The sequence below is a fragment of the Gymnoscopelus microlampas genome (genome assembly GCF_963454915.1).
Source record: "Gymnoscopelus microlampas genome assembly, chromosome: 1".
NCBI classification, from domain to species: Eukaryota; Metazoa; Chordata; class Actinopteri; order Myctophiformes; family Myctophidae; genus Gymnoscopelus; species Gymnoscopelus microlampas.
The window spans coordinates 39486367-39558455 of NC_139962.1; the positions used below are offsets into that span (position 1 = coordinate 39486367).

At 41.3% G+C, this 72089-nt stretch overlaps 3 protein-coding genes across 6 annotated transcripts in view; all 3 read right to left on the reverse strand.

The window, feature by feature from the left end:
• The window catches only part of cemip (cell migration inducing hyaluronidase 1), a 127261-nt gene extending 126521 nt beyond the window's left edge, over positions 1-740 (reverse strand). For 2 of the 3 annotated variants that reach the window (XM_084063823.1, XM_084063822.1), the window contains exon 1: positions 1-140. This exon is cut by the window's left edge and continues 77 nt beyond it. The gene's annotated coding sequence lies outside the window, so the exon portion shown is untranslated. Of the gene's footprint in view, positions 141-587 lie in introns of those variants that run through there. The other variant, XM_084063821.1, reaches the window with a different exon arrangement.
• Positions 741-8755: 8015 nt separating this feature from the next.
• abhd17c (abhydrolase domain containing 17C, depalmitoylase) lies at positions 8756-48725 on the reverse strand. The gene is made up of 3 exons (XM_084063968.1): positions 47822-48725; positions 25686-25865; positions 8756-11320 (listed from the first exon to the last, which is right to left on the reverse strand). Exons 1-3 carry the CDS (start codon positions 48304-48306, stop codon positions 11101-11103), a joined length of 885 nt encoding a protein of 294 aa, XP_083920094.1. The 5' UTR covers positions 48307-48725; the 3' UTR covers positions 8756-11100.
• A 17965-nt stretch (positions 48726-66690) lies between these two features.
• The window catches only part of arnt2 (aryl-hydrocarbon receptor nuclear translocator 2), a 68564-nt gene continuing 63165 nt past the window's right edge, over positions 66691-72089 (reverse strand). For both annotated transcript variants that reach the window (XM_084065607.1, XM_084065606.1), the window contains exons 18-19: positions 70272-70417; positions 66691-68755 (exon numbers count right to left, since the gene is read on the reverse strand). In XM_084065607.1, coding sequence (XP_083921733.1) covers positions 68657-68755; positions 70272-70417 — 245 coding nt within the window. In that variant the 3' untranslated portion in view covers positions 66691-68656. The remainder of the gene's footprint in view (positions 68756-70271; positions 70418-72089) is intronic.

Here is a 72089-nt window from a genome sequence, read left to right on the forward strand (position 1 = left end):
GTGGCTGCAAAGTGCCGCGCACCGTGCGTTCCACACAGCGCTCATCACCACGCCGTGTGCGAACAATACTGTCTCCGGCTCATGAACCTACTCGAGATTTACGCGCTTCAAACAGACAGTGGAACGCAGCATGTCTCCCCACGTCGTAATCGATAATTAATTAGAATTTCATGTCAAGCTGCGCTCCACTGTACGGACAGATAACTGTCTTCACTTAAAGCCATGCGGAAGTCTCCGAATGGATGGATGGGCTGGAAACGAACCGCTGCCATGAGCGTTAATAGCCAACCGGTAGCCTAGTACTTACCCCAAAACAAGTATTGTGGCGGCAGCCCGGGTGTGTGCGCTACCTGGGACACTGAGACACACACACACACACACACACACACACACACACACACACACACACACACACACACACACACACACACACACACACACCCCGACACCTGGGACACTGACACACACACCGACACACCGATCCTCTCCAGCCCACCTGTAGCACTCACTGGCAAAATACGCGCGGAACGGAGCCACAGACAGGGATGGATAGATGCCTTTAAAAGCTTCCCCTACAGTGTACCAACCTGTAGCATACAGCCAGACGGGCAGTTGTTGCAGGTTTGTCTTGTTGCGTGTTAGGAGCGCAGGCTTGAGCGGAGAATGGACACTGGCTGGCCAGGAGGACCAAGCATGCATTGATGAAGCGCAGAGCCAGCCACTGATATTATATAGTCATCTCCTTCTCCTCCCAGAGCCGCTGCTCCGTCTATTTACTACAGCTGAAGGGAGAGACACGCCCACCGTGGGATGATTGGCTCCAATATATGGGAGCCTAATCTGTCTCTAGGATTCCAATAATGTGGGGAAAGGGTGGGTGGGGGGCAGTGGTGTAAAGTAACTGAGTACATTTACTCAAGTATTTAAGTAAAATGTTGAGGTATTTTTTAATTTCTTCAGTATATCCAATGTTCTATACTTTTACTTCTATTCCACTACATCTCAGAGGCAAATATTGTACTTTATACTCCACTACAATTATTTGACAGCTTTAGTTACAAGTTACTTTGCAGATTTAGATTATTTCAATACATACATTAACCTTCAGCCCTATGTATTTCGGCCATTTGAAAATAACCGATCTAAAAGCTCACAATGCGTCGTGATGCTATGCATTGTGATCTTGTAGATCTACTATTTTCTTAAGATTGTTATACATGTTTGAAATGGGACATTCCGCACAATGAGTACTTTTACTTTTGGTGCTTAAAGTATATTTTGATGGCAATACTTTTGTACTTTTACTCAAGTCAATTCTGAATAGTGGACTTTTACTTGTAACAGAGTAATTTTACATTGTGGTATTGATACTTTTACTTAAGTAAAAAAAAAAGAGTATTTTTTCCACCACTGGTGGAGGGGATCAACATTTTATGTTTAGCATATTTGTAGGTTTTGCAAACCTACAAATATGTAAAAGATATATATTAAGTTATGATATTGTCTTCTGGATTAAAGGCTTCTATGCTAGGTATAAGTGTCCTGACTCCTTCCTAATCTGAAAAAAAGGGGAGAAAAAAACAGGTGACCCCCCCTTTCTTTGCCATGGATGAAGCAGCATAATTGTCTCTAGACTCAAGATTCAGATTCCTGGCCCAGCGCCACCTCACAATAACATGTTACTTTATGATGTACCCCCAAACTGGAGCCGTTGTGAGTCTTTTTGATTGATTGATTGATTGATTGAATACTTTATTAACAGTTTGCAAAAAAAGCACAGAAAGTACAGTTCTATACAAAAGGATGCTAAAAGGATTAAACCCAAGAAAGCACTATGGCTTATTTCCATTGGGCTCCTGAGTTGGTCCATATGAAATAGCAATGTCCACACATGATTGGGTTATGTTTATTGGCATTGTGCAGGCAAATTGCAACAATGATCTCATTTCTATGAGCCTAGTAGAGCAGAGGACACACGAGGACATTAATAATAACATGCAGACGAATCAATCTCAAATTAAGTTGTGGCGATCTGATTGATGTCCCTGTTTCCACCCATAGGGGCCGCTGTTAACATGTATGGAATATAAGTGGTGAACTTGAAATGCACGATGATCTGATGAGATATCAGTGGTGGAAAGTTACATGTAGCCTACTACTCAAGTACTGTAGGCTACTTAAGTACAATTTCGAGGTACTTTGACTTTAACTTTACCATTTGAAAATAGCCGATCTACAAGCGCACAATTCGAGGCATTGTGAGCTTCTATCTGCTATTTTTCAATTTGAATATTTGGGAAATGAGACATTCTGCATAATGAGTACTTTCTACTTTTGGTACTTTAAGTACATTTTGATACCAATACTTTTGTACTTTTACTTAAGTAGGCTACATTTAGAATTCTGGACTTTTACTACATTACAGTATTGATACTTTTACTTAAGTAAAACATGAGAGTAATTTTTCCACCACTGCTAACCAGTGACTTGCTTCTAGTGTGTCACACACGTGGGTCTAATCAGTGTGTTCCACATGCCTGCCGTACAGTCAGCCTAGCCTTGTCCCCTGAGAGTGGATCTGTAGCTGTACTGGAAGTGAGAGCTGTGCCCAGTGGTATAAAGTAACTAAGTACATTTACTCAAGTACTGTACTTCAGTACAATTTTTGAGGTATTTTTTTACTTTACTGGAGTATTTCCAATTTTCAGTACTTTTACTTCAACTCCGCTAAATCAGATAAGATATAAAAAATAAAAAAAATAAGATACATTTACCACTTCAGCCCTATATACATTTTGGCCATTTGAAAATTGCAGATCTACAAACTTACATGTGTCATGTGAATCACATTATCATGACACATATACATTTGAGAACTTGTGAAATGGGACGTTGGAACTGCATGTAGCCTACTTTCTACTTTTGGCAAGTACATGTTGATACCAATACCTTTGTACTTTTACTCAAGTAAAAATGTAATTCTGGACTTTTACTTGTAACAGAGTAGCCTATTTCTACACTGCAGTACTGATACTTTTACTTAAGTAAAATGGAGTACTTTTTCCATCTCCGGAAATGAGAGCTGTGCCTCAAATAGTCAGTCAGGCCCCAATAGGGACAGAGCTGCAAGAATTATCACCGCAGTTTGGCAAGCGGCCGTGTTTACCTAATAAACCCGGACACGGTGGCGTGCTCCGAGTTAATTATAGTGTAAGAAATGCTTCGCATGTCAAGTTGATTTGCATGAAATTGGGCTCCCAGGCTGTGCCACTGACTGCCGCATCACAATGCAGCCAGAAGCACCTATTTGATGCATGTGTGTTTGTTTGTGGTCGCACCCAATCAAATTAATTGTTATCCTAATTTTTAATTTGGACTATTTGTTGTCCTGTATGCAACCGACTTGGCTCTATATACAATGAAAGCAGGGATACATACATTAGGCAACAGAGTGCAGTCCTGCGTAACAGCTGTGCAAAGTAGCCATCAACCTTTACGTCGGTTTACGATATCCTGCCTTCATTTCCTGTCATATCTAGCCTGCTGCTAGTAACAAGCGACTCTAGATGATATTTTTAATATCTGGAATTTAGAGTTGCAATACCATTACCAACCCTTGACAGCCCATACATCCAAACAGAAAAGTCATATCTGACTGTATTAAATGACAACTCACCCACATTGCAGCTGTACGGAAAGCTTGAATTATCCTCTTTCTATCTGCAAAGTTTTTGTTTCATAAAAATCCACCATATAGCTACTTTAAGTCAATAGATTCCGTGCAGGTGATTATTTTTCTAAGTGTTGGAGTTTGGAAGCGCTCGTTGGTCCTTCTAACACCTGTTTTGAGATTGCATGCAGGAGGCAACAGGATGTTGCGTAACTTGCGATTCCAAACAATAAATGTTGAATTCCGGACTTTTACTTGTAATGGAGTGTATTTCTACATTGTGATATTGATACTTTTAATTAAGTAAAAAAATGTAGTACTTTTTTACACCACTGGCTACAGCAACTAGGCCTACCCCTGCTCCTCCTGCTGAGTTTGTAGGTAGCCTACTTTTGATTGAAGGCTCCATTTTCATTTATAATAAATAGATCATGATGATGATGATGATGCCAATAATGTTTATGTATTATAAATACAATTATCAAAATAAATTAAAGACAGAAATGTGTATTATTACTATTTAGGCTACTAAAGAAAATGCAACACATTAGTCTAACAGAAAAAAGTGCGTTCCAGGAGCACAGATCTCCGCCAGGCCAGGTTGCCTATCCTGCTGTGTCAGTCATGGGCTGCAGGGAAAGCAGAGTTTGTATGACAGATGGTGCATGGGCCATGGCATGCTGTTCACGTTTGTGGCGGCAGCAGAAGTGAACGCTTTAGAACAGGGGTTTTCAACTGATTGTGAACCAGGGACCACTACCCTGACTAAGAATCAACCTGGGGACCACTGCTGTGTTGGGAGGGGATATGGGCTAAAATTAGTTTCTCAACCAATGGTCCACTGACTACTATAGTGGTCCAAGTTCATCAAATGTCGTGCTGTGGGAGAAAATGCTTGAAATTAAATAATGACTGTTAAGGGTTCATTTCATTCGTTCCACGATACTACTGTAACAAATTATATCAAGCTCAATCATTATTTAACTGAAATATACAAGTGGTCTAGAGCAAAAAATATATAACAATGATGATTCAATCAGGCAATCTGGACTCTTATTCTTGAAAACTGAGAGAGAAAGAGAAACACTGTTGTCTTGAGTCAGACAGAGTTCTATTCAGTTGCTACCGGGAATCTCATGAACTGTGAACTCCCCTGGTCCCTAAACTGCTCCCTCCCATCCGCCTTCCTGTGCACAGACGCATGTACGTGGTACAGACGGAGTCTACACACGCACGAGCGCACGCACGCTCGCGCGCGCGCACACACACACACACACACACACACACACACACACACACACACTCACACTCACACACACACACACACACACACACACACACACACACACACCATTGCACCACACAATACACTGCTTATTTCAAACTTGCAACAATACAGGCTATTCTATTCTATTGATTGATTTGCTATTAAAATGTATTCACACTTTTTGTGCTGTTTTAGGGCCACATACCTGGGGTGATTTCCCTAACAATGAATACACAGGCCTATTCATTTATTGGACCATGTCATAAGCCTGATAAAAGTGAATAAAACAGTATAAAAGTAAGAGTGCTGTGCAACGGGGTAGAAACAACTGAATGTGTACTGCTATTAAATTGACAACATAAAGGACAATAGCAGTGACAAAAGAAACTATTAAGAAAAAAACACTGATGGCTATGGACATGAGATGCAGCAACCAAAGGCACAGCAACAGAAAATAATGGGAAAATATGAAACATTAATCAAGATGTGACTTAGACAATGGAAGCCGTGTTCTGATTTCTTCTCCCGAATGATTAACCCAACAACGGGATGGATTCTATTCATCCATTGAGCTGCATTTGTCAACATGTTGTTGATTTACTCAAACACAAGCAAGCTGTGTAGAGGAGAAGCAGGCATTCAGATTAGATAAAAGACAGATCCCAAACGCCTGCTTAATCGTTAATACGCCAATCTGACAAAAAGCCATGGGTTGGCTGTGATGGTAATGTGACTGACAGGCCAAACTACATTAGAGTGGTGAGTGAGTGGTACAGCAGGTTAGTATGAATAGAACTGGGAGCGCTATGTGACATTAGAACAAAGTACAGAGCGGGTGAACTTTGCAGTCCAGTCATCACCTCACACTATAGGCCCTATAGTATAGGGTGAGTCATGGATTATTTGCATTGAATGAAACCATGCACTGAATGAGAAGTAATGAACTCCATCACAAGGGATACTTTCATGATTACAGTATACAGAAAAATCTTCAAATCTTGAGCTTCTTTGTTTGCATGCATATTCATACACCTGTTAGTAGCAGAGAGAGAATCCTCCTCAATGGACCATCTAAAAGATGATGCCCACATAACATGTAAAAAATCTAAGCAAATTGACTTGGTTGGATGTTGCATTGCTCTGAAGGAGAACAATGTATTGTCCAATAACTCCAAACAAGTCTTCGTAGACTATGTTGCCCTACAAAGCCTAAGTGCAGTAACTATTGTTTTTAAATTATTTGTCTGAAAGGTCAAATCTGCCTTTATGATTTGGGGGGATAAACAATTACCTCATGAACATATATTCAATGAGTGCAATATCACTTATTTATCAGTATGATTCTTTGCGTAGTTACCACACTTTGGCTTTGTAGGGCAGTATAATTGTTCCATCTAAAAATGGCTATTTCGTATTGGACAGACTTAAAGAGTATAGCACTGAATCAAAAATGTGAGGGAAAGAGGTGCCATCAATACATTCCTAATAGGCTTTGTATTCATTGTCAAATGTGCATGGAGGCTACCTTGAGGTACTGACCCAGGTCTATTTTTTTGCTTTGCCCATTCCAGTACTATCAAGATACATTCTACCCATGTATCCAAGGGTAGTTTTTACTCATAGTATTAGCTTTGAGGGCAAAAAAATAATAAAATAACAACAGCAGTTAATCTGTCAGTCATTTCTCTCCAGCACATTGTTCTGGGACAGTGAATTTATAGCTTAATCAAATGCTGTATTGCCAGTGGTGAATGTATTCAGATATGGTTTTAATATATAATGGGGTAAGTGTATTTGTTTAATGGACTGAGTGAAAGACTGATTTTGCATGTGCCTTTCTCCCTCTGAAATACTCTGAGATAGACTCCTAACAGGTGAGGCACATGTTCATGGTCTGGCTAGTTGATAGGCATAATTATACTGCAAAGGGAGGCTCATAAAACAACTGTATAATCTCTCAGGACACAGAAGTGTAATTTGGATGAAGTTTAAGGTACTTAAGGCAACTGTTCTCAATTCCAACTTGACCTAGCCTGGGGTTAGCCCCACCCTCCCAGGGTGGAGTTGCCACTTCCTTATTCTGTTTACTTCGCTCTACCTCCCCTGCCCTCCACCTGGCGGACATCCCAACCTCATGGCCAAGCTAACCCCATTCACTCGCACGACACTTTGGGGGCATGAAAACAATGACCTAAGTGTTTCTGTGGTGCAGCGTATACTAGAGCATTAAAATAGGGAAAAATATTTTCAACCTAGTCTGTACAATTCTATGCACTCAAAATGTATAAACCTTTCTTCTCAGAGTGTACGGATTTTGTATATCTCTGCTGTCCGGCAGAAACCAGCTAACTCCAAAATGTTCATTTTTCAGGAAATGACAAAAACAAAACAAAAAGTGGAGTTAGGAGGTTTTGTTCATCATTGATAAGAAGAGCTTATCAATTGGATCCTCAAACTTACTGCAAAACCAACACAAACTCCACCCCCTTTGGTGGAGTTAGCTGGTTTAGCAGAAAGTTTGAGGATCCAATGGAGTTGGTTTTGTCAGAAGCGCTTTTTAATACTTTTCATTGGTTCAATATTTTTGAGCGGTGCAACCGCTCCTATAAGAGGGTTTAGGACCCATCCGTGGTGAAAATTTGTCTTTCGCTGTGACGCCATGCTGTGGAAAACACGGCCATAGGCTAAGCTTTGCAGGACGTGCTGTGATTGGCTAGCGAGACACATGATGAAATTAACTTCAAACTTCGCAGACACGCTGTGATTGGCTAGCGAGACGCATGATGAAATTAATAATGTAAAAAATCACACCCAGTGTGAAGTGAGCGGTGCTATTTAAAAACAACAGTGGTCATCACAGTGATGGAAGCTCACTTAAAAAAAAAGTATTTTTTTTTTAAAGTATTTTTTTTTTAAGTAAGTGGTGATATTTATGAGTTCATAATTTCATCATGCGTCTCGCTAGCCAATCACAGTACTGAGCAAAGGGTCTGAATACCAATCAGCCAATCACAGTACAGCGAAAGTAAAATTTTCACGACTGAAAGAAAAACTTTCACCACGGATGGGTCCCAAACCCACTTATAGGAGCGGCTACACCGCTCAAAAATGTAAGTACGTCACTTCGCAGGACGTACTGTGATTGGCTAGCGAGACGCATGATGAAATTATTAACTCAAATAATATCACCGCTCACTTCACACTGGGTGTGATTTTTTAAATCAACACAGACATAAAGGGTGTTCAATAGCACTGATTTATGGGGAAAAAAATGAAAAAGCGAAAAAATGGAGTTAGCTGGTTTCTGCCGGACAGCAACGAATTATAATAAACTCTTAAAAATTGCAAAACCGTATCTACAACTTCCAACAATGAGTGTGTAAAAAAAATTGTCTTAAAATTTCCCAAGTTTCTATTTAAAAAAATAAGATAATTTAATAATCAATCCCTATTTTGGGTTATGTCATTATAGGCTAAAAGTCTTATATTCAAATTGGCTTAAGGGAGGACCAGTCAACTCCATATACAGTATGGGCACAAAAGGGGGCATGTCCATATATGCACATTATACTGATGACATCAGCAATCTCCATATATGTGCATAAAAGGGACAAGGACTGACAGATACAGAGACGTGGGGCGTATTAGTCGGATCGGCAGTGCGACGTAGGTGTGTGCCGCGTAGCGGCCCGTACCTCTAGTTTCCAAAAATGTCAAATTCATAAATAGTGAAAATAGAAGATAACCTATTAGTAGGCGCCATTCTTATTTACTGAGAAAAGACAATTATCATGAGACAGATACTTCCATGCATTCTTTATTCTGGTATGAGCATTTAAAACATCCATCACTGTCGCCTTGTAGCAACAAGGACCCATGTGAATAACATGAATCTGTTTTATGGTACATTTAAGGCTTTTAATCAATCTGTTAAACACACCTAATACCAAAATCTGATCCTAGTAGCTTTTTTTTCTTTCTGCGCTTGATTTGCATATTGTGATTCCAGTGTTAAAAATCAAGTAGTCTAGAGTGTCCCCATTTTTCAGGGCCCATATATACTGTATGTATAGAGCAGATATAGATGTATAACATTACATATGATTATCTTACAAACCAGCATTGAAGACAGTGTAAATTCTATCAACATTTGTACTGGAAAACCTTGTAAAAATGTCAGTATCAAAACAATGAGTACGACTAAAGCAGGGATGTTTTTTTTCTTCCATTTCCTTTAAAAAACAGGAACTAGAGTCAAATACATTAAAGAGAGCGAGAGATAAGACTGGAGGGCTTGTCTTCCAAAAGGTTGGCCCAACAATTAGCCAGGATTACAGAACAGTAGATCCTTGCTTTGAAAAAAAAAGGACAGAAGAGAAGGAAAAACAAAACAATGGATACACCTCAAAACGGGCATCACCTCACAGCAATACATAGACCGATCGAACGTTTAGCACAAGTAAATATCCTTCCAATACAAATCTCCTTCTTTGAAAATGGTGGTAGCGTTTTCTTCAATACGACGCACCTCACACACATTTCATTAGCAACAGGCGATGACGACAGGATTTCTGAACAGTCGATAAATGTCCACCACAATGAGGAGTGAATTACATGCGTTAAATTCCAAAGCAACCTGTGCCCCGTCTTCCGTGGTTCTGAGGTCGGTGGACTTGAGGACTGGGACAGGAGGAACCTAATTCTAACAGATCCTTCAGTATGGTGGAAAATAGTGAGTCCTTCACAAGCTCCCCTCCACAAACAGAAAGGTGGAGTGATCAAAATGAATTATTTCATTAAACAGTACCTCGCTATTGTTTCAGCATTGCTCCCTCCGCCCCAACTGTCCGTTTGTTCACAGTGATTGATTGACTGACCAATTCCTTTAACAAATAGCAGCAGTTAGCGGGTCCCCTGAAGACCACGATGGACCCCACATGTAGTCAACAGGAATGTTTGGGGTGAAATGTTCAGACATAAGGCTTTGTTTGTAGTGTGAAATGACTGATAAGTATGTACACACCCAAACGCAACGACAATAGCACGCAAGGTCACATTAACGATGCGGTGTTCGCGGATCAGCGAGGGAACACCTAACACAATGCAAACACATTTTCTTTAGAACTACAGATAAAACTCAGCACCATGCTGCCTGGATTTAGTTTACAGTACAGAGTCAAGTGTTTCTGCTTGATACAGCCGTCAAGTGTTATTACCACAGGACCTCCCGTTTGCAATAGCACTGCTACACAGGCCAGATGCATTCCAGGTAATGGAGATTTCTCTCTCACACACACACACACACACACACACACACACACACACACTTTGTTTTTCTACCTTCAAAGAAAAACATGGAATGCCAAAAATTACAACAAATTAAGTCCAACATACACATTTCAGAACATGGAAAATGATTACCTGAAAATACCTGCACATTAAAAGTGCAATCGTTTTCAACCCTGAATGTGAACTTAAAAATACAGAAAACAAAACAAGAACTTCAATAGTGTATCAGAGGTGCAAAATTCAATCATTCTTCACCTGGTATAAAAGAATACAAAAAAATGATAATAAAATAACGAAACATTTTCAATCAATCACCAGCCTCTGAAGATGAAAGAAATAAGCGATGGAGCGTGAGATAAAGAGAAGACAGAACAGTCAGAGTAGGTGTGGCCTAATGAGAGTGGGAATGCTTCACACTGCCACTGAGAGAGAGAGAGAGAGCGAGAGAGAGGATAGATAGAAGAGGAGAAACGAGAGAGGCTTAGAAGGAGCATGGGTGGAGGAGCTGAATCCAGTTTCAGGGAGCAAGTGCAAAAACCACTGGCGGGGCCCTGGCTCCTCCCCAAACTGGGGACCCCCAAGTGGTCCGTGGGGCTGCTTCTCAGACCCCAGCCTGGCCTGACCTGACCCTGGGCTACATCTCAATGACCAATAGCAACAAAATATCCTCCACTCCTTTCTTGGTCTCCCTTATAACCCTACATGAAACAGATCCTGGGTCAGGAGGAGGAGGAGTGTAGTGTGCTCGTGACCTCCAGGTGATAAGAGTGGTGGCGGGGTGTTAACAGAAGGAAGGGGTGGGGGGTTGTTTCTGGAGCGTATTGAGATGCAGCCCCCCCCCATGTTAGGGAGGTCAGCGGCAGACCCCCGCCCCTCAGGAGGTGGGCAGCTCAAAGGAGATGAACTGCTTGAGTCTCTCCAGGTACTGGGCGTACAGCTCAATGTCGTTGTGGCCTGCTCCCTCCACCCACAGGGGCTCCACGGCACGCGGACACCGCTCATACATGGCCAGGCCATGGGAGAAGTCGATCACCTCGTCCTCTGTGCCGTGGATCACCAGCACCGGGGACGCCACCTTGGACACCTTGTCGATGCTGAAGGGGGGGAAGAGAGAGACAGAACAAGGGTATTAGAACAAAATGACTTACAGGAGTCATTGTTAATAATTCATGAATCATTATATGCGACTGTCCCAGAGGCATAACTCGGGCACCATCCGACCACAAACTTGCCGTGTGTGTCACAGATAACCCGGGGGTGTGCAGTGGCAAATGGAAATTCGGTCAGACCAGCGGTTTTCAAGAACTGAAAAACCATGAATATCTGTATCTGTCTATCTTGTGTATATTTGTTGTGTTTTATTTTATGTTATTTTAATGTTTTTAAACTGCTGTAACACAAATCACTGCGTTTGGGACAAATAAACTTGACTTTATATAATAGCCAAAGAAGATGATCAAATATAAAGCAGAGATCCCTCAGCATGTGCTTTTAACATTATCATGCTAACATTCTGTGCTATTCAATGAAGTGATAATAGATAACATGCCTGTACTTTGCACACATTTTATGATGATGATAAAATATGAAGACAGGCTTTCAAAGCTTCATTTGAAAATCTCAATGGAAGAATGGGGAGGGGGGGGGAGACATTCAGTACAGCCCTACAAGGAAGTGAAGTCTAACATTGCATCGGGAAAGTATATGCAAGGCTTGATTTTGATGAGAGCTGCATTTGGCCAGAGACTGAAAAGATAAGAGAATGTAAAGGAAAGACAGACTTTCAGTCCGTTTATTCAAGGGACTTCTCAAGAGGGGAGAGAGAGCAGTTTCCTGTGCCCATAAATGAATGTATCCATACCATATCGAGACAAATGAGTTTTCCCTTTGGGGGATGTGTTGTCTTTCGAAGGCCACAGTGGGGTGTACGGGTGAAGGAGCGACTGCTTTACACAGCAGGTCAGAAAGCCATTAGCCATAAAGCACGCCTCATCATCACTGTCAAACAGCCTGCATCAGGCTCTACACTGGGACTGGATGGGAATGCAACAGCACCTCCATTCAACATAGAAAGTGTCTCAGCGTAAACAATGGGAGGCCAGAGAGGAAGGACGATTTGTTGGTGTGGAGACCAAATGCATGCACACACACACACACACACACACACACACACACACACACACACACACACACACACACACACACACACACACACACAGTACAGCAGTGACTTTAAATGGGCTAAATGATGATGAGCTCTTTCTTGATGCCTCAGTGGAGAGAACCTAGCACTCTATGCAAACCCCCTGCAGCCCTTGTCATGCATACTAATTCCTTGCTAATCGCCCCAGCCCATAACTAGTATAGCTGCTGAGCCCCAACGGTGCCCTGCCATTCAGATAGAGGTTAGGTGGAAGATTAGCGCTGGGAAATCATTGTCAGCTAATTACTTTCCAGATGGAATAAAATACATCCACGTCATCTTTCCAAAATTATGAGCACACACACATAACGACAAGCCGGTACAGTCGGTACACACAAGTGGAATTGAGAGGAGCAGTGCAGTACAGTGTGTTGTCCCCGTAGACTTTTATTTTTGAAGGGTCTCTGGCTCAAACGTCAGGTCTCTGAGACTTATTTTGAAGATACTCCTGCCCAAACGTCAGGAACACAGCCACAAAGAGAATACAGGAGCAAACACTGCCTCACTATGGGACCAGCGTACGGTGGAAGGAAAATGTTTGTTTGATACTGAAAAGACGGACAAAGGAAAGGAACGGACAAACATCAAATGGACAAATATGAACGAGACTTAGAACTGACGGGACATCACGGACATGCCACTATCAAACTTTAGCGCCTAGCTGGAAGGGGAACAAGGTGAATGTGATTTTAATGTTTGTCAAACTTGCACTACTGTTGATGGTCATTTGATTCTGATCTTATTGTTGGACTTGGATTTTATTGTCTGAGGTTTATTGTTATGGTTCATCTTTTTCATATTGCATTTTGATAACAAGGTGGTTCATGTATCTAATACATAAACCAGCAGTCTAATTGTATTGGTAATGAAGGCCTATGTATGGGAAAACATGCAACTTATTCATGATAAGATGTGGGATTTGATATGAATGTTTGCTTTTTGCTAAAATGACATGTTTATTTGTGATGATTGATTATTTTATGCCATTGTTTTTTTTGTTTAAACGTTATGAATAAAACTTTATCAACTCATCAGTCTGCTTCAATTCAATTTAATTTTATTAAAGTGTCACATGACAACAAGTTGTCTCAAGACACTTTACATGTAGAGCAGAGACCCGACAGTCCCACCCTGAGCAAGCAATTTTGCGACAGTGGCACAGTGTCTAGATTGGTCGGCTACTGTACAGGTAGATGACTGGATAGTGCACCCACACAATCACTGCACACCCTGTTCAATACCAACTGCAGACCTGTGTTGCATGTCTTTCCTCTCTGCACTGTTCTGTCTGAATAAAAGCACACAAAAAGAAATAGAAAAGGGTACTCCGCAGAGACTATATTTTCGCTAGGGCTGTGTAACTCGTGGGTTGCAGCTGTCTGGACGCATATGTGGCAAACCCTATAGGAAGATTTAGTGCTTGTGGAGGCGTGTTCTATAAAGGCCCCTCGACATGCAATTCCAATTTGGGGTTGACTGGATGTTGCGTACATGATATATGGCGTTTTTTGGTAAGAAACGGCCCCCTCCTACACATTTTTCAAGCAAATTACAAGCCAACGGTGTACTTCATTTGGTGAAAGAAAATGTTTCTGCAACAATGACATTTGTAAGTGAAATCACTTTTGGCTCTGCATTGTTTAGATGCCCCTCAAAGTGTGAATCAAATTTGCAGTTGATCGGACGCTGTGTTCATGATTTGTGGCATTTAAAAACAAAAGTTTGGGGTGGAGTGTCTTCCTTTGCCAATTGGGAGTGTGCATGCCTATCGGCCTGCCAGCCTGGCGTAGATAAAAATCTGACAGTATTCATCTTGAACATGACTGTGATGTTTTTTATGAGTCCTTTGAATGGCCTCTGTGTCACACCTGCTTTCTATGGGGCAGCTATGATGCTCTGGTTCTGTCACAGCGTTAGCTCCAAAGAGACCACAGCATGTTCCCTACCATCTGTCATCTCAATTGACACTTCAGAGAGGATACAAAACAAAGGGATGTCATAGCCCAGCACTGAGGCATAATGACAGCTTAATCCATTCCAGGAACGTCATTTTAAGATTTCTTTGGCTATTCTAAAATAGCAGATATACAAGCTCATAGCGCAGTGCCGCGCTATTTGCTTGTATATCTGCTTTTTATTTATCGTGGAAATTTGGTGCAAATCAAAATCTTTGCTTCTGGGGGATTCTACAAATGTTTTCTAAATCCTAAAAGTGAAAAAAGTTATGTTGATATAATCAGTGGTTCTCAAACTTTTTCATGTCAAGGACCTCCAAAATGATATGTATTGGACCCCCATCTCATAAATTTGTTGTTCCAGGGACCCCCCAGAAGCAAAGATTTGAGTTAAAACATTTCGGTTCTTTCCCGGCTCCTCCTATGCGTGTCCTAGAGCAAGAGACTTTTCAACCTATCTTCATATCATTGGTCCTCACTAATACTCATGAAAAAACGGTGCCATTTTTTTCTACTCTGTCTGTGTCTCAGGGGAGGGCTGTGGACAGTTCAGAGTCCCGTCTACCAGTGACATCATCAATGGGGAATCCAAGCTAATAGAAACTGCAGGCTTTCTATTCCTGGAAAGTTGCAATGCAATAAAAGAAGCCATTGTTCTCGTGTTAATAAAAATCTAAATAAAAAATGTGAAATCTTGTTGGAAAAAAAAAATCATGCCTAACGATGATGTCACTGGTAGACGGGTTTCTGGACTGTCCACAGCCCTCCTATGAGACACAAAATGGTACCATTTTATCATGAGTATTAGTGAGGACCAATTATATGAAGATAGGTTGAAAATCGGTGAAGTCGTCCTTTAACTGGAGCCGATGAGCAGGTTGGTGCCTTGCATGGTTTACTTTATCGGTGTGTGTATGGAATGGATGAATGTGAAATAAATCGTAAATGGTTTTGGATTTCCAACTAGAGCATACAATGTACAGTAGAAGACACGTAATGTAGGCACATAAATGCATACAGTAGACCTCAAACTTAACCTACTCAAGTCTACTGATCTTTAAAATCAATAAACTGTAGGCTACTACAGTTTTTGTCCATCGCTCATCCCATTCCTTCTCACACACCTCCCCCTTAAATTGGAGCTGAGCGACAAAAAGTAATTTGAAACGGACAATAGCCTAAGTATGTAGTATCCCCCCAAAGTGTAAAAATCCCCCCTTTGCGAAAGATAATGGGAATTGGAGGGGAATCCCCCCCCCCACTCCCCATTTTGAAAAATGAATTTCAGGCCCTTTACCATTCATGTGATTTGATGATAGTGTATTTCAAATGGTTCACAGCTCAACCAAAAATGCAGACACACACACAAAGTGGAAATCTAAGCTAAGCAAAGTCAAGGGGTGACAGAGATGGAAGCGGGCGCTAGGAAGGATAATATTCTTCCTCTAGAAAAGCTCATCAGGACCAGATGGCTAGCTCAGTCCACTGACCACACTGTCACCTTATCCTCCTCATACATTTGCATATTTATCCTCTAGTACTAATATGGCGCACAACACACACACACACACACACACTCTATTCTCGCTTTCTCCTGCAGTATTGCTCGCCCTCCCCCTGCAGCCTCCACATCTATAAATGGTAAATGGTGCATTTATATAGCGCTTTTATCCAAAGTGCATTACATTCACCCATTCACACACACATGGCAGAGGAAACAATGCAAGGCACCAACCTGCTCATCGGGAGCAATTAAGGGTTAGCTTCTTGCTCAAGGACACTTCGACACCAACTCTGGGGGAGCCCGGGATCGAATTGGATGAAGACAAGACATTCTCATTAGACTTTAACCCATTCATACCCGGGTTACCCACCAGGCTTTATTAAATATCGAATATCATCCTGCCAGTGCCGAACTATTGAGGCATTCTGAGATATTACAGTATGTAAGTGTTAGTACACATGCCCAATATGACCCAGTGGCTTATGCTGGCAGAAGTGTCTTGGCAGGGCAAGTAATGGAGCTGGCTGGCTTGGACTCTTGTGCTCACAGACTAGCCTGGTTCCAGACGAATCTGCCATTGCAAAATTGCATTGCACTTTAGCCCTCGGCAGATTAGGTCTGGCCCCCCTCAATAGAGATTTAATTTCTCTCCCTCCGAAGTTGTGAGGGACCAATCGGGGCCCAGTATCCAAATGTGGGCGGGCTTATCACCTTATTTGGAGCAATGACGTACAATGCAGGAGACTCATTTTCAGTTTTTCACAACAAAGATGGACGCCGCCATAGCATCGGTAGTAAACGCGTTAGAAAATATTTCTTTTCTAACAGACAAACAAACAATTGCCCTTAAAGCTTTTGTTGGAAAGTATGATGTGTTAAGAATAGTTTGATCTGGTTACCAGACTAAATACGAGTGGAGCTAGCTTTCGTTGTCTATTTCAGCACCGGCGCTTGTGTGTGACGTAGCAGGAAGCACTGCTCTGATTGGTTTTAGGTCTAACCAATAGAGTCCGTTTGGATCTTTTTGTACCCGCCCCTTGGAAAAAAATCTATCGCTGAGAGGGACCAGACTAATATCCATGCAGTGTGTCGTGTGATATTGTCTGGCCACGCGAGGCTACTCACAGACTGCTTAAGTGTCTTGGATTGTGCACAGTTTAGAGTCTGTCTGACAGGATCTGTCAAAGCTCCAAATCTGGTGGCCTGGCAGCTATTTCCCTCCTCAATCCTTTCTCCACATCGACGATCATTGTAGTTATCACTGGGGCACTCGGGTTTTCAGGGTTCCACATGGATGCAACAGCAAATGAACGCCCCGAAATGTAATCAAGCGCATACACATGCCTTCCCACATTCTTGTGATGATTCAAGATCCATCAGTGAGCCTTTACAGCCAGGGCCTGATGAAGGACCGGGCATGCAGAGCACGTGCCCTAGGGCCCGACATTTTCAAAGTACCATGTCCATGTTGAATTCATTTTGCAACATGTCACTAATTCAATTGAAACGTGCCCAGACGGGACCCAGCCGCGCGTGGTCTGCTCTCTGCATGTGCAGATATGTTTGGATGCACCTGATTTGGTGCCATTGAGTATCATTTTTTTGTATTATGACTGGTTAACCTGATACCTTGCAATATCTGAAGTCCCATCTTTGAGGCCCCGTTGGTCATAAGAGTAAATGAGTACTCAAGCATCAGGGCGCCAGGGCATCGTAGAGTTCTATATATAAGATATGCGCCACAGGTAGCAGAGAACAGGTGAATAAACAAAAAAAACATCTTTGTCAGTATCAATAGAATACACCATGTACTGTACCTTGTACTAGTCCTAATCTTTAAACCTGGTAGCCTCATCAGAATACTGAAATTGCAGGATATCACAATTATTACGTAATTGCCCAATCACAATTATTTGAGATAATCGCAATTATTTTGCATAATCGTATGCATGTTGAGACAGGTTCATACATTTTGAAACATTTTCAGAAATAGTGGAAATAGCATATTTGCAAGCTCACAGCGCGTTGCATCGTGACGCATTGTGAGCTTGTAGATCGGCTATTTCCACTATTTTGAAACACATTTTGAGTGCAAAAAATGCTACAGTATATGGCGTATTTTGGCCAGAATACATTATTCTGATTATTGGTATCGGTCATTGAGGCCAAGGTTACAGCTCTAGAATACATTTTCTTTTCTTCTGATTTTATCAAGAAATTAGCAAGTGCATCTATTCTGCATTCTATCTATTATGCATTCAGTTCAGAGACCTTCAATATTCACAGCTCGGTTATCCGTTTCCTTTCACATTGCACCTTCCGTGCACACACAAAATGGTATGTGGTGAGGTAGATTGCGATAACCTAAGTAAATGCTAAATCAAAATGAAAATAAATGAATAAAATACATACGTATACTGTATAAAAAAAAACAAAAAAAACATGCCTCGAGGCTTGAGAAGCCGCCAACCAAGTGAGCACATTGCCGCGGTGAACGCCAACGGCCTTGCGTGCCGTTTTGAGTTTTTCCGTGACAGTTTTACAGCGTGCAAAACGGGAGCTAATGGCTAACATAAACGGTCTGATACTGATAGTGCCATCAACAGCCCCTGGCCGAAACGGTTTAAATGCGATTCTGTATAAGAGAGAATCGTTTTACGCAAGCTAGCATAGCCTGCATGGAAAATGCAAGGCAAAATGTCCTCAACTGCCTTCCCTCACTTTAAAAACGGGAGCACAGCATGGCATACCTCCCCTCAAAAGCCTATATGATGTCTATTCTCCTCGTTGCCACCCGTGTGTCCATCAATCATCTCCAAACCATGTCAGACTGTCCGCTTTCCTTCTCCTGCCTCTGGCTTCAACTTCATTCCAGTCAACGATCTGCTTCTGTGGTCGGTGTTAAATTAAAATGTAACACAAACTGTCAGACTGAAAGGCGAGCATGTTGCCGGATATTAAGGATACATTTCTTTTATGTTTCCTGAGGCATCGTGGAACGGGAAAGATGATGAGAAAATTATAATTATTAAGTGTTCAGCTTAACTTTGTCGCCACTCGTGTCCAGGAAGCTGCGTGCTATGAAAAACGAAAATATTTTCATTAGCTAGTGGTCAAGTTCTACAAAGTTCTGTATTTGGAACGAAATTAGAAATGACTTCTGGAGGAGCATGCGCTGGGTGAGCAACTTTCACTGAAATGATAAGATGGGAGCGGGGGCATCCGTCCTCTAGATTTGATATAACTCTATGGGGATAATGAGTGAGGGAGCGAAAGATTTAACAGCAATGTCGTCCCCTGTTGATCTTTCATCATGAAAAACACCCCCAAACCCCAACCCCATGTAATCAATGATAGCATGAGGCTAGGACAGACAAATGACGCTACAGCATCATTGTGACTCAGCTCAGCTTGCCTCCTTTTGGCCATTATTACTCCACCTCTCATGTCTGACAGACTCATCTGTCTGCACACAGATGCAGCCTTCTCTAAAATACAAAACAGAAAGAATTCTCTGCCAACCTGCTCCTCTCCTCCAATTATTTTGTGCCAGTGGAGTGCTCCTTCACTTATTCAGGGGTGGGGAAAAAGGCAGTGATGGGTGTGTGCAGAGATCATTCTGTGTGGCCAGAGCAGCTCCAATCTTCACTGTGGAGCGCAGGCAGGTAGATTGGTAGCTGTACTGCTGCCTCAGAGAATGCTCTTCAATACACAGGTTTTGAGATGAAGACTGGGGTACTCGGTTTTGGAGGGCTGAACAATGGGGTAGTTACGTGTTTCCTGCAGGCGACAAGTCCCGTTAAACTATGACTATAAACTAAGTAAATAGTCAAAGTTTCTTCTACGTAACACTCATGGAAAGAGGGCTTGAATGAGCTGAAATTGAAACAAGCTATTAAACAGTCGGAGCGCAAAGTGATGTTTGTGATTGGCTTTAGCTATACATACAGGGCGAGTGGGGGAGTGTAACTATCGTTCCATATTGTGACGCTAATATCTTGCATGTTCATGTAGATAACGATATTATAATGATTATTCAGCCCCAGTGCATGTGATGGGTTGGTGTCACATACATAATAGAAAACATAACTACATTACTGTATGCATGTGTGGTACCCTATATTTTTCTCATGTTTAGTCTCGGCACTGACCAATTAAATTCAGTCTCAGCGGCACACCATGACTAAACTGGTCTGGCGGAATCCCTGCAGATCATGCCTTCATGTGCATGTGTTCAAGCAGGTACCCCAAATCACCTCAAAAGTACAAACACTGATATGCATTGCTTTATGATCCACTTGGACTGGGTGGGGACATTTAGGTGTAACTGAGAACAGTGGACATGCCTCTAACCAGGGTCTCCCAATAGCCAAAGATAGTTTCAACTCTGGAAGTGGAATACTGAAGTGACTGAAGCCATTATTGCTTCTTACGGTGCATTTACACATGTACTAAGTGGCACGTTCTTTTTTGTTTAGTTTCCCATTAATTTTCTATGGAGCAGGTGGAATGCCATGCAAAGGTTCTTGTTATTGGCAGCGGTGCGGTGCAGGCGGGGGGAAGCGTGAAGAGGTGTACAAAATTACAGTTCTGCATTATGCAAATTAGAAGCATACTTAGAAAGAGAAACAGCCAATTGCCTCATAACAGCCGTGTCCGCATTGAGTGAAACGCAACACCGCTTCAGATGGACAGTTTAACCAGACAGATGCATTCACCAATATCATTAACAAAGTTTTAATTTAGAAGTTGTACTGTAGGTAAGAAATGAATCAACATAGAGCAAACGTAGTCCATTTTGTGAATAAAATGTATAGATTGTGTTCAATTAAGCTGTAGTAAACGGACATTGAGCCCGTCTGCTTTTCTTACAGTAGCTGCCCGTCAAGCTCTGCTGCTGGGGACAGCTGCTGCCTTGAACCCTCTGGAGTGGTGTGTGCTCGCCACAAAATCCACAATATAGTTAAGCAAAAATCCATGGTTTGGTTTATTCATACTGTAGATGGATCATGATAGTATCATCTTAAATGCAGACCTATTAATATATTGCCATGGGGGTGCTGTGATCCAGCACACCAGACGGAGGTCCCAGCAGCAGTGCTTGACATGCAGCCAAAAGAAACAGATTGGCTCTGCGTCTGATTGTACACAATCTATACATTTTTGTCACAAAATAGACCACGTAGCTGCTCATTTGGGATTACTTTTACACTGCAGTGACAACCACAAGATAAGAACTTTATAATCAAAATGCACTACTTTCCATACAGCAGTCAAATCCATCACTAGTGCGACACACCCACTAAGCGCATCTGCGACAAGAGTGAAGCACTCAGTGGAGCAAGCGTGACGCTTATGCCGTGTAAACGCAGCATTATACAGTAGGCTGCTGCAGAGCGACTATGGGGTAGTGGAACAGGGTTCCTCACGGCTGAGTACTACTTACTGATAGGCTCCTGGAATGGAACCAACTTTCACACGCACACATTCACACACAAACAGCAGATAAGGCAAAGTGGGAGTAAAAGAGGGCTAGAGAGGGGTACAAATTCACACGCATACGCTCACAAAAACAGCAGATAGACCAAAGTGGGAGTCAGGCTATACATATACAAATTAGGTGGCTGAAAGAAAGCGGCAAAGAAAATAACGTACACATTCCAGGGGGCTGGAGATTCAAGAGAACAGAGTTCAAACAGAAAGGGGGAAACTGCACGACAAAAGAAAAGTGTGATAATTGACTTCACTCAAAGTCAGTCCAGTTATTTATTATGATTAACACAGATGATATAAGACTGCTCTGAACTCCGTGTAAAAACAGTTTGTACATTTTCAGTGATGTTCCAGATCAACTGTAGTGATTTAAATGATGTGTAATGGTCAATTGGGCTGCTAATCTATACAATGTGTAACATTCCATAAAAGCATGTGGCTGTGTCATGTGCCAAAATACCTACTATCTGGGGTGATTCTAAGTGAACTGTCAAACTGCAGTGGGTCATTGATTTCATAATGGTGGCATGAATGTAGACAAAGGAGACAAAAATGACTCTGAACACTGAATGAAATACATTTTTGTCCTTGACTGGGAGTCTAGCGGTCTCAAACAAGCGTTATCTGTCAACAGTTTATACTGCTTCACCTCTGGCTCATCATTACACCTCTTAAATATTGTTCCTCATCAAAGCAGGATTACTCTGTGTTTCTCTAATGACAGGGCTCATTATGTGACCACTAATCACAGACCTGAATAGAGGCAGGTGTAAATGTGTTTCTGACACCCTGAGAAGTTAATTAAGCCTGGTGACAGTGGGGGTGGATATATGGAAACAAAAATGGTCATAATTTGATTAATAATATCCAATGTAATTTCACCTATTCTAAAATAGCCGGCCATGAAGCAAACAAACAATGAGCTTCAAGCTCAAGGCATTTTTCAAATATTTAGACAAAGATCATATCACACTAGGTGCTGCGTTATATGGTTGAAAGATATCAGGATTAGGGATGGGCTTTTCCTTTTTTCCAACAGTGGATTAGTAAAGACAATTTTCAAGTTTAGTCAACTAGTCGAATGTTATCTTCCTGCTTTGTTAGTTTGTTAGTGTCAACATAAATGAATACCCCAACAAGTGCCATATGAGAGCAATTTATTAAGGAGGAGGCAGGATGCACAACCTATTATAGTGAAATGCTGGCCACAGTAAAAGAGGAATGCACTGAACACTCAGTCTCAACACAAACATAACTGTTTAACGAGCCAATAACGTTTGGACCAGGCGGCAAGCATCCGGTTTTTAAAATGAGGCCAACAAGGTAGAGCCGTTTCCCCTGCAGTTCTCATTAATGCCCAGCCAGCAGATGTCGCTATTTCCCCTCCGGCTGGCTGCAGAAAAACTAACACTCTATTCAAGTTAATGATGTTTTGGCCGCTTTATCTTTAACAGTTTTTTTAATTTCTTTTGTCGTAACCATACCAATCTTGCAACAATTTATTTTGTCATAAACATACATAACAATAAAAATACAAAATATACATGTATATGTTATTGGTTTTGGCCGTACTTTACACTTGATTTTATTACCATAGTTAACATTTTCATAAACACTTTGTTTTAAATCGCTAGTTTAAAGTGTTTTTTTTTTTTTCAATTATCATGTTAGGCGTTTAATAAATTATGGTTCCATTCTTTTTAAAAGTAATGATAAAGCAGGGTACGCTTCTAAGGCTTCTACTGGCTGTGCAAAGTGACCCGCCCTCGCTGCTCTTCCAGCCAATAGCATTCGGCGCTGTTCCGCAGCCTGTGAATGATCCCAGGATCGCCGAAGAAAAGCAAACCCAGAAATCACGTGATCAAAACAAAATGAAGCTGGTTTCATGTATCGTTATAGGATTTATAAAAGTATTTTTCTCTGCTTTGTTGTTTTTGGCAAAAACAAGCCACATTCAACTGCCCATAACTATGGAATGGATTACCGTGACCGGACAATCACGACAAATATTCCATGCTTTTTCAAAGGTACTGTAAAATCGCTCGTTTTCGCTGGCAGTGGGGTGACACTATTTACTCTGGCAGTTAAAGAGTTAAAAGTCACTCTGGCAAACGCAATGGCAAAAATACAAAATACACCTACGCAGTCGCGTTGCGGCAACGATGCCTTCATCAGGGTGACTTGCGTGTGTCGGGGAAGGCCACCCGCAGCCCCGATGAAGGCATTGTTGCTGCAATGCGTAGGTGTATTTTTTTTTATTCTTTCCATGCATTAGCCATACTACTAAAGGCTTTTTTAATTTTTCCACCAGAGTGCCTTGGTCTTCTTCCTTTTTTGCCAATACATTATGATATTTGGTTTTCAAACAGGTAAACATTAGCATGCACACATTTTTTTGCTATAAAATGGTGTGCCTTTCAAATAAATAATATTAGGTTTACATTGTAAATTGTTTACCGTTTATATTGCCATGTGAAATTTTTATATTCATTGAATTAAAAGACAAGACAATAAAATAAATGGCATTGCAAAGACATAGATGGGTCATACCAGTATACAAAAAACTAAGGTGTACCACGCAACCCTGCTGACAATCCCTTCCATCCCTTGACACAGACCGGCAAACACACCGCAACCAATTAAAATAAAGCCACAGAAATAACCACATTTTGTATTCCTGCCCTTTGGAGGTGCTAAATAGTTGGCTGAGAGTGATGTTCCTGCCGATGGAAACCGTTTCAGGGCCAAAGTCAGTTGACAAAATTGCTCTAGCATCTGCAGGTGTCAGCTCCAGATAATCACACGAATACTGAAGACTCTGTGCCCCAAAGACTGGTAGGACTGCAGAGTATAGAGTACTGAGAGAGAGAGCTACTGTTGGAAACTACCTGGGTCAAAGCACAGGGAGAAAGAGAGAGAAAGAAAGAGAAACAGTGGGGTGAGATGGTAGGGGATTAGTGAGCTGTATTTCACCCATTTTCCCTTATCCTGTACAGTGAGTTACTGCAGCAGACCAGGGAGGTGAGCTCCATCTGCCAGTGTTTTCAGACTTACTGCCTCAGCAGCACAGTGGCTTTGCTGCAGGCCGAAGATAAAACAATAGTGCCTGAATCCAATCAGGTCTATATGGCTTTGTTCCCCCTATAGTTCAGGTCCATTTTATGTCACTCTCTCTCAGTCCCTTACATGCATCTCTGGGAAGATAAAGATCTGAAAATAACAACCAAAATTATGCCCTCTACAAAACATAATGCCCTCCACACACACACACACACACACACAAATCAATACCACCCAATGCAATATCTTCAAATGTTATCTCCAGGAACCTATGGGTAAGGTTGCTGGAGATAACATTTGAATCAAATGATTCCCTCCGAGTGGTAAGATAACCACTGAAACCACACAGCTGTAAATTATATCTTTTTATGCGTGTGTGTGTGTGTTAAGAGGTCTGGAAGCCCGACGGGCCCCTGCCCGACCGGTTCATAACGGCCAGGCTTGTGGCATTTATTTTATTAATTGATCGGGCTGGACTCTGGCTTCTCCTTTTATTGACAATGAAAGGAGAGGAGAAGCCATGTAACGTGGCTTCATTCTCAAGTCTACTGCATGCCATGGCTTGCCACTGCATCTCTATGATTAGGCTTCCCAGTTTACCCGGTTCGGTGGACGATATTAAACCGGTTTGATTTTATGTGGACTAATTGAACTGGCATACATCATTATGAGACATGCTTGCTGACAAGTAAAAACAGTCTACAGCAACCTGTGCCGATGACATCGGCTTCATTTGCTGACAACACTAAATCCATCCTGTATTGCATTAATAATATAATAGGCAGGCAATATGACAATGTGATTATTTAAAGAATGTGCAGTGGGCTTAGTTGGGGAATTGACGTTAAGGGCTGCACTGTAGACGAGACTGTGCAGTCAGCGGTATTGGTTGTTTGTTGTGCAACACGTATGCTAGGCTACAGCAGCTGCTTATGGCTGCTATTGCAATGCAAAAGATGAAAAACTATGCCAAAAAAATACAGCACAAGCCTAACTGTGATATACACAACACAGCTGCAGCTACTAAATTGATAATGGGTGTTAGATTTAAGCGTGGTATTTTATTAGATGTAACTGAGTTGCTTGCCAGCCAGCCATGTTTTTATTCTGCTGTAATTTTTTACCTGAACTGGTTAACAAACTCTAAAATGGGCCTATGGTTTATTGCCCCTTTAAGTTCCTCTTGACCCGGTGCCCTCGTGCTGTTGCCAATCAGTGCGCTGGAGTTTAAGGGTGCTACTCACCTGGGGAAGGCGTCAAAGCAGTAAGTCTTGCGTGTGTCGGGGAAGGCCACCCGCAGCCCCGACATGAGGGGGGAGTGCAAAATGACGGCGGCGCACTCGTAGCGCGCTGCCAGGTCCACCGTGGGCACCGTGCCTATACTCTGACCATACAGGATGATGTTCTCTGGTGTCACTCCGTACCTGGACAGACAGACAGACAGAAAGGGAGATAGAGAGGAGAAAGATGGTCAAGTTACATTCAAAAATGTAAAGTTTAAAACAGGTTTGTCGCAAAGCGACCTTCACGCCGTTTGGTGCCCCCCAACGCATGCGCGTTGACGACACATGCGCACCTGCGCACCAGTTATGTGCACCCCTATGTATAAGCTCTGGAGCAAGATACATACTACTGCAGGTGTACAGAATCGAACAACAAATGACGAGATTATGGGAGTACTTCGGAGGTGCAAGGCAACAGCTGATACTATAGGAGAAGGTAGATTGCAGAGCAGAGATAGAGAACATTTATTAGAGTTGAGAGGGGAGAGAGCTCGAGAGGGAGGAAGATGAGGAGGTGGGTGGGTGTCAGGGTAAACAGGAGATGAAGTGGCGTTTTGGCCACTGTCACTGCAGAAATGATACCCTCCATTATCGGCTGGAGATGACAGACGGAACATCATTAGACAAAACCAGAGAACAACAAGCCATCAGAGAGACAGAGACAGACATGGAGGCTGAGATAAGGCCAACACGCAGGGAGCCAAGGACTGCGGGCATTTCCTCCAAACAAACCAAAAAAACATCTCATCCACATCAAATAATGTCTGGGTGATATCAGATATAACTTATGAAGCTGTCAGTACGCGTTAGCCTGTGTTTACTTGACAGCAAAGTGACGATAGGAATGGCGGCTGTGTCTAGGGTGTTATGGCTGCAGTGAGCAGAGACATGGAGATGATGGCAGTGGCCGAGGTGGGGTGGCGAGGGGCGGGGGGGGATTTTGAGTGAGGGTGGCGGGGTGCAGGGTTGGGGCCCCAAATGGGCCCGTTGCCGGAAAAAAAAGGAAAAAAAGAACAGACCTCGTCTTTTTATTTGACACTTAAAAGCGGAGAGGCCAAGCTGTGACAGCTGTCTGACTTTTACAATGAAACGCAGATTTCAGCTGTCAGGTATGCCCTATAAAACCTGCTGAGAGAGATGGAGAGAAAGAGCAAAAGAATACATGGGGGAAAAGGGACACATGAGTGGAAATAGGAGTGCATGCAGAGAGCAGCACATTTCCCAATTATCGCTCTCTCCCAGAGGACCGGACCCTCTGGGCGGATGGGGGGGGGCTGGCTTCCCTGGTGCGGTCAGCGATCCTCTGGGTGCCTTGTCTAAGGTATGTGGTGGGTTGTACACAGGATGGAAAACACTTTTGATTTGTGACCAGGGCAGCAGTCAGGCTTTTCAGAGGGCTTATCCCTGCCAGGTGAAGAAGCAAGGCTGAGACAAAACAGGCCTGATGGAGGAGGAGCAGAGTAGGGAGGCATGTTCTGTGGACAGCTCCCACTGTGGGGAGGAAGCTTTCTACCAAACCCCTATGACTCCTGACAAAGTGGAATGCGGAGTTGCTGATCAGATATGTTCAGCATGTGACATCTGACCCCACACACACAAACACACAGCAGCACCATATATACAGTTTTACAGATATCCAAAACAGAGGATTCGAACAAAGGCTACTGGGTTTGTGCGTTGTCTTGTGATGAAGTGATCATGCCATAATACAGTGGTTCTCAAACGTTGTAATTTCAAGGACCCCCATAACTGTTAGTTACGGACCTTTAAGTGTCCATGTAGAGCCCCCTCAAGGGACCCTGAGGGAACCACTGCCATAATAAAGTTCTTGGGATAACAGCTTGGGTGTGACCAATCTGGCCTATCTGACAAATCCTGCTGTCCAACTGAATGGTCTTCCTGATACAACATTAAACAATTCACATCGTCACCGGATGGACAGCAAAATAGGGGAAATAAAGAAGGTGCAGCCCCTGAAAATGTAGTTAAATGAAAACAGAGACATCAATATGAATGACTAATCCACATAGTTCTTCTGAAATTTCAGAATCAGGGCTTACATACAGAAGTGGCATGATTGATTTACAACAAAAATTGGGACTGGTCACACGCAACCTGCAGAGGGCCACTGATCCAACTGTCGTGATGGGGGAAATTCTGCAGGTGCATAAGGCTTGGCATCATTTGGTCCTCTGGGCCTCTGTCCAGAGTGCACTGAACATCTGTGCTTTCCCTGTATCTAGGTACTTCCCTACATTACAGTACCTGTAATTGTAGGCGAGTGAAATGAAAAAAAAAGTCAATGTGCTGTGCAGTTAAATGAACTTTTCTAAATGTTTACAGCCTGACATTATCTTTTGGAGCCTGACAGCCCCTCCAACTTTAACTAATTTAACCCGTGTCAAACTCACAATCATGATATTTTCAATTCAAATACATGTTATGTAATAAGATTACAGTTACCAACATTTGGTAATCACTCAGATTACTTGTATTCTCAATGAATGTACGGCAATCCATTGCGCCCCAATCATTACGGCAACCAAGCGAACTAAGAGCCCTCAACATAATGAAATCCTCACAAAAATGGACCCACTGATGACAAACAGAAATCAAAGCTCAAGGGCAGTCTACTTGGAACAATGACAACAGTAATTATCCACCTGCTTTATGGCACAGTGGGAGAGCCCAGTGCCTCCTCCATTATAACAACAACTATAGCCCAGCATAATGTTGACAACAGCTCCTGTGTGACGTGAGTGAATGCTAAACAGACAGAGACACAGTCACTGGACTGGGAGAAGGAGAAAGAGAGGCCGAGGGAGAATGTGTTCAAGATGAGACTGCTCATTTCACCACAGACACAGCTGCAGTAAGTGTCTCTCTTGGGTTTCCATTGGCCATGAGCTGACTGAGCTCTAATAACATTGTCCTGAGCCAAGCGCCAGCCTTTTCCAGCCGAGGAGGAAATCAGATGGTTTGGCCCAACATTTCTTGTGGTTAAGTACAGAGTCTTAAAAGATGAGGCTAGTCCACTTGCCCTTTCATTTCCCTTTCTAATGCCTGATTTATACTTGGTTGTGCACCGTGTCGCACACCGCAAATACGAAGGCTATTTTCGGTGCGATATACATCATTGCAGTGATATCTCAGTCATTATTAAATGTCAGAATGATCATCAATGATTCATTTATATCACTCATATTGAAACTGACTTTACAAACAGCTTCACAATTAAGAATACATTTGTGATGTCAAAAGCATCAGATGAAGACGACCAATGTTTAAAAACGGTGTGTGCGGCCCGGATCGCTAGTGTAATGGTCCGGGCACCTCGGCTACAATGTAGCCTGACAGCGCGTCATGGGTTCGAGTCCCGATCCAGACGGCCTTTGCTGCATGTCACTCCCCATCTCTCTCTCCTCATTTCCTGTCAGCCTACTGTCCTATCTATAATAAAAGGCATAAAAAAGGCACAAAACCTCCCCCAAAAAACGTTGTGAGAGAGACTGATAGATTTGGGGGTCAGTAAGGAAATAATGAAAACAAATTGAACTGAATGTTAAGCTATGAAGCGGTCATGGTGTTTATGTAGTTGTAGAACACTAATGCTTTGGAAAAGTGAAGAGCACAAGAAGGTAAGCTTCAAAAAGACATTAACCAAACAATAACCACGGTTTTGGGGGATCAGTCTGCTGTCTCCACAAGTAATTTCCTAAATATTTAAATGGTTTGGAATTAAATGTAAAGTAGTAAAATTATTGAAAAGAAACTATTCTCCTTCAAGTTTGGTCCATTTAATCATCTAGTCTGTCAAAAAGTAAACTGAGGTACAATGAAGAAGGCTACCTACATAAATTATCACATGAGTCACAGTAGGTCACGACTCACGAATGTCGATGCAACACTGCCACCCCGTCAACACAAGCAGAATTTCACAGTGATTCATTTAGCGTCTCACAGTCACAGGAGGAGAAAGAGATCCAAACACACTGGGATAAAACTAAATAGAATCGTGTGCCAATGCACATTTTGATACTCATAATTATCCTGTGCCGAATAGATCGAACAAGCCTACTATATGCTATTTAAGCCGTTTTGTTAGGCTACAGTGATGTTGCTAGGTTTTCAATGTAATGGGTCCCGGGACCCACAGGTGGTCATTCAAATGGGTCCCAGAAACATTTTATGGGTCCCCCATTACACCCCGCCCCCCCCCCCCCCCCCCCCCCCCCCCTTCTATCGTTTTCTTTGATCTCCAATCTCCATATCGTCTATGTGTGTGTGACTGTGTACATTATATCCTAATGCAGTGGATCTCAACCTTTTCAGGCAGCGACCCCCCAAAATAATCATATTTGAACTGGGGACCCCCCGAGGAAGCACTTGGAATTAGGAGTTCAATTTAGCATTTTATTTAGTTTGACTCAGTTCCACAGATACATATTGTGAGAATAGCAGATCTACAAGTTTTATTTTTATTTTTTTGTAAATCCGATCTACAAGCTCACAACACCTTGCTTGTAGATCGCTTCTTTCTTATATTATTTCACAATTTTGCCTGTATTTATTATAGTATAGTTTGTTGATTAGTTTTGATGCAGTAATAGTCTTTTTTCTTTTCTTTCTTGAGGTATTAAAAATATCTTAAAAGTCCTTAAATTGTGACTTCACTGTCATCTGGGGACCCCCCCAAAATCATGTGGGGACCCCCCTGGGGGTCCTGACCCACAGGTTGAGAACCACTGTCCTAATGTACATTCTATTATGCTACTTGTTGTAGTCATAAACTCAGAATACAGGGTACAAACTACGATATAAAGTTCATAATAATACTATGAAAAAGATAATGTACACTTCATAGGAGCAGAGATAGATAGGAACTAAAGAACAACGACACTTTGTGGAAGGGGGAAGAGAATGTAAACGGAACAGAGATATTTGTTTAAGAAAAGTAGATGTTTGCAGCAGTATTTATTGCTCTGGTGTTTTCTTCTTAAAAAGTGGGATTCCCTTCAAATGATTAATGCTTGTGTCGCACCGAAAATAACGATCTGAAAACAACGTGTCGCGCGTCTGTGTTTCGGCTCGTGGCTCGGTTTGGTGCGCAGGTCGCGGCTCGGTTTGGCTCGCATCTCTGAGGCTATACCCTATATAATCAAAAATGTTGTTTGTGAAGTGGTAATTGACATTTTAATACCACCAATGTCTCCCAAGGCAAGCTGGTTTCATCAGGGTTTAACCCATTTTGCACTCACTCTCACACATTTGCCGTAAAAGGTAGCCATGGCCACACACAACTAAGATTTTATTGTTAAATCTCTTTTCTGACCTTAAATTATGTCCCCTCAAGGTCATTGAGACCAGCAGGCAAACTGCTGCCTTTGTCCCCAGGACAAGGCTTAAACATAGGGGGGATAGAGCCTTCTTTGTTGCTGCCCCCCAAACTCTGGAAAGGGCTCCCCTCCCATGTTAAGCTGGCCCCCTCACTCTGCTTTTAAAAATCTTCGAACCCATTTTTTACTGTCTAGTTTTGAACCCGGTTTGAGAGTTTTACTTTGTTTTATTTGTTTTGATTTTTATTTGTGATTTTCTCTTTCTTTCTTTTTACTGTAAAGCACTTTGCAGGGTTCCTTCCTAGTTCCTAGTACACATTTTACATACGTTACAAGATGCCATATTTTTCCAGACTAAAATTTCCAGAATTATACTATTTTTCACACCAGATTTGACATTCGAGTACAAAATCACTAGATATTTATGTAACTAAATGCTTTTAAAATTCAACTGCTAATCATGTTCCATTCTGACTAGCAGGCTATGCTAATACAGTATGTTGCCAAATCATTTCAAGAAGATTATAGCTAGGTACTGTAGCTCATACAAAATCAATTAACCACTTAACCAACGCCTTTGTCGTGCGTCATGTTGTGAGCTTTTAGATTGTCTCTTACATTTTTTTTAAAGTTGCCTTAATGTCATGCCCAAAATAGATACCAGGTTGAAAGTTGTTACTTAGCACCAAATCCAGGCAATGTTAAATTGTGCAATGTTATTGAGTTTTTGTCATGCACATTTAAATGACAGTACACCTTCAACCCCTACAGTAACATAAGTGATATTCATGTACAATTCATCAGTGAAGTAGAAAAGAGAATTAAAGACCAGTGACTTTGCTTCATTGGACATTTATTAAGTAAAACAAAACATACTTGTCGGGCACTGTTTTAACAGATAATTCTAAATAAGTAAACTAACTGAAACGGTCCTATCCATTTACTCATATAATGTCCCCTTAATAGAAAATAACATATTATTATATTATTGTTCTTCCCATACTGTATATTGTGTCTCCACTCCTTGTTTAACTTATAACTGAAAAAGGCTGTATCTCGCTTCCTAAGCACTTTTTTACTTTGAAAAAATCTCTGGCACTGGGACAACATAGCCAGAAATAATTCTGGCACTCAGTGAGTTAATAAATAAGAACCGAAAATAAGTCAATAAAAATTTATTAAATGTTCACACCATCTGTGCAGCCTCATTTATTCACTGCGTCCGTGGACATTATCATTAATGCAGCCATACAATTATGGTTTCCTTGAGTTTGTGTATGCTCCAAGCATCACTGCCCCATGGAAAGATGCCACGTTTGTCCCTTCAGGATAAGGCACGGGCAGTAGGGCAACTGGAAGCTGGTGTTGCGGTACACAGAATGGCAGCATTATTTGGTGTCAGCCATGGTACCATTTCCAAACTCAGGACCAAGTTCCCTGAGACTGAAATGAAAAGTGTAAAAATTGCCAATATGTTTTTTTTTTCCCTTATTACTGTGGGAGAGAGCAATCATCCAATCCACCAAGCAACTCAAAACAAGAGTGAATACCAACAGAAGAATATTGCAGGGGATTTTGGCACTTTTTGGGGGAGCTACCCACACGGTTCCAACTGTATGAAATACAATACCAATTGAGCATAGCAGCAGATATACTGTACATGATATAGTGTACAATGTTTTAAATTATGTATAATACTGTATATAATATCAGCACTATGACTGGTGGGATTGCGTTGCTCTGCAACTTCTGGTTGTCAAGATGTGTGGAAAAGGTAAAAGAGTAATGATCCAAATCAGCTACGATTTGTATTGAAAGACCGGGGGGGAAAACACTGTCTAAATGGGGGGAAAATAAGCCTGGGTGCCAGCTAACTGGACAGAAGCAAGTGTTTGATGTGAGCAAAACAACTTATTCTGGGCTAATCGGGGGAGTAAAACTTTAGGGGGAGTGAATTTGTTTCAGGGAAAGAAACATTGTGTTTAGTGAAAACACTTGTTCAAACACTTGAGACTCTGAATGGAAATCTACTGAGTGAATGTGCCAGTGAGAGAGACAGTGAGACAGAATGAAAAAGAAATGGAGAGAGAGGATGCCATGTTTCCATATGCAAACTCAGATCAACGTGAGTCTGTGCAAACATCCAATGGAGCACTTGAATGGAAACAACATTGGGCCTAGCACGACATGGCAACCTTGAAGTCAATGCCAATGCTGAACTAGCTTCAAGTATAAGGGGTAATGGAAGGGCTTTTCAGCTGAAAAACATTCAAAGCAGCACCCTATTAGCATTGCAGACTAATACCCTTTGCCAATAAGAGAATACACATACTGTAATACACCTTTATTCAAGAGGTGAGTTAACAATAATGGAGAATGAGATAATGAATCATCCAAGTGCATTACAGGCACTAAAAGCCTGGTTCATGACAAAAGACATACAATAAACTCAAACATATTGTTAGCCATGTATTTTTCTTTCACCTGACAGTCTTTACAGTTCAATAAGCCTTTCAGTTTGATATAACTTTGGCCTTCAAATTCCACAGAAACCAACCAAATTCCAAGAAATGAGGAAGAACTAGAAACTCCAAATTTTGAATGACTTGTCATTGATGAAAAAAAGCCTTCAGTTCGTAACTAACCCTAACCCTAACCCAGATAATATAATCGTGTAATATTATCCACAGCTTGTGGCCCCTACAGAAAAATTTAACTAAGAACCATGTGAGCATCTCAGTGAAGAATGGATACTTTGCCATGTCCCTTCAGGAAAGCATTAATTCTGTAGACATCCTGTCATCAGTTGCCTGTTTGGCTCTGATAAACAGGCTATCTGCAAAACCACTTGTACCCAAACACGTTAAGACTGTAACGGTCTAATCAAAAATGCTACCTTCACATTTGGGCTGATAGCCAGTAGCCACTCTTTTGCTCAAGTTTCAATATTGTCGACGGTCACAATCTTTCCACAGGCAGGCCATCTGTCTCATCTGTGTGCCACAGTCAGTACTTGTGAAGGCAACAATACGGAAGGGAGTGAAGACTGCTCACAATAAGATCAATGCAGACATCCTGTCCTTAACTAGGACTAAAACGTAAGACCACAAGTTCACAAAATATATGGTATGGTAGGGAATCAGGCTAGCATACCAACCACTGTAAATCAAAACCATGAATAAACAATCAGCATGTTAAATGTTAAAACAGAGTTACCCTTCCCTACACCCAGACCATTTAGCCATCATCCCATCAACCCCATATCTGCTGGCAGAGGTCTCTTTACTTATGTACCCAATTAGTCACATTCAGTCATGGAAAAAACACACAAAATCACACAAAAGCTAAAGCAAGGTCTTGAGATATCTGAATGTTCTAATAAAAACGTCTAAGCTACCATCACATTTTGTTTCTATGAAAAGCAAACAATTTAACACCACTAAGATTTGTATTATACACTTTTTAATACTTGAATGAAAATAAATTGATTTAACTTTTAATAACCTGCAGATGCCCTGATCAACACAGACCATTGGTATGCAAAGCACAGCTCCACTGAGTCACAAGAGCTCAGTGGAGCCGGGGCCTTCTGATATTCAGCAAAACCTTGTTTGAACTTCTGCTGACATTAATAAATGTCAGCAGATTAATGTCAGCACGGGGGCATTCATAAGCACCTTTGATTAGCATGACTAGATAGTTGTAGCAGGCGAACGGTTCCTGGCTGTGTTGATACCATGATGCCTGAGGCACTGTCAGGTGTCTGGAGGAAAGATACAGAGATGATGATGATGATACACCAGTTTCTCAGAGATGTGAGGTCCCCTCCAGTCCAATTTCAAACAAGCGAGTATGCAGGAACAAAACTTGTCAACAAAACACAGAGGGGCTCTTAACAACTCCTTGTTCCTCACGAAAAGAGAGAAGGCAGAGACTTGGGAGACTTAAATATTTGTAAGATTTTTATAACAGAAAATGCCCACAAGCTAAACATGACATCGTACGAGTGATGCAGCCGAGATTTAAAGTTTTCATCAGACGTGGTGTCAAAGCTAAGGCCCGAGAGCCAATTATACATTTATCGGCTTTTAGTATGGCCTGGGATGTATAAAGTTGGACCACTATGAGGAGAAGGGAAAGAGGAGGAAGGGCCAAAAAGGACATGAAAGGTCAGAAAAGGGTCACTGGGTCAGGGTTTATAGACTCTCACTTGCACTTGACCTACCTTGTTAACATTTGGCCCTTTGATCCTGTTTGGACAACGTGGCCATGAAAACAAGAGTCACGTTGTCGTCTCGTTGTTAAATTCTAGGAGGTTCTAAGAGCATTCTAAGAAAAGTGAACCTGGTTCTAGAGCAGAACAACAATAAACCAGTCAAGGAGAGCTCTGAGAAGACCCCATGCAAGACCATTATGGTGACTGGGAGACTTATGTGGTGGCCTGCCCCAAATCCTCCTAACAAATTTTTACAGCTGGGAGGGATTATAACTGGCCATAACAGACCAAACAGACAGCTCCACCAAACCTGTCAGATTAGCCTAATTCTTCCAATTATTTTCAGTAATAACCAAATCCATCCCGGATATGGCTTCGGTGTTCTCATGTGCTTTTCCATACGCACAATAGTGGGGTCAAATTAATTAAATATGATTGATAAAGTTAAGCCTCCATCCAATGAATAATTTACTGTAATGTAATTAACGGCACGTACAAAGCCAGACGGCAGAGGGCTAAACCATTAGCATAAATGTTTAGCCTAATTTGTAGATGTCGTACCCTGCACATTTAGAGAAAAGGATGCAGACTGCACTGGGATTTTCCAATCTGGCACACTCAGTGAATATGTTAATACCACACCACACTGTGTGACTGAGCCTTGCAGCCCCAAGGGGCACTGTGGTCTGAAAGGTGGAGTTGGACTGATATGGAGCCTCTCTTCACTGACTGACATCATCCTAACAGTCAGCAGACTGTGACCCATAACAAAAACCAGAGGTAAAAAACAACAACAAAATGATAGGTCAATAAGCGATATATGATAAACAATAACATGAAAGGGAGAAAAGAATGCAGAATTTGTGTTTTTTCACCAATACATTTTCAATACATTTGTTAGAAACATACTAATCATATTTAATGTATTATGTATTAGTTCCTTCACACTGTATCCCTCATTACACTAAGAATTTGTTTTTTTCACAAAATAGACAAAAGATTGATGTATTGTTTATAATAATTCTAGTAACCTCTGTCTGTCTGTAGTGGTAGGTGTCTGTAGTGGTAGGTGAAGCTACCCGGTTCTCCTCAGTGGCTGGACCAATTGCTCTGATTTTGCACACAGCCATTGACCATTACCATCTGAACTTAACTGTGAAGCCCGTTTTTCAATTTCATCAAATCTGAGCTTCTTATTAGTAGGGATGGAGCTCGTTAATTTTTATTGATAATGAGCACCTTATCGAGCCTGCTTATCGAACCGAGCTTTTATCGAGCCCACTATCGATCTTTTTCTATTATTAAGAAAAAAGACGCGGCCCGAACCTCCAATTTTTTATAGTTTAGACATGACGTCATGGGCCGCTACACTCGATAACAGGCTCGACAAGCCTAAAGCTTATCGAAAACCGGGTCTCGATAAATTCATGCCCGGGTATATAATGGACCCGGTTTTCGAGCTCCATCCCTACTTATTAGCGTTTATGTGTCAAACAATGTCGCCTCCCGGGTTGCCAGATCATGTGCGCATATCCCCCCACGGATGCTTCAACCGGGTATGGTCTAGTTGTTTATAATTTAGTCTATACCTATTCATTTAGGGTAATTGATTAAATCCGTTTGTAAGGTTAGGAGCTGATTTTTTTTCACAAAAACCTTGAACCTGGTTTTAACGACAAGCGGGTCAGGCCAGGTTGTGAAAATAGATGTGTTGTAGAGTGTGGGGCAATTATGCCTAAAATTATTTTAAAATGCAGGTGGGTGTGAGTAAAAAAAAGATGGACCGATGCATCAGCAGCGCGCGTGTGTGTGTGTGTGTGTGTGTGTGTGTGTGTGTGTGTGTGTGTGTGTGTGTGTGTGTGTGTGTGTGTGTGTGTGTGTGTGTGTGTGTGTGTGTGTGTGTGTGTGTGTGTGTGTGTGTGTGTGTGTGTGTGTGTGTGTGTGTGTGTGTGTGTGTGTGTGTGTGTGTGTGTGTGTGTGTGGGACAGAGAGGGACAACATGTTCAAGCGTAACATTACAATGGTGGATTTGTGGGAGCACATTTGTGCAATCAGAAATACGTTGGAGAAATTGAAAAGAAGCAGCTAGCGTTTAGAGACAGAAAGGTGTGCAGACCTCAGACACTTGTCATCCCTTATATATTCATGACATTTGCGATTAGCTGGGTTTTTTGTTTATGTGATTTTCCAGGGGCCAAATTCAGCCACAAAGAAATATTTTTAGTCCAACTATGTTGACATCTTGACTTTCCAAAACTGTCTCTCCTCTCTCTCTCTACTGTTGATTTCCTGTCTCTCTGCTCTGGCCTGTCTGAAAAGGAGCAAAGAAATGTCCAGAAAGAAGAAGAAAAACAAAGCCTATCCCTAATTTGTTATTATAAGTGCATGAGGTAACCACATAGTTGCTTGTGTCCGGTGTGCACAAACAAGTTTATACGGGTAGAGATAGCAGAACTGGGACAAGGGACAAGTGGCGTAAAAATACTGCTCATGCAGCCTCAAATAACTTTAAAAAACATTTGGCTTTGGTGTTATAAAAACAATTAAGATTAAGATCCACTTCTCAACTATTGCTCAACTACAAACAAGGCTAAGAAAAACAGCCAGCAAACTCCACTCACTGCATCTGAGAACACCTAGAATGTGTGCCCTTTTTAAAACTTCCAGGTCAAGATCTGGCCTCTTTCCATCATGTATGTTGTTACCCAAGTGTCACAAATGTCAGTGAGCTTGTCAGTAAGCAGCCAGACAGGGGTGATAACCAACAGCCCAACAGCCTCGGGAAGATTTACCACTGACAGGTTATGTCCATTATGAGCTCATAAATTGGTCCTACAACCTAGCGTTAAACAGGGGGCCAAAGGTCTCATTCTTTACACAACAACATAACACTACCCCTCGACTTGTTCAGCTACCAGGAGCAAATCATCAGTCAAGCATAGTGAAGTAGTGAACACTATGTTTGTGGCTGAGCTGGGAAGGGACTTTCCTTTTATTGTTTTGACCATCTCACTTCTACAAACTATTAGCAACTTCTTAAGTGTGCTTAAGTCATGTCGTCTATGCTTACAGTACAAAATCACAAAATCATACTATTCCCATAACACTACACGGTATTTTTATTAGTTACACCATGTGCATTCTTGTTTTTGACGGAGAGTAAAATGGATTCCTAATAAATGACTGCATCATACAATTGAATCACTCTCAAGTTCCTTTAAAACATGTTGACAAGTTGAATAAAACATTGGCGGATAATTCAGTGGTCTGAAAGCATTGGAGGGCTTTTATCCTTAAAGGACGACTTCACCCATTTTCAACCTATCTTCATACAATTGTTCCTCACTAATGCTCATGATAAAATGGTACAATTTCTTTCTACTCGGGTCTGTGGAGGGCTGTGGACACTTCAGAAACCCGTCTACCAGTGACAAGAAGCATTTTCGTATGGGACCGATTGAAAGTTATATCATGAATTAGCCTAGGCATACATGTTATATCATGAAATGTATCATTTTAATAATGCTTTATCTATGCAAAAAATATCACAAATACAATTTACACAATGTATATACACTAGATATATCTCGCCCCCCAGTACACTGACACCATGTTCTCCAACACATGTGACGTGACACGTCTGTGGTGACTTGTGTGAAACACTCAAAACAGATGGAAAGACAGCAGGAGTGGCAAGTGAGGAGGGCAAAGTCAGAGCGACTACATAAAAACAAAAAGTTTATTTTTCTCAAAATCCTCTGGTGGGCCGGATTGGACCCCTTCGCGTATGTGACCCCCATGCTGCCAGTTTGACACCCCTGCTCTACATCATAATACACATGTACATGTTGATTGTAATACTTCAAAAAAACGACAGGGGTTGCAAATTACCTTCTGGCTATAAACCTATATGCAATACATCCGTTTCCTGCTTTTAACTGTCTATCTGTATTATCCCTGGAGCATGACAAATAAAACAAATACAATGAAACAAATTGTAGATACTACAATGAGTAGCAGCATAATAGTAGTCTAACATTCTGGTTGAGCTTTTCCACAAATTAGATCTGCCTGGCCAAGCCTGCCCCTGCCTGTAGTGAGCTTAACTCTCTTACTGTATATCCTATGACATACCTTGGCAGGCATCAATACAACTCGACAGGCAATGTGTTAAGTAGAGCACGACCAATGCCAGATTTCTTTTTTCGATGCCGATTTTGGAGAGTCCCAGACCACCGATTTCCAATGTTTTGACTGATATATTGTCAGACATGTAAGTTTCCAAATCAATTTGAAAAGCTTAGTATTAAAGTTGATAACATTTAAACAAAAAGTAAGCAAATAAATACTTCAAAAGAGTGCTGCCACACGCCGAGATACAATGCGTTGTGAGCTTGTAGATCGGCTATTTTCACTATTTTAAATATTTTTTAAATAAAAATGTAATAACAATTAACTTCAATGAGGGTTTGCGACTGTGTTGAGCACCAAAAACAGGCTCAAACAATGTCAAACTGTCATGATTCTAGCTGCTGGAAACTTCCCATTTGGATCATTGTTGACAAACGAGCAGAACATAGATGTTGTTTGCAATAGGATCTTTTTTCCTTGTCCATCAGAGTGGTGAGGTCACAGCTTCTCTCTTTTTGAAAGATAGCCTTAACTTTTAATTTGTTTGCAGTTATTAATTTATATTTCTTGCTGGATATTAACACACACTGCCAGGTATTAATTAATTAATCCGCCACTGCCAGCAGTTTTACCTTATTTTGAGTCTTTTTGACAATCCACCGTTCTTTTTTTTTCAACCAGGATATAAACAAACAATGTCTCCGTGGGGAGACGGGTCTCTCCTCTTTCGACCGGAACATTTCCGGTTCTATCGTTCTCTCGCAGTCAAGGCATCATTCATAGGTTGGCAAAGAGTGTCCTCTAGCGTAATCACTAAAAACAAGATTTTTTTTTATTGACGGAGATCTCCATCAATGGCAGTCAAGCGTTGGATTTGAAATGACGTAGATATCCGTCAATGGCAGGGAATGTGTTAAGACTCCCGTAATTTGGGGATTTTAAAGTATTTTGTCACCGATATATCGTGGGACCGATGTAGCCTCAAATTAAGTACTGTTCCTGCCACAAAGCAAAACATACATACATGGATTCCACAGATAACATAATCAAACCCCAGCTCAGATTAAAGAGAATTCCTTTTTTCATTCGTATGTTGTATATAGCCAGAGGAATGTTGGCCTGGGCTCAGTGGGCTGTGCTCAAAATAACTGCAAAGTCGACTGTTCATCATTGATATGGCTCTGCAGCTTTCACACCACTAATGAAAAAAACAGACATTCATATGAATTGGCTTAGTAGGAAATCTATCAGAGCGGGGGGAGGGTGGGGGCACACAAACCCACAACTACAGATAACAAAAAACATTCGCACACACCGGACTGTACGTATATGGTGGTAATAATGACATTGATGCCAACCTTAGTAAGTTTGCAAATAATCTATACATTGCTCTACCCAATGCAATGGATGCCTGCAGGATACCCTGCAGGAGTTATAGATCTACCAGAATGAAAATAAAACTGCTTGTGCTTTAGGGCACAGCCCAAATGATTTTCCACAAAATGTAATTAAAACATATTGAATAAACAAACATTTCTCTGCAGGTACACCCTCCGCAACCCATTGAGAGCATAATGATTAACAGTGTGTTTACACTTGTGCAGGCAGATCTCTACAGCGCTTTCTGATGAGTGAGGGCATCATGGAATGTTTAATGGCTGGTGGGAAAAGAGGCTTGGGTCCTGCTTTCAAATGACATTTACACTCACTCTGTCAAATGGAAAATGTATCTGAGGCATGACCAGAGAGAAAGATACTTTATGTCAACTTAATTTTGGATGATTAATGACGGGTCCTCTGCACATCCAAATATGACGGGAGGTTTATTTCACCTATTTCAGAGTTGGAGAAAATTTCAGAAAGTTCAATCATCACTACATAGCTTGATCTGCTTAGGCATTTAGACAGACTCCGCAGTTAAGGGGTCGAGCAGGAATGTAGCTAATATATAGTTGGAATTATGTTGGACAGCAGGGAGACAATTAGATGACCGCATTGTAACTAAGTATTTTATTACACGTTATGCGTTTATTATTTTTGCTTTATTGATAAAAGTGTAGAAAGACAGGGAACAGGGAGGGATAATCGGGAAGTGACAAGTCACATGCAGCAAACGTCCACCGGTCCTGGGAATCAAACCTGGGACTCGCTGTCAGGCGTCAGTGCCTATTTGATAAGCGCTTAAACACTCTGCTATCAGCGCCCACTTTATCCGTCATCCTTGGCAGGATTTCTAAATTGTATGCATTTTACTTGTACACGTTTTTTAACGAAATAAAATATATCTGAAAAATAACCCTGCTGATGGTCATACAAGAGTAGTGAAAATAGCAGATCTACAAGGCAAGCTCACAACACAATGCAACGCGTTATGAGCTTGTAGATTGGCTGTTCATCATTTAAAAATGTTTTTAAAATAATAAAAAAGGAACAGTTTCACATGCAAGGTTTCCGTCCAACGGCAACGATATATATATGTATTTATCTATTTTTTTACTTTTTGTAAATTGCATATCATTTCCTTGCATATTGTTTTCTTGTACCTATCCATGTAATCATTCCCATGAGATTCACGTCCAGAAGGGAAATAAGCTGGCCTCATCTAGGTACTGGACAAGACTGGGGATTGAGGACTGGCAAGTCATGCTAGTTAACTAGGTGTTAGCTACTATTTTCAGTTTTCTTAAGTACACAGCCTGCTCAGGCTACAGTGGTATGTCGAGAAAGTGGTGAGAGAATGGCACCTGTTATCTGCTGTACAGATACAAATAAAGAAGTGGTTGTGAATATTTTTTCTTCCCGCAGGCCTGATTAGACCCCTTTGCCGTATGTGGCCCGCAGGCCTCTAGTTTAACACCCCTTGTCTACAACGAGTGTGATTGTTTTGCTTAATATTCCCGGGTCACTTTACGCAAGTCATTAGCTCACACACTGAAGCAGATAGACTATTAACAAGCAAATAAACATGGTTGAATTAATACATGAACATGTAACTGGATGTAACCTGAAGCGCTGCATATGAGCGAGCCAAGAGCCACTTGCACCTCATGAGCCACGGCTTGGTCAAATTCATTCACTCTACAACTCATTAGGCTAATGTTATAAAAGAGGACAAGGATAATAGGCTACTTTATTTTATCAGTCAAGGTGCTGTATGTAAATTCAAAATGAGTAATTGTCATGGACTGTCTGTTTGATGCTGTGGTAAATAAAAATACATAAGTTTTGCATTGTGTGGCTCAACCCCCCCTGACTACAGCTGAAGCTGCTGTAACTTGGTCCCTCAGTCAGTAACATTCACAGATGTAAAGGGTGGATCTTTCAGTTCTAGCCTAACGCCAACACCACCAGAGGTCCAACATCACAAACTGCTCAAGCCATGTAAAAAGGCACACTTCAAGTGTCTGTGATGGATAGACCAGCCCTCTGTCTTCTTCCACTTTTCAATCCAACAGCACTACGGATTGTGAAGTGTTGGGGGAAAAAAATATAAATTTCTCATTTCACTGCATTATGTTAAAAGGATTTACTATTTCCTCACCACTGAGGCACAGTCAGCAGTTCAACAACCGCATGCAGTTCTCAGGAACCCATTTATTTGAGGTTCTCTTGAAATAATTAGAAAGTAGATGACCATGCAGTTGACGGAAATGGCATTTAAGCCAGGACCATTTCTGTGCAGTGTGCACATACCTAATGCTTGGAAAAGTGGCTCGGTTCCACACACAAAGCACATTAATTCCGTCCCCTGATGAATTTACTCCAACCAGCTTGCCCACATCTATCCGGAATCACGATCTTATGCATTTAGCTACAACTCAGTTTAGGGACAAGAAAAAGCACACTAACCTTGCGTTACAACAGTGAGCTACAACAGTGTCTGATATCTATGTTAATTTTATTTTACAGGTAGAGTCAACTGTCAATAAAAATTGGGAGTGGAATGACCATGAATTAGTGCATCTCACCATTAGACATAGCCTACCTGCATTGTAGTCCTATAAGTGCAATCCTTTTTCTTGTGCTTTTTCTGCCTTTATTTGATAGAGTACAGTAGACTGACAGGAAATGGGGGGAGAGAGAGAGATAGGGAGTGACACGCAGAAAAGGTCGTCGGGAACGGGACTCGAACCCACGACACGCGTGCCCGGACGGCCTACAAGTGAAATCCTGTAGTATATAATACAGTGTGGCATGGTAGCTTTATTTATACGTTTAGTTTATGGCACTACAACTGTCACGATCTAAACTTTTACTTGACGATTGTCATACAAATAATTGTGACTAGCAATTTAATTGTTTAATTTGCCTCCTAAAAATATATATAATCCAATGTGTTAGGTAAACCAATAAAATAATTGATTAAAGGGTTGCCTTTTTAATGCAATCATAACATTGGGATCTGGATTTGTTTTTATCATTGATAAATAAATAAAAAATCATCATAGCACTACTTTTTGTGCCATCTGAGCAAAGTAATTAACATTTGCCAATATAGGTAAGAAAACAAAACTAAAAACAATATTGTTTTTGAGAATCTATACAGTATTTGATGGAGTAAATGGTGCATTTACATTTACATACAGTATCACAAAATATATTATTGAAAGGGCTAGCATAATGACGAGTTGAACAATCTGAAAGAGCCCAATGGATTAATTCCCTTGCCTAAAATATGATGTCTGTGTACAGGTAAATACCGAATTTCCGCGCCTACACACAGTTGCATTCCACAGATTTTGCTATATATTATACCATATATCAGGCGTTTTCAACTTATTGTGAACCAGGGACCACCACCCTGACTATGAATCAACCCGGGGACCACTTGTGTTGGGATATGGACTAGGGTTGTCCGATATTGGCTTTTTTACCGATAACCGATATACCGATATTGTCCAACTCTTAATTACCGATACCGATATCAACCGATACCGATATATGCGGGGATTATTGTGATTAGGGTAAGCTCAAATTTCATATCACACACACCATATACAGTAAGAACTCCTGTAACTTATTTATAAAGCAAAAAAAAAAAAATGTTTTTTCAAAAACCGATACCGATATTTTCCCGATATCAATTTTTATGCTAATATCGGCCGATAATATCGGGAGGCCGATAATGTCGGACATCCCTAATATGGACTAGTGCTTATGCTATGAATCACATCTCTGCATCCCACTGTTTCTCAACCAATAGTCCACAGACTAATAGTGGTCCATGGCATAATTAGGGGAATTATGGGAAAATGGCATCCTAGGCTCATAATGTAATTAGGGCTCCCGTACACTTCCCCTTCTTGAGATTTTCTGTGGAATATCTTGACCTCCGACTTCCTAGTATCTGACAACATTGATATCATCATAGGTCACCAGATCATTTAGTGCAATGTTCCGTGGAAGAAAAATTCACTTTCACTTTCTACATTACTAAATGCAAGGTCAGGGACCACATGCAATACCTTCATGGACCACCAGTGGTCCACGGACCACCTGTTGAAAACCCCTGCCATATATTACTATCAAAGGATCCATATTGCTGAATTACTCAATACTCAGAATTGACCGTGGTACATTCTGCTTACACGAGATCAGCAATTCGTTTCAGCCTCCAAAATACAGCCTTAAGTGTTAATACAATTTTAGCAGGACTGCATTCTGTTTGGCATTACTAATGAAAAACATAGTTAGAACCTAATTAGTCATTACGCCTTCCCTTTGTTTACTTAGTTGCTTTAAGTTTCCTTCAAACAACTGCCTCAAAGAAGAAAGGGAGCCATGGCTTACTTCAGACACAAGATGCACAGAGGAGGAAAGTAGATGAAAGTAGATAAAAGCCTTTACTGATAAATAGGGCATATCAAAATAAAAAGAATGCCATGAAACACTGATTGGTTTCAACCACACTGAGTCTTCCTCAGAGTATGAGTGGAAAGAATGCACACTCACTGCTACATAAAATTAACAGTAAAACTATGTCAAACTTATCATTTAAAACTCACGCCACATTTTAGGCTTATAATGTAACTTTGATTAGAAAAAAACAATTTGATGGATTTGAGGAAGTCATTAGATGCAGATGTCCCTATTTATAGAGAGATTTACTCTCAATACAAGTGAACAAGGTTTTGGCCGGGCTTTACACTTGATTTTATTACCTTAGTAAACATTTTCATAAACACTTTATGTTTTCAATTGCTCGTTTAAAGTATTTTTTTATTATCAGGTTATGCGTTTAGTAAATTATGGTCCATTTATTTTAAAATTAATGATAAAGTAGGGTATGTTTCTAGGGCTTCTATTGGTTCTACCGAGTGAAGACCCACCCTCGCTGCAGTTTTGCAGCCAATAGCAGTCGTTTCCGGAAGTTCAAAGATGGCGGATTTGAATTCGCTGAAGCAGTGGCTTCACAACGGGTCTGGCAATGGGGTTCCGTCCGTCCATATGTTTTACAGTCTATGGTTTGGATTCTCTAAACTGTGGCCACGCCCAGAGTCTTAGTTTGTACAATACTACAACTAATAACAATAATACGTTTTATTTGTAAAGCACTTATTATTTGTCACAAATCTCAAAGTGCCAATACCTGGATACTTAAAGGCAGCTGATAGTGGCTGCTGCCTGAGACACTCAAACCACCTACTATAAAAGTGGAACTTCATATTGCCAAACAACTACTTGCAAATGATTTAGCATAGGCAACCTAACAATTCCACCATGAAGAAAACGCCCAACTACAGCGGCCAGTCCAAATACAAAAAAATAAAAACAACTCTGCTATTAGTTGGGTCTAGAAGGTTACTTTCCATCAATAATATGCAAACAAACCTAGCTGAGAATGCTTGATAAATAATCTTTCATTAGAGTTGTTAACTTAATTTTTCCCTGCTGGAAGTGCAAAGCTTATTAATATAACACAGCAAACAAAATGTTGATCCATATTCTATACTAATTATTCAAAGATAACAGGCTTGGGTGTCCATCAACCAGCCTAAATAACACATATGGAAAAGTGCCACCAGCAGCATGCAGTTAATTAGCCAGGACGATTTTACATCCGCCTACTTACCAACTAATTGCTGTCAAGTAGACAATTTGAGCTGATACAGTTTTCAACAGGCCAAAAATACAACATGGCTCCCTCTATTCGGAGTTTGTGTGTGACAATGACAGGAAGCTAATGTGTTAACCATTTTAACTTTTCATCACAAACTGATTGGCACGCTGGCCTAGCCCTAGAATGACTTCCATACATTGCATGTATTCCATATACAGCCATAGAACACCCAAAAGCATTATTCTTGGACCGGTACATCTCGGTGGCATTAAGATTTGTGGCACTACTCAACCATTAATTAACTGCTGTGACATGGGGTCAGCACTTGTCATAGTAACATTCACTTGAAAATGTGTAATTACTAATTAGTAAATAACCGCAACGAACCAACTGCAATGCACCTGTCAATGTGTGGACTCCATAGTTATGTGCTCAGTGAAGAAGTTGACATGTTTTGTGCTGCTGTCTGTGTGCAGATTTATATTTTTAAGAGAAATCAAGAAAGTCTGTGTGAAACTCTACACTAAATACATGTTTCCAGTCATATCTTTCAAATGGATATAATATGATGACAAAAAGAGCAGTAATTAATTGGGTAAATAGTACACTGAATGTCACAAAATATTACTATGCTTTCAAGATAAACTGCTACACGAAAATGCATTTAGTGTTCTATGAACGTACTGTGCATGGGGTGTACATGCAAAACTCTTACTTCCCTGCCCAGTGTTTAAAATAGTAATGGATCATCATAACTTTTTAGGACCTCAATGGAAACAAGACAGTCCACTGGACTTTTTAGTGTGATCTTTTTAGACTAAGTGTATGACTGTACTCGTGCTGTTTGCATCTCTGAATCTAATAAAATATTCAATCAATCAAAAACACCAACAACGCTAGAACATAGCCTATTGCTAGAGAATTGCAGCGATAGATTTGAGATTGTAGTTAGCGCAACTCGGCTGTGTAGGCCAGTTGCCATGGTAACCGAACTCATAGTGATGGTGGTGTGAAGTCATCTTTATCATGGCCAGTGTTAGCCTGCTGTGCTGACTGAACAGCAAATAGCTAAAAGTATCCCATCACGTTCTATCCTTGTTAGAATGCACTGGCTTAAGGGGAAGCCGGTGTAATTGAACAGTGACTGACAGTCAACTAATCAAATGCACAACTTAAAACCCATAGCGGAGTCCCTCAGGGCTCTATGCTAGTGTATTTTCTGTTTTTTGTTATTGTGAGGAAGGCTTTCGCCGGAAACAGCTGATCGACAAGCTTGTCGATCAGCTATTTTCTGCGAAAGCTTTCCCCGCAACACGGATGCTGGGGTTAAGTCACGGTCCCAACAACAACTCACTTGTTCCTCAGCACCTGCCAAGCCGCCTCGATGTCCGCATACAGGTTCTTCTCGGATGGCTTCCCGCTGCTCACCCCGTAGCCCGAGTAGTCGTAGGAGAACACGTTGCAGTTGATCCTGGAGCCCAGGCCTATGTAGAAGCTGCACATCTGTCCCAGGTCCACGGCGTTGCCGTGGGAGAACAGCAGCGTGTACCGGCTGTTCGGCGCGCAGCGCACGAACATGCACCCGACCCGGTTGCCCCGGCTGCTCCTCGTGTTGAACACCTCCACGGCGTCCAGCTCCCGCTGCGAGTACTGCCAGTCCGCCCGCTCGGTCAGGTGCAGGCTGGTGGCCCCGGTGGCGTCCGTGTGCACGGAGTAGGTGGGCTCCGGGGGGAGGAAGGCCAGCTTGGCCGCGATGCGGCTGGGACAGGGCGGGCAGCAGAACAGCCAGCACAGCTCGCCAAGAGAGAAACCGTTCATCCTGGGGCCTTGTTCTGGCATTTAAGGCTCGGGAGTTACCCCCGATAAGATGTGTTTCTTGTTTAACAAAAGCCCGATCAAAATCAATAAATATCGACTTCCTCCCGGTGCTATTTGTATTTAGTGCCTGGTAGGTAAACTTGTGGCGGTCCTCTGGAGGTTGGAGCTGGGCTGACAGGTGGCTGAGGCTCGGTCTAGCAGCTAGCTTAGCACGCTAGCTGGCAAGTGGCTACTAGCAACTGCACTCACACACTGCATCTATACATATTGGGAGATTTTCTCCAAATAAACGCACGACGCTCAAGTTCACGGCAATATTACACGAAACGAAATGTTACAGCAAACGAGCAGTCTCTCAGTGGAATTCCTCGGCTTATTTCAACCATATCTCGCTATACGTTGGGTTTTGATGCTAATGTAATGTAAGCGGCCATATCTCTCAACACTGCAGCCGAATAAAGGATTTCCGGGAGACCCGGATATCCTGTTGAGATTACAGCTGCTTGTGTGCTGCAGTGATGACGTTACTTTTTTATTTTCTTTCCTTTTTTAATGAAGACAATCATACTCAGTGGTGGAAAAAGTACTACATTGTTTTACTTAAGTAAAAGTATCAATACCATCATGTAGAAATTATATTTTAAAGTCCGGAATGCTAAAATACTTGAGTAAAAGTACAAAAGTATTGTTATCAAAATGTGCTTAAAGCACAAAAAGTAAAAGTACTCATTACACAAGTTTTCAAATGTATATTAAAATATTTTGAAAATAGCAGATCTACAAGCTCACAATGCGTTGCATGAAAATAGCTGATCTACAAGCTCACAATGTGTTGCAGATAATAAGGGTTGAAGTGGTTTATGTATGTTTTGTGATAATAAGTATGACTTTGCAGATTTTTATTATTATCTAGTAACTAAAAAAAGTAAAAGTATAATGTTTGTCTCTGAGATGTAGTGGAGTAGATCGATTGTAAAAGTACTGAACATTGGAAATACAGTAAAGTAAAAAAAAATACCTCAAAATGGTAGGCCTACTTAAGTACAACTTGAGTGAATGTGCTTAGTTACTTTACACCACTGTATACATTGTCATGCTTAAAACATATTAATTCATTTCGTCTGCTGGGGCTACCTTATTCATAATATGATATCATATTATGATATATATTACTTGTCTCCCCCAGGTGTTGAGAAGGATCCAGGTAAATCCACCCCAAATAAGAGATTTCAGCTAAATGAATAGATTAATAAATTGATTGCCTCGAATTTCTGTTGGACTGCAAGATGTAGGCTACTAAAATATTTCTGATTGTTTTGTTAGAGATTCTAATTTCCTTAAGATCATATCCTCCCATTCAAAGCTCTTAAATAAAGGAAAAGCAAGAAATGCTCTGAAACTGTGTAACAATAAATCAATTATGGTTTAAGTTAAAAAGCCTAGCTCTTTCTCTTCTTTTCTTTTCTTTTCTTCTCTTTTATTTTTATTTGTATTATATGAGCATGGTCCTAATTTGTTTATTATTTAGGCTATTGTAAATCTGCAAAACCAAATTATTATTTTCATGATTATAAACACATTAAAACAATATTCTGTATAAGCAGTATCTAAGCCTTAGGGGGTATAGAGGCTGTCTGGTAAGCAGAAGGTCACCGGTTTGCATCCCGACCCCAGTCTATGTCCCTGAGCAAGACACTTGACTTGACCCCTAAAAGCCTTCCCCCTCATCATAACCACCTGAGCAGCCATCAACTGGGTGAAGGTGACACTGAATTTCTGCCGCAGGGTTAACAAGGAACTGGTTTCACCATCACCTTATCATGTACCGGTGGTTAGGCTGGTTTCACCATCACCTTATCATGTAGGCCTACCCCTGGTTTAACCATCACCTCAACATGTACCACTTGTTTCACCATCACCTCAACATGTACCACTTGTTTCACCATCACCTCAACATGTACCACTTGTTTCACCATCACCTCAACATGTACCACTGGTTTCACCATCACCTCAACATGTACCACTTGTTTCACCATCACCTCAACATGTACCACTGGTTTCACCATCACCTCAACATGTACCACTGGTTTCACCATCACCTCAACATGTACCACTGGTTTCAGCATCATCATAAGCAACACAACAACAAAAACAACAATAATATTGGATAAGATAGTAAAATAAAAAGAATGTAATTTTTTTTAATAAGAATAATATGCAATTAAAGGAATTCCCATGGGGAATTTCTTTAACAGCAGTATGGGCGGCATATATGGGTAGCTTAGTGATAGAATGTGCAACAAGGCATAAGCATTATATTTAAATTCTATGTAATTGTATTTCTTCTCAGACAGTGTATGAGTACTACATAAAGTTGTAGAAAAATGCTTAATGCTTACATCTTACAAAAATAATAGACAGACAGTAGTCTTCTGGAGAATACTAATATCACACAATTTATTGGCAGTACAGACTCCCCCCCGGTCCCACACACACACACACACACACACACACACACACACACACACACACACACACACACACACACACACACACACACACACACACACACACACACACACACACACACACACCACCCCCCCCAGCCCGTATGAACAGAATAGCAATATACGGTACTTGCAACTGAGGAACACACAAGCATTCTTGTTTCTTAATTATCCTATTTATCATAGGAGAGAAGTACTGCAAATTGCCCTGCGCCATATCAATTGTGACTCTCAGCCAATTGCCACTGAAAAGCATGCATACTCGTGAGACAGGAGAAGCGTGCATCTTTAGACAGCTGACACACTTTAAACACACCTGAGAGAGAGAGGGAGAGAGCGAGAGAGGAGGATCGACTCTGTATGCACATTTCAACACAATCAGTAATAACCATATGGAGAGAGGACAGGGTTGGATTTATCATTGCCTGAATGAAGAAGCCCATTAAAGATATTCTAATGTGTTCAAAATTGACAGGCTGTAGAAAAGTCGTCTGGGACTGGTTTGAAAGACGAGCTTGACTACACGAGAAATGGACCAGAAAAAGTACCAATTGCTCAAGCCCATCTGTTTAATATTTGGAATAGATAAGGCAAAGTTATTTCTTCTCAGCATAACTAGAATATTTTATGAGTTTAGTACACAACGTAAAATGACTTGCCTGTACGCCTGAATCCAATATTACAAGGTTTAGAACAAAACCTCTGCACAGGAACATTTAGCAATGCACATTATATTTCTCCACATCATTTTCAGCTCTCTCAGAAATTCCAATACCCCCAGTTTGTTTACTTGCCACATCAAACATCTCAAATCCAAAGCAGATTTTTGTAATGATTTTCACAAAGGATACAACAACAACTACTCAGTTCTATACAGCGTATTTGCTTAGCTGGTTCAGGAAACTACAGACAGCATTAATCTAGTCATCAGATCACAGAAATGTTAAACATTGATGTTGTACATAATAGATAAATAGACACTTCTGGGGGATGACTCTCCTAATCTCTGATATCTTTGCTGTTGGGTGGAAACCTTTTTTAATTATTCTTTACCTTTTTAATTTATTTTTGTTTTTGTTTTAGAACAAGCAGGTCATCTTGGGCAGTACAGTGCAATAGAATGAGTAGGGCCGACATTTCAGGTGTTTTTAACACTCATTATGTTACGGGCTATTCAGTCCAAAAGAGAGGGATATGTCCAACACTGTCGCTTTTTTATCATTTAAAATATGTTTTAAATAAAATTGTGAAAAGAGCCGATCTACAAGCTCACTGCTCACAACAATATGTTGCCTGGTGACCCGTTGTGCTATTTTCACAACCTTTGTGCAACTCTTAAGTAGGCCGTTAATTTACAAAAACATAAAAAGTTGAAATATAGAGATACAAGGTTTCTGCCCAACGACATCTGATGCTGCCACTGTAAATCAGATACCTCATAACTCACTTAATCAACAATATTGTGAATCCTAGCATCCCTATTATATTCTGGGGTGAACATTTTTGGTGAAAATAGTAGAGCTACGAGCTCACAACATGATGCGTTGCAACGCGTTGTGAGGTTGTAGATCGGTTATTTTGGGGGTTTGAGGGGTTCTCAAAGTTTTTATACCTGGACACAATTTGTACGGGGGAAATGTTTTGGCAACCCCACACTTGATTTACAGTGCAATTTAAAGTTGAAATAGAATAAAATAAAATATCATGCATAAACATAAAGCATTTGTTGTAACCTTGAATATGAATATTTAATAGAACATGCATTTACATTTTCCTTCTGATATTGTGTCTTATTGATGTAGTTTAAAAGCTAGGTATTTCTGTACACATTTGTAAATTGAAGCTAATATAGCCTATATCTGTTGCCAGAGTGTGAATAAAAACAAAAACAAAGAAAATGCCTTTACACAGGCTATGCTTTTTAAAAACAAATAAAACAAACTTAAGGGGAAAAACAAACAAACTTTTTCAGGTGTCGATGTGTGACCCCACATTCACCTTTCCTCGGCCCTGCACTTGAGGTCCCGGCCCATAGCTTGAGAACCTCTGGTGTAGAGGGGAAAAATCCAAGTATAGAGCCCAGGGGAACTCCAGTCAACAAATTATATGGATTTAAGTGGTGTGAATCCGATGAGCGCAATTATCGTCATACATGTTTGGAGAAAAGAACACCTGGAAAGGTCCATAAGGACTGTTTTAGATGCTGCTAGAGCTAGGCTGCTAAATAGCTTCTTTCCATGGACAATCAGGCATATGAACTAACCACCATTAGCCTGGTAAACCCTCCCTCCGGAAATCTCATTTCCATTTGATTTCAGGAGTGAAATCAAATGGAAATGAGATTTCCGGAGGGAGGGTTTACCAGGCTAAACCACCATAGCCGAGGGAAGTACTTTTGACCAGGGGGTGTTGGGAGCAGGATGGGTGCAGGGTGGTATTGAGTGTATTGCAGTGCCCATTAAAGGCAAAGGGTGCCATTAGGAACGTGCGCCCATTCGGAGCAGGCCGGTTCTGAATTACTGCTCACCAGATCGACTTCCCACTCAACACTGCACTTCCTTGGGTCCTCTCCTCACTCAGCAATACACCACCAAGTGTGATCGGACGAACGGTTCTGGATATATGCATTGGACAGTCATATACATACATACATACATACATGCATACATGCATACATGCATACATGCATACATACACATACATTGCATACACACACACACACACACACGCGCGCGGAAATTGGTTAGACGGTTCTCGAGATAATGTGAAGTCCAGATACAATTCCAGAGATGTGTTTGTGCAATGTATAGATTCTAGATTTTCAGGCCTATGTAGTCTTCAAATTTCAAATCTAGTCCTATATTGTGCTTATGCTTATCAGAGCAATGGTCACTGAGTTACACTGAACAGTGTTTTTGACAAGTTCGGTGCACACATCGGAGCAGCTGTGTGCCTTGACAACATGTGACCCCTGGGGGCCCCTGCCAACAGTAAGCTGGGATGTACAACATCTGGCCCTCAGGGGTCCCTGACACAGTGAGCTGGGCTGAACAATGTGGCCCCTGATGTGACTATTCTCATGCCAGAACCCTGAACAGTGGTTGTGGCAAGTCTGGTGCGGATTGGAATAAGAAGGATATGTGCCCGATCTGTATCTAATAGTGCTGACTGGCTGTGCGCCTTTAAAAGCCAGTCTATCAGCCCTATCTTCTGCTCTTTGTATTGTGTGAATACAGTGAGAGTGGAGCTATGCCACATCATGGGCATGTGAACCTGAAGAGGACTTGGGTTTGTTCTCTCAAAGATATTTGTTGTTAAATAGGAACTAAGATTATGGCAAGCATGGACTTTCTGCCATATGGCATTCCCTTTCCCTCTACTACTCAGGTCCAGATATTTGTCAAATGTCATTCAAATCAAATGCTACCAAACTTAAGGTTTTACATCTACCATTTGCAATTGTAGTGTAGCTGCAAGGTGTGTTTATTCTCAAAAAGTATGCTTTTGTGAAGTAATAATTATGTTTTAGCGCCAAAACCGGATTCAGCTACTGACAGTTCTGGCAAGCATTACAATGGAGAGCCATTATGGTTTATGTAAAACCACCAAATGTTAGTTCAGCAAAACGCCACAGTTAACACGTTTGAATTAAATCAAATTACATTTAGTTAATCAGTAAATCCTTTCTCCAACAACTATTCCTGGCTAGACTTTTCAAATCAATCCACAAAAAGCACTGCACAATAACATTTTGTGTGTTGGATTACCTATTTCAAGTAAGTAGGTTACCTGAATTGGAGGAAGAATGGCTTTCATGAAGACAAAACAAACCACTGTATGTTCTGGAAATTGGTCAGCAGTAATGTCAAGTATGTGTCGCTGTCAATAAGCTAAACATGCCAGACCACTGGTATGATCCTTTAAATTAACACTGAACATTTTACTGGCATTGCACCACTTCATCAAGTTCATGTGTTTATTTCCCGGCATGATTAGTACAAGGCAAACCGATCCCTGATTGTGGTTAAATGGATATGTTTTTCAGTTTCTTATGCATAAAACCACAATGTGCTATCTTCGGATTAGCTCTCACAAATTGAACACTGGGAATCTGTTATGATGCATTTAAAGGGACACTATCACAACTTTAAAGATTATCTGTTGTACGGCTAATGTTTCATTAGCAGCCAGAGTAGTCTTCTATCTCTGAAACATCAGAAATGTGCTTAAGCGTTTACCCCAGTCCCCAGTGTCATCAATGGAGTAAAATCTGTGAATGTTAAAACTACAACCCTTATAACAGCTGTTAGGAAGGAAGGATTACCTTTTTTTTGACAGCCACATCGGGGGGTTTGCTTCTGAAAATGTTTCCAACTCTTTGTGCTACGTAGGTGAAAAAACTGGACTGCAAATTCTATTGTGTTAATTTCTCTCTGTGTCTATTCTGCCACATGTTGAGTGCTCAATCATTCACAATGAATCACATCAAGGAGGATTTGTGCTTGTTTCAAGACCACATATTAGAGTCATTTGTGATAAAAGAAAAAATAGAAATAATAGAAATATCTCATTGTCTATACAAATACACTGTACACGCAACAGAGAGCAGAGCAATTGAAGCGCGTGCCGGGCAATAGCTCAGTCTGTAGGGACTTAGCTTGGGAACTGAAGGGTGGCCAGTTCAAGTTCAGCATAGACCACAGTGTGGACTGGTAGTTGGAGAGGTGCCAGTTCACTTCCTGGGGCTGGGCACTGCCGAGGTGGCATCAAACCTCTAACTGCTCCCGGGCGCCACCACCACATGTCACTCCACACTGCCATGTCTTTGTGTGCATTTCTGTATTTTGGTCCAATGTTTAAAATTGAGTGAAGAAATAATTTCCCATGGGGTTTAATAGGTAATCTTCTATCATCTTCTTTTCCCTCAATTATTGCTCTAAGAGTGCTCCTTCATACACATTTGTACTATACTCTTCTCATCATGAATACAAATACACCTGAAGTCGCTGTAGTCATTTGTTCCTGCTTTGATATATGAGAATCCAGAGCAGCATGGATCACACAATCACGCACGCACGCACGCACGCACACACACACACACACACACACACACACACACACACACACACACACACACACACACACACACACACACACACACACACACACACACACACACACACACACACACACACACACACACACACACACACACGCTTGAATTAGTGTTCATTCTTACAATCACAAAATCCTAGAGGCACTAACCATTGCATTCTAATTTAGCACACAACCGCCAGGTCTATACCACACACAAAAACTCATAGTTTCGACCTTCATCAGATCTGATAAATGAAGGGAGTCAGTCCGGAAACAACAGTTTTTGTAGATGAATTAAATGGCTTATGGTTTGAACTGAGCATAAAATATGAAGCATTATGCAAGAAAAGCACGAAAGTTGTGTGAAAGTCACCGCCAAATCAATCAGTGGGAGCACTGTGTTTGCATGTTTTTTCGTTTTCCAGGTATTTATTAATTCATTAATGAATCAGTTAGTTAATTAATTAATCAATTAAATTGAACAGCAGATATCCTCAAACGAATTGTATCCTGTAATGTAGTAGTGACCATGCAGCTTGATCATAGTGTGCCTCCATGTTTCCAAATGAAAGTAAACGTGTGTTACAGAGTTTCTCAGAGCCTCTGCCAAAAGACCAAAAGCCTAAAATCTCCCCCAGCCAAGGGGGAATGCCCCTTTAGGCTAGTGGTGTTTGGCTTTAGTGTATCCTCCCGCATGGGAGACACCCTATATATTGCATTATACAATATAGCGCAATTTTGTAGTGCTGTCCAAATGTATAGTGATACTTATTTTATCCTCTATAGAGAACTCGTCACATCCCACACTGCATCCTGAAAAGTGTAAAACATGGTCACTATTAGAAATGCTACATGCCATCAACTATTGTGCGTAAATAAAAAGCTGACGTTTATCTGGCAAACAAAGCGTATTTTTTTTATCTTACAGATGAGTTCACTAAATAGTCCCCTACATAGAACCCCCTATATAGGCACTTGTTTATTATCTAAATATCTCTCTTCAGCAGGTCATGACAGTGCTTACCACTGCCAACAGGGGTCTCTGTCAATGTCAATCTCAGGCCACTCCATTGACAGATCTGTGCTCTTTTGGGCTTTGACCTCTGTGTTTTGGTCATGGCTAGTTGCAGCAAAGTTGACCCTCACTCAGCACGCCATGTGCAAATTATACCTGGAGAGAATGTTTTTAAAGATTAGGTGTAGCTAAGGATACTTCTCAGGCACGGCACAGCGAGGCAGAACGGCGAGTTCCCTATCTTCTGCTAAATCCCTGCGGGATGGCTTCAGGCCAAGGTCACCACCAGAGAGTAACTATCAGCATCTCGAATATCTGCAAGGGGAAACTTCTGGCAGCTGCAAACCACAACACAGTGCCCTTTTTCTTTACATCATCCGGGTTCAACACTGCTGTGGTACAGTAGTTGTGATTGGAGAGAAAACCGAATCTACAATTCAAACAAGGAATGAGCAAGTGGAAAACATTGAAAACAAGCAGCAGACATTTGTATTTTATAAGAGCTTTCCACGTAATTTAAAATTTTACGGTTTGACTCTGCAGAAACAGCTTATGCTAGGAAAGTCCACACCGCCCAAAGGATTTGATAATCATCACCTTGCCACCTGTTATGCAAAGGTCATGTTTGTGTTGTACAACTGAAATGGCAAGAATTGTTTGCTCAAGTTCTCATCTTACAAATGTATGAAGTGTAACTTTCAACTTAGGTCATACAATTATTTTCATTCAAACATAAAACCCACAATGACCACCACAGAAATGTGCATACACATCCATTTCTTACCAGAAAAGAATCTGAGGCCACAAGGACTGTGATTCTTACTTACAATAATTATTTGTGGTTTCAACAAGAGTTTTATTTGAGGTTAAAAAGTCAAATGATAATCATGAACATCTCATTAAAATGCCCTAAAGAGAAAAATAAATGTCTTCTTCCCTACAGTGTGTGTGTGTGTGTGTGTGTGTGTGTGTGTGTGTGTGTGTGTGTGTGTGTGTGTGTGTGTGTGTGTGTGTGTGTGTGTGTGTGTGTGTGTGTGTGTGTGTGTGTGTATGTACGCACGAGCGCATGAGTGAGTGAGTGAGTGCAAAACAAAATCGACCTTGTAGACACTGTTTAAGTCCCCATGAGGAAAAGGGTCATTAAGGTTAAAAAGATTCTTAGAGTTAGGGTTATAATTATGAAAAGTTCAGGGTGGGCACAAATGTCTTCTACCCTACAGTGTGTGTGTGTGTGTGTGTGTGTGTGTGTGTGTGTGTGTGTGTGTGTGTGTGTGTGTGTGTGTGTGTGTGTGTGTGTGTGTGTCTGTGTAGTGTGTTTATAAATGACACAGTGCTGTGTAATGCACCATCACTGTATCTTTAACAAGGATCACGTCACTTCAAATTGAAATGAAACCTGCAGCATCACGCTCTGCTCAGCTTCCCGCTCTCAGGATTATACCCCCCCCGTGTCCACCCAAAATGAAGCATCACTCCGCTCCCCTTCCCGCTCTCTGGATTAGACCCTCCCCCACCCCCCCTCATAGTGATGCCCTTGCCCAAAACTCTGACTACAATTTCCAGATAACATCAGTAAAATGAAATGTTCAAGTAAATCCCCTTTCATTGTCACAGTCCAAGTCTCTTCTATTAGCATAATAAGATGAAAGCCAAGTTCCCCAGATGGTGCAATAAAAGCAGGTTTACGTAAATTGAAGCTCGGTACTTAGAAGCTTACAGGCACAATGGAGCAGGACTCAGGGGCTTTTCTCCACAATAGTCATAGACACCAATGTTCTTTGACCGTCATGGTGCAGAGTGGGTTAGATCAACAACAGTAGACACTAACACCACCAAGAACTCAAAAGAGCAAAATGTACTTTGCTCACTGCTGGGACCAGACATCCCGGATTGTCCCGGTTTCAAGGTGGGTGTCCAGGGTTCCGGTAACTATATCAGTAAAACACTAAAATGTCCCGGTTTTCACCGCAATTAAAATAATAACACTTGTAAAGAACAAATGTTTATCATCTTCTGTTCTGTTGAACGGTGCAGTCACTAGGTGTGAAGTCTGAACTTCTTTATTGGGAATAACCCCTTCAGATGAACCATCTCGTTTTCAAGGGGGTCCGCAAATTACAAAATACATTATTTTTACAGACATCAAACCATATCAACCAGACAAAACAAAAAAACAAAAACACAAACAGAACATACAACGATAACACAACAACAACAACAACAACAACAACAACAACTACTACTACAACTATGACAACAACAATAACAAGAGTACACATAATTGCTGAAATAATTATTCCCCATCCTGATGAAAACACCAGGTGAAAATAAGAATTCTGATAAAATAAGAAAGTCTAGGATATTGTCAAAAGTAGGGAAAAGAGATTGTAGCTCTGCTGGATTTAAATGATTATGGGTCCAGGTTTGGGTTTTTGAAAATAATGGTCAACCTAACTCAAAAGGGCAAAATGTACTTTACTCACTGCTGGGCAGACTATGGCTTTCAATCTCTAGCAGCATGCATCATGACACTAACAATGGCTGTGGGACCTCTAAAAGCTCTTTGTGAATTTAATAACAGTGTTTATTTCAGCAAGTGACAAAGCATATCAATTCCAAGGCACTTAACGATCAAAGGGACCAAAGGAGATTATTGTTTGCACTTGGGAGATGGGGGAACTGTGCTGTTCTCATTCCTCTTGCTGCAAGGAAATAATGCTCTCCAACAAACAGAGGTCAGCAGTCTGTAGTTATAGCTGGTTCTGAGCAACAGTGTGTGTGTGTGTGTGTGTGTGTGTGTGTGTGTGTGTGTGTGTGTGTGTGTGTGTGTGTGTGTGTGTGTGTGTGTGTGTGTGTGTGTGCGTGTGCGTGTGCGCGTGCGTGCACGTGCAGCAACATCTGTTCTCTAACGTCCACATCCAACAGAAAGTGTCAGGCTATCTCTGTGTCTGTGTTCATGCATGTGTGGTAAAGATATGATATGTGTGGCACTCGAAACCAACAAGAATGCAGTTGTGGTTTTCACCTTACGTTATCTTGTCTCCCTCGTTTCTTTGCCTCTCATTTTGACACACAGGAGACCCCCATAGGTCTCTGAGCTGACAGGCAGATGGAGACATAATTCCTCCCAGTACAGCCTTCTACTGTACTTTCTTTTTCTTTTTACACCGAAGGTTTCTGTGGTCTGCTGGGCATCTTTGTCCCTTCCAAACTGATTCAGCTCAATCACTGTCTTGTCCCATTCTTGATCTACACAAGGTTTTTCATGTACTGCATTTGACAGCACATAACACTGCATACCAAACTACGTATACACCTTCAAACACATACAGTACACACACACACACACACACACACACACACACACACACACACACACACACACACACACACACACACACACACACACACACACACACACACACACACAGGCAGACACACACTGTCGATTTCCATTTACTACATCCATTCATAACTCTAACCTTAACTGTAACCTAAGTCTCATCCCATGGCCTCTTGAAATGTGAGGACCTCACTTTCTGTAATTTTCCTTGAATCTTCTAATGTCCTTGTGCGGAAATTTGGTTCTCACAAAGATAGTAGTACAAGTACACACGCACGCACACACAAAAATTAAGACTCATGAGTGTGTGAAAACACTTCAGCACATTATACCTACGGCAAGATTTATTTACAATCTCCTGAGCTGCAGGGTTAAGTTACAACGTCCACCTGCTCTGAAAATAAATGGAAGGTAAGAGGCTGTTTCATTTGCTCATAAAGGCCATTATTGAACTCCCACTCAAACTGGTGGCAGAAAATGCCTCAAGGCCCCACTTTATGTGAGGACAAACACCCAATACAAAACACTTTTCCTTAGAAAAATGTGTAGGTTAGCAAAAACAACTGTAAAGTGCTTTTAAGTAAGGATGAAATTTGAGGTATTTCTGAAAGCAATAATTGCTGGTGACAGATGAATATTCTCAATTGCCTCGCAAACTGTACAGAAAAAAAGAGGCAGTTAAGTAAGCTTTTCTCCCTTTGATCAGGTCACACTTGAAATTAATGATAATGTAATGTCTGGCTTATAAAAGCACAATTAACATCACAACAGTCACCATGCATTTTACAGTTTTCATAATGAGCTTCAACAGCATTAGGTATTCACTTCTGTAAGCAGATTGAATGGGCTAATCGCAATAAAATAGTTTCAAGTGCTTGTCAGACTAAAAAAAATAAAATTGCAAAGGCAATGACAAAAAAAGAGTTTAAGGCACAATACATGTATATGATTAGAATAAAAAAGCAAAATAGATGATAAAGTTAACATAAAATAATGGGAAAATATATAGTGGCAGGCTCCACTCACAGTATCTCAACATCCAACTGTATGCAAATAAAAGCGCCTCACTGCCATTAGGCAGCGGAGCTCTGATGATAGCGGTTGGTAACTTAAGAGTATAATTGGAGGCCTGAGGAGCTGCCGATTGAACACTGAAGTCCCTGAGCTCTGTACCAGGCATGTGAACATAGTCATGGCAAGTAAACAATAACCTCCCCTCCTCTCAGAAACTATCACTCCCCAGACAGGAGGCCAACAAATCAGAGCCAATTAGTTCTTTAAGGCTCCAGGGATGGAAAGAGAAACAGTTGACTGCCCCCATTTTCTAACAGCATTGCAGCCGGGCAGAGCAACAGCAGAACATGGCTATCAGCTAGGCTGTTTTAAATGTCTACTGCAGTGGAGGTTAAGTGCAATTCAAAGTTCACCAAGCTGAATGTTTTAATGCATTGAATTGTGTCACCATCAGGACAAATAGTAATCATAGCTATTCTGTGTGCCTGCATGTCTCTCCAGCTCTTTTGTAAACAGAAATTACATCTTCAGGCCTGGATACCAATTTAATGCAATTTGGGGAGATAACTCATACAGGAGACAAGATAAACAAGTGAAATTGAAAGTGATGACAAACAATGAGCAGACACTGGATCAAAATAGAATTTAAGCAGATAAATGGGATCTCTCTCCTGATTGGATGAAATTGGTGTCCCACCTGAAAAAGTTGACTGAAGAATTGTAGAGACGGGGAGACAGGGAGCCTGTTACTGAACAAATACTATAGCAATGATTACTATCAGAATATTGAGCTTTACGTTCTTAACAAAATATTTGTTTTGGTTTTAACCAAAATATATCCCTTACAGCTCCTTTAACGGACTGAACTGAACTGAATTTAAATACATTTAAGGAACAATATAAACATTCATTCATGCACAATAATAGTAATAGTAACAGAAGATGACGTAGGCAACTTCAGTGTGTGTGAGAGAGAGAGATGGTGAGTGAGTGGGCAGGAGACATAAAAGTGTATGAACCCCGTGTTCAACCATGATACAATGCCCCCAAAGACAAAGTGGAGAAGAACAGTTCAGGAGCGTTCTGGTGTTTTGCACCTGAAGACAGAGCCCATTTGTTCCCGTTCACTTCCACTCAGGACGTCTTCATGGGGGACTGAGCTCTCACCTGAGACTTGGAGAATTGATGATCCTGCCTCCACATTGTTCCCCCAACTTTTATTCCAGGCCCCATGTGGTCAGAAAGCCTGCACTCAACTTTCACAGCCAGTCAATGATATCCACGTTGTAAACAAGGTGCACTGTCTGAACACGATGAGATCGTGATGCAAAGACATGGAGGAACATCCCTAAATTGCACTGAGCTTGTATGTCTAATCTCGGGTAAACAGACTGGTGGTGATGGCTCACATTAAACCCCCCCAATCACTGCGGTTAAAGAACTGTTGTTGCCCTGTGCGTGGAGGAGAATCATAGTAGTGGGATTCCAGCGAGACCTGTCAGCGGCAGGAGACGCAGAGACCACAGACGCCGGCCTGTGCTCTTTGCAACCACAACACACACACACACACACACACACACACACACGCACACACGCACACACACACACACGCACACACACCGTGGTAAAACAGTGATTTCAGGGCCTGAGGCACAGATCTGTAACGCATGGGGGGTTGCATGACAGTGCCGTACAAAAATAGTAGATCTGCAAGCTCAACTTGTAGATCTGCTATTTCTTTTTGCCACAAGCTTATTGCAACAAGCCACACTAAAGTCTGCTTGTAAGTACCAGATGTATGTATGCAAGTACCAGATGTCATTTGAACACCATTTACAACACTTCAGCCTAATTCCTTCAAATAAACACCAGCTTACCAGCTAATTACAATTAGACATGATAATCACTCCCAGTGCATGTAGATACAGAGGAGACAACCTTAGAATGACCTTATTGCTCTCCCGCTCCCTTTTTTCCCCTATCCGTATATACCTCTCCACCAGTCCATCACAAATGCTTCGGAGCTTAGGAAATGTCAAAGGGGAATTCAGAGGGTAATCTAGGTGCATGTCATGTCAGGAAAGAATGCAAAAAACGATTTCATTTCAACTGGCTTACCTGTACATTCAAGACCTCTTGATTTGCTCAGCTGAAGCGATGCCAAGTAGCTGTTGCCAGCATGCATTTATGAGAAAAATATAATATAAATATGTAACCCAAACATCAGCTCTGACACTATAGAAAATACATGATTTTGTTCAGACATAACCAAGCCCCTTCTCTTAGTATAGTGGTATTGAAACATTTTACACACTGAAAGCCCTCAAAAGCAAATAATGAAGGAATGATGAAATTCCTAATTCAGGTCAAAGCTACCTTCCTGTGTAAATTTGTCCCCAACTTTCAAAATGATGATTCATCCTAGCAGATGAAGCAAACATTGGAAGGTTATTGATTGTTTAGGCTGTTGAAATGTGCTTATAATATATGCTTAGAGTGATATGCATTTCACTTTTCGTATACTTCATCATTTCAATGCTTACTAGAAAAACATAAAATCATAAAGATTAGTTTAGAGAGACCGAACAGCTCTAACAAGAAAAGGGGCGCTATTTGTCGAGTGTGACACTGCAGGCTGTCAGGTCAAGGCAATTGTGGTTTAGACGCCTGTCAAAGATCGTCAGGTTAGACTGGGTTGATTCTTCAGCAATTATGGATAGATGAGTTGGAGTTTCAGGGGAAGGAATGAAGGATTATTCCTTTCGGATCCTGAATACAGTAGCTCGACAATGGTAGCAAACAATTGCCTGTGCAATGTGGCGCCCTGGGCAGCTGCCAAAGACCCTTCGACACAAACCCAGGAGGAGCAGGGGATTGAACCGGGAACCTTCCGATTCCAAGACTGCCACTCATCGGGTACTTAGGCTATTTCTCCCTTTGCTTATGAATTTAGATTGACTCATGGTGCAAACTAGTTTTGCTGTTCCAAGTTAATTCTCTGTTGATGTTGCTGCTCTGTGTGACATCAGCTCAGGTAAAACTACCTATTTTTACCTTCAGTGGAACATCAGTGGATAGTCCAAGTCGGGTCACGGAGAAAGGGGGGCATTTGCCAGGTGTGAAATGGTCCCAGGGGCAAATTGGCCTAATTTCTCACCTGACAAATCAGGCATGACAATGGTAAGGAAAATACTTTAAAGGGAAAGATCAGGAAAAGTGAAGAAGTGTGAAGAGGTCAGATGTCATGTTTTTATGTATTATGATAGACATCACTCTGCTTGATTTGACTAGAGAAACCGAATGACACCACCAAAACCAACTGCTTTCTGTGCTTCCTGGTATATTCACAGGGAAGAGACACTTTGGGGTTTTTAGAAGGACATCGGACATGCCCTCATGATGGCCTGTAAGCTGTAATGATGACAGTTGATGCCATGCACTTTTAATGTAAGCAGCGCAGAGATCTTTAAGTTTCTACTTTGGGTCATTCTGGGCAAACTGACAGCAGAAGGCTTCCCATACCCCTGCCGCAATTTCCTCCATGGGATGAAATAGGTCTAATTAATTAAGAACAATGCAATGGTGAAAGGTTCTAGTGGGTATATTGTACTGACCGACAATCCAGGAGCATTCAGACTCTAGATACTGTAGGAGGGGGAGTTATTGCCAAGATCACTAGATACTTTGAGTAACAGGCCATAGAGCAACAGCATGTTGCTGGTGATACTGAACACCATCACCATGACCAGCAACCTGCACTCCAGGAGGTTAAGGCACTTGAAGGAGAATCTCATAAGTGTCTCTCTTCCCTGGGAATATAAACTGACCAGGAAGAACAGAAAGCTGTTGGTTTTTCAGTTTGGTAGTGTCAATCCGTTTCCCTACAGTCGAATCAAGCAGCTCCAGTCTGACCTTGTACAGTTGAGTGTATAAATGCATCATTCACCATTTATGAATGGTACAGTAGAAAAATGTCATAACTTCATCCCGGGTCCGCCACAGCTTAAAACGTGCGCGGATAGGCCTTGCGCTAGATCGTGTATTTTAATAGCTTTTTTTTTGCTTTTTTTTGTGAGATCTGACGTTCATAGTGACAGAACACTATGCAACCAAAAAAAAAAAACTAAATCTCACTAGACGAGATTGAAATCTCAAGATCTTTATCTAGTCTAGCGAGACTTCTGTTTTTTTTTCTTCTTTTTTTTTGACAGTGTTCTATCACTATGAACGTCAGATCTAAATTATTATTTTTTAAAAGCTATTCAAATATGCGATCTAGCGCAAGGCCTATCCGCGCACGTTTTAAGCTGTGGCGGACCCGGGATGGAGTTATGACATTTTTCTACTGTACCATTCATCGTAAGATATCATAACGTCATAGAAAAGGTAAGAAAACCTTAGTCCAAAATTCTCCTTTAAAAAATGGCTTGGGTTTCAATGTTATCTCTATATCTACATAGACAGTAAAGTGGACCAAATGACAGACCATATCAGACCAAATCATGTTTAACAATAAAAATGTCCTCGTCTTTGTGGCCCCAGAGATACAGAAACATAAATAATAATCTTATCAAATAGGGTGTTGTGGTCTAATGCATATCAAATTAAGGGTCCTCGAAATTAAAAAGGTTGAGAATCACTGGTCTACGTTCTAAGAAGGAAATGCTATTATGACATAATTACCAGACTAGCAAACATGACTGCAGTCGTAATGTGTGGGTTAAGGTAGAGTGCTAGCCTAAATAAATTCAAGAATCGTCTTAAAGAAAACACAGACACTCCAAACTGCTTTGCCAGAATTCCCACTACAGGGGGCCTTATAAATAAAAGCTCAGCTTTTCACAAAACTGAACTTTTATAAAAGCTCAGCTTTTCATCATTTCACTTAGCAGCGCTTTCTGTTGGATGTGGACGTTAGAGAACAGATGTTGCCGCACGTGTGCACGCACACACACACACACACACACACACACACACACACACACACACACACACACACACACACACACAGAGAACTCTGGTAGAAAGCCCAGCTCAGCATCTCTCTCATGGTCCACAAAGATATCTCCCAGAAAGGAAGGTCCATGATGTTGTATCTGGCACTGAGTCACACACACAGAGTACATGCATGGACACACACACACACACACCTTAATTTTCACTTCACCACATGGCATTGCCTTTGGCAAATGATGGAAAACCACAGGATACAGAGGGACAGATGAAGAGCAGGGGTTGCTGTTTGATGGACAAGCCAGAGCAGCAAATCATCTTCTTATCTGGTGTCTGCATCTGAGGCTGTTTAACTCAGAACCACCCAGAGTCTGGACAGCTGCTTTCAAGCTCACCGTCACTCCAACACACACGCCTGGAATGAAAATCTGCCTTAGGGGCCCAACACTCAAACACGTCTTTGATTGGAAGCCACGTAACCAATAAGAATTTATTGTCACAAGCACAATTTGTTACACAAAAATAATGGGTCACATTTACACAATTTATACAGGTCTAGAACTCATGTACAATTAACAGACTAACTAAATACCGATAGTTAAATATGTACTCACATTGCACACAATGATATCGTTAAAACCTACACAAAAAACATGTACTGTGTGAAAGTAACACAAGTCGACATAAAAATCACATTATTTACAAAAAAACATCAATTTTAAGATTTTTAGCAAAAGGACTCCAACGCCAGTTCAAGGTTCTCCCGTCGGTCTTGCCAGAGACACATTATACAATCTTATCGTGTAAAAGTTCCCCCGCTATAAAGTATTATCCAGTCTCTGTTAATAGTTGAAAAGATTATAAAGTAATAAAGTCAAGTAACGAGAGTTGAAGGACACAGAATACACTGGTAAATACTGCGCATTGCTTGGACGATATGGCGGTTTTTCCCTTTTTAAGCAGGCTGGTGAGATTAGCGATTAGCTTAATGAAGTGCACTTTAAGCCTTAGCTTAGCGACTTTGCAAATTACTTCTTTATTTGTACTTTTTTGTTCGTTTTGTTTTCATTTATACATAGAGTCCCTCTAGTCTCGAGTCAGGTTTTCTCTAGGGTTATGGACATAACACTACATATAGTTATAATTTACACAATAAGCTTCATGAAATACTGAGGAGAGCAGCAGGTGGTATTGATGAGCAATGAGCATTGTACAGCATTTTTCCCTGGCACCGTTTGGCAGATAGGAAAGACTTCGGTAAGGTGTGCAAGTACATCCACAACGCAGGCCGGAGGTGTGAGTCTGATAGCACAGGTGTCTATGGCTATGTTCAGACTGGCAGCCCAAATCCGATTTTTGGCCTATCCAGATTGGAATCAGATTGGTTTAACCAAGTGTGAACAGCAAAAAAAAACGAAAACAAAAACATGGAGACAGTCTTTCCTAATCAGATTTGAACGAACATTCCTTGGTGGTTTGAAATTAGATTAAAATATGATTTCAAAAATTTTGTTCATTCTGGATACTCAGAAAAGGAAGCCCGATTTATACTAAGTATACATCATACGATGGTGTTGCTCGGCGAGAGTATAAATTAAGCATATACTCACGCCTATGTCATTGTGTCATTACCACAGCAACCAATGCAGATAGGTTGATGATGTCTGAAGACACAGATAAAATCTGATCACATGCAAATAACTGTGTGGACAGTCCATCCTAAAGATCGTATTTGAGAAACAAATCAGATTTGCCTGCAGTATGAACAAAGCCTATGCAAACATAGTGTGGGCTTTCTCTGATTCTTGTCTGAATGCAATAGGTGCTCGCCTTTCTCTGGAATTTATCAGCGAGTACAGGATAACTTCTGGATGCCCCTTCCAGTTCACCTACTGCTGTCAACAATTGCATGGGAAGACAGCTGTCATTAGAGTGAACGATGGATGCAGAGTCAAAATGAAGGATTGGTACAGGTTATGTTAAGTACCCTCAGTCTGCAAAGTGATCAGTGAGCGAGAGATCCCTCTTGACAGCAATGAGGTATGTGGATTAGAAACATACATACTGCAGGCCTCAATGCCCGAAAACAAGTGTGTGTGTGTGTGTGTGTGTGTGTGTGTGTGTGTGTGTGTGTGTGTGTGTGTGTGTGTGTGTGTGTGTGTGTGTACAAATGATGAGTATACCCAGATATTCACCGTCCTAGATCGCACGTGTGCTAACATTTATTCTCTTTGTGTGTGTGTGTGTGTGTGTGTGTTAGAGAAGCTATTTAGAAAGAAGGAGGGGATGAGAGCCATGACTGAATGCACAGATCTGTCCATTTTCTTCTGTCTGTGCGGTCCGGCCAAGAAAGAGCGAGAGACAGTGAGAAAGAGAAAGAAAAAGAGGAAGGAAGGAAGGAAGGGAGGGAAGGAGGGTGAAGGAGAAACGTGGGCGAGGGTTCTACTCGGAAAAGGGTGGGAACATGCCGAGGTCAGCGAAGTCCTCAATGTTGTAATTGGCTGTTCCCTGGGTGGGGTCTCCAGCCATCGGTAACATGTCCTGTGGAGACAAGACACACGCACACACACACGCACACACACACACACACACACACACACACACACAAGGAAGTCTAAGGTTAGAGGCCGGCCAGGAACGCACAGCCATTATCAGACACACCACTGTGTACACTGGACACAAGCCAGGATGTGGAAGGGCTCTTATGTCCATCCAGCAGACTGTGCCTTTTCACCCCTTCACCTCACTGCTGTCCAATCCAGCTCACTGCACGTTGCTGGTCCAACATCAACACTCTGTGTGTCTGTGAGGTGCTGAGAAAGTGTGTGTGAAGTGAGAGGAAGTAGATCAATGTGTCGGTGTGTGAGCAGTGCATGGTGATAGGGGTGAAACAATCGCTCTTATCGATTTAACTGGTTATTTAGAAGAAGAAAAAAATACACTTATCGAAACTTTAATAAAATAATCTATTAATAATATATCCCCATTTTGGACATGTAGACAAAACAGTGGAAACGGAAACAGTGAAAAGTGTCAAGCATGTACATCTGCTATTTTCATAACAAAGTACACAATAACACTGAACTGGTTAATCAATTCGGTGATGTAAAAAAAAACGTTTAACACGTTTAAAGGTAGGGTAAGTGATTTGCTTTGGTTAAAATAAGTGTTAAAGGAGACACACCATGAATTTCACTTTTTTTTTTTTTTTTTTTTGTATTTTTTGGGCTCCCCAGTGTCTCTTGTACCCCAAAAAATATATTTTTTTAACATTCAGTCATTCATTCTCATTTCAGAGATTTTCAGAATGGGCGTGAACAGGCCATCTCAGAATGGCATGTTTGCTTACATCACGAAACTTTCTGCCCATGTATTTTGACAGACAGAATTGCTCAGTAGCACCCCTCTGCCCAACAGGACGTTTTGGTATTGCAGCTGAAAGTGCTTTATAAGCCTGAGAGAATTGACTTGGGATGAGTATATCTGAGTGTTGATTTAGGCTCAAACCTTTTGAAAATGGTTTGTCTCCTTTAAATAGCTCTATATTCTGATAGTACTCATTGCTATAGAGTGTTTGTTCAGTATTAGGAGTCTCCTTGTCTCTCCACCTCTTTATTAAACAGAAAATGCATTTCGTTTCAGTTTCAGTTTCATTTCCAATTTTATCCAACCAGGACAGAGAACTCAATCAGGATATAAGATTAAAGAAGTGAAATTGGAAGTGATGACACTAAGAAATGAGCAGACAAAATTGGAACTGGAACACTATACAAATTAAGCTTAAAATGGGTACTTTCTCCTGATTGGCTGAGATTTTGACACCTACCGAAAAATGTATTTTCTGTTTATTAAAGAGCTGGAGAGACAGGGAGACTCCTGTTACTGAACAAACACTGTATAGCAATGATTACTATCAGAATATAGTATTTTAACCTTTTAACAAAATACTTTTTGTTTTAACCAAAAAATATCACTTACCCTACCTTTAACGATTATTACATTCATTGGAAAAGTAGTCAATGATGGATAGTTGCAGCCCTACATGGTGGTACATTACCTGAAAGACCTCCGTCTGGCTGGGGTTGGGATGTGTGTGCTGTTCCCCGGCCTGCTGGGTGTGATGCTGGTTCTGCCACTGGGACCAGACCTCACTGGGGCGGCCCTGGAACTGACTGCCGCTCTGATTGCTCTCCCCCGACACGTCTGCAGACACACACGCCATTGTTTATTGTTTATTGTTTATTTGGATCCCCATTACCTACTACCTTAGCAGCAGCTACTCTTCCTGGAGTCCACACAGAAATAAATTACATTACATAACATGAAAATATTTTACATGACAGTATAAGAAAACAGTTAAAAACTTAAAATACAACCAAATGTTAAAAACAATATCATACAGTATAGCCATAAACACACAGGCAGAGAGTTGGAGATCCACGTACACGGCACGCCTCGGGGGCCAAGGCTGCACCGTATTTCAAACGCAACCAAAGTATTTTGGCATGCCTGAAACCTTTCAAATACCTTTAATTCTTAGGTATCATAGTGTCAAGAAAATATATATTGCAGGTATCAACAACCATGCTCTACATGGGCCAGCTGCTGGTGCTGAAAACATTCCTGTGAGAAGAACTTTTTTTTTTGCAACCCACGATCCATATTTCAAATAATGTCACGGCAAACTAGTTTGCCAGATTGTAATATTAGCCTGCATCAATCCCAAGTTGCATTCCTAGGCGAAGGGTGCTGATGCTATGTCTGTGGCACTGTGATACCTGGTGTAGAATATTTCACTGCACCCTGAGGGAACATGGTGCCATTTTGACATCCCTTACCCTAGTGCATGTTCTAAATCCCAGCAAGAATAAAGTTAGGGTTCGGTAGAGCTGTTAAAAAGGAGCGTTTATTGGCAGATACATAAGCAGTCGTGACCTGAGCAGTCGATAAATCCTGTTCCTGGGGAACGGCTGACGTACTCTCTCTCTCATGCCGGGTGGCATGAGGTCCCACGTCATTTATCAAATATTCAACACACAACGCTCACTACTGCTACTGCTGCTGCTCTCGTCTGCCTCAGACTCTAATTGATCTATCACAATAAGAACATCCATACGCTCATGGATATGCTGAGTCTTGGACTTTCTCACAAGGTCAGTGTTGGTAACAAACACTAATTGGATGTATTACGGTAGCAGCCCATTATTACGGGCCTTACACAGACAAGACAGAGGTTTGCATATACAGGCTTGCAAACACACACACACACGAACATGCACACAGACACGCACAAGGACAGTTGGACACACACACGCACGCACGCACGCACGCACGCACGCACGCACGCACGCACGCACGCACGCACGCACGCACGCACGCACGCACACACTCCCTGAGGGGCTGCTGTGAGTCTATATGTGCAACTGGGAGGGCAGAGCACATTAAACAGAGGCAGATTGATAAGCCGTCTCCCTCTCTTTCCCGGCAGACAGAACATTCCTGCTGTTTCACAATAAACACTTATGTTTCATCTCCTTTGCAGTCAGACATAGGGAGGAATGTGCACTAATGATGGATGGAGGAATGAGAGCAAAAGTTAAAATAAACCCAGAGAGAGAGAGAGAGATAAGTAATGAACCCGGCTAATACAGGAAGCTAGAGATAAGGAAAACAAGCGCATATCACAAATCAATATGGTGAAACACATGGAACGATGAAGAGGAACTCAAAAGGCTGCAAATGGGTTCCATCTTTCAAACCCACTGTCCCTCTGGCATTTGGCCTTTATCTGACTGTGTGCATGTGTGTGTGTGTGTGTGTGTGTGTGTGTGTGTGTGTGTGTGTGTGTGTGTGTGTGTGTGTGTGTGTGTGTGTG

Coding starts and splice junctions, on each gene's coding strand:
- abhd17c (XM_084063968.1), bottom strand. CDS start 48,306: ATGCCAGAACAAGGCCCCAGGATGAACGGTTTCTCTCTTGGCGAGCTG. Junction 25,866..47,821: donor TGGCAGGTGCTGAGGAACAA/GTGAGTTGTTGT, acceptor CTGTCTGTCCAG/GTACGGAGTGACACCAGAGA. Junction 11,321..25,685: donor TGCTTTGACGCCTTCCCCAG/GTGAGTAGCACC, acceptor CCCCCCCTTCAG/CATCGACAAGGTGTCCAAGG.